Source organism: Cibotium barometz, chromosome 46, assembly GCF_041138505.1.
Source record: "Cibotium barometz isolate CiBa-2024 chromosome 46, ASM4113850v1, whole genome shotgun sequence".
NCBI classification, from domain to species: Eukaryota; Viridiplantae; Streptophyta; class Polypodiopsida; order Cyatheales; family Cibotiaceae; genus Cibotium; species Cibotium barometz.
The window spans coordinates 21205263-21266210 of NC_141091.1; the positions used below are offsets into that span (position 1 = coordinate 21205263).

The following is a 60948-nucleotide window of genomic DNA, read 5'->3' on the forward strand; positions in this document are numbered from 1 at the left end:
GGGTAGCTTTCCAACAGATTAAGTGAAAGCCCTATGCTAGATAAATAGGTTCTCGGGCAATTCTATTCTAGAAGACTAGGGCAGTGGTGGCTGTGCCTTGCATGGATGAGGAAAAAAAGCGTGTCTCTAGGAATCAAGACTAGTAGTTGTTCAAATTATGATCAATTACCCTATGGGTGATTTGATTTTTAGAAGACCATGCTCCCCCTGTGGGATAGAACTAGGTCTTACCTATGAATTGTATCCTTGAATCTTTGCATGGTCAAGGTGTCGATGAGTAGGAAATTTTCTCCAAGATAAGACTTAGTGGACTATCTTAAGTGTTTCCCCTATTTTGGAAGGGGGGAACCTTACAACCGGCTAGGTAGTACCTAAGGCCTCATGAGGATACCCCTATCCAACTTTAGATTTATTACGGCCGGATCAATAAGGAATCATCATAATTGTTACAAATAAGATCATGACCCAGTCACTTGAATATTCACAAATAAATATGTTTACTGCACTACAATGAAATCTTCATCAAGACACCCTCTACTACATCCCCATCAGGGTCAATACAAACACATTTCATGCTGCCTAATTTTTTTGCTACCATAGCACAATCTCCACATCAAGCATAAATCTCTACTAATACTTTCCCTTTCTTTACATGATAGCTCAACAAGCTATCCCAAAAGTCATATCCACGCTGAGATCCACTTGCAAAGAAAACATCTCTCTTAATTCCACCAAAAAATGTAAGGCCCTTATTTAGGAGCATATGAAGAGTTAACTCCATACCTCGCCATGCTGTCCCATCTAGGCGTTTGCCCCACTCCATCATGTTGCAAGGATCCATGATATAATCAAGTGAGAAAGGTTGTGTATGGTTTTGTCCAACTATGCTCATGAAGGTAGCAGGTGACAAGGGTATGTATTTGCACAAGGGTATGAGATGATTTTTTGTAGCAAAAAGTAATGCTTAATGGAAAACTCTATGGTTAGTGTTTCTTACATCTTGTCCAAAGGCCCTTCCAATCCGCGTTGTACATTGTACATTTACCAAGGTGTCCAAGGAGAAGCCAGCTACTAGAATACTTGGCAATGGTTGCCACTTGACACACAGTACCAATGACAATAATAGAGCCATTGTTCTCTAAGATGGTCTCACAAATTTGAAGCAATGTATGCTCCTCTCCATCTACGTGGCATTAATTAGAATGACATACACAAAAAACGTAAGCACGACATACACACATGCAACATATGCATAGCAACACACAAGGTCTTAATGAAGGGAAAATAATCTTGTCACTCATATGTGCAGAGATTCCATGGTGGGACAATGTCATTGGGGAAACCATAAATAGAATCTCCTGTGGACAACCTCACTACAATACAATCACACGCTGTGTTTGTATTAACACCTTTAATAGTAAAGGTCATGTCTCCCACGTTGGCCTTTAGCAACATATCAAAGACATGTTCTAGCTCCGGTGGACAATGCTGGTTCAGAAGTGCATGGCCCATCTTCAAAGGATCCCTAACACATGCCATCATCTTTGTAGAATGATGTCCTGTCACACCATGCTGAGTAGAGTTATACATCAATTGTTATTACAGGATATAAAAGACACACCTTTACAATCATTTCACATGTCATCACAATTGATTATTACACCTGTTAATGCCAAGGCTTATATCACGGTAGAGGAACTAGCACTTTAATGTTAGCTAGGAGCACCGAGGACTAGTGTTGTAGTACGACGAGACACTCCTACAAAGCGTACATTTTGTAAGTGCATGCACCACACAAATACTTTACATTATCATTACCATTGAGTAAAATCATACCTAGCAAATTCATTTGGATTGGAGTCAGGTCACCTAGGCTAGGTGGATGAATTAGTCGCAATGGTGCATTTGGCGCTTCACCTCTTGCCAAGCTTATCTGAATCCATAACTTAATCTATGTTAGTATGCAAACAATGTAATAATAATACCAATGAACCACAAGTAAAAGAGTGTCATGCCCTTGTGTTGCTGCATGAGCAGCTTCTTCAACTTTTAGGGTTTCCTCAATCTTGCGTGTGCTATCATCAAAGTGACTTTCGTCAAATTCTGATGGAGAGGTATTAGAGTCGTCCTCTTTCCGTAGTGACTTTATTTTTCCCTTTCCCTTTGTTGCATCCTTTTTTGGCACTTTTTCTCCTTCATCATTATCATCCTCTTTATCACCATCCTCTTTATCTTCATCATCCCCTTCATCTTTCATAAGACCTTTACCTTTGCCTTGAACATGTGATTTGTCTTGTAGACTTCTAGGCTTCATAATAGAATTCACCATTCGAAAAGATATAAGTAATAATATTTAAATTAAAGTGTAATATCTAATTGTATAGTTCATACCATGGTTTATTGCTTTGCTTATAAGCCGCCCGAGTATACATCTCCTTCTCGCTCTTGGGAAATCTTGGGAAATTTTCCACTTGGAAAGTCAAGGAACAATGGGCATCTCTTGTATATCTCTGCATCCCAAAGGTCTTGAAGTTGCTGCTGTGTATACATAGTGCTTTCATGTTCTGGATTGCGTCATTCTTTTAACATTGCAGGTACATCTGTAATAGATCTCTCCACATGGCACTTACAAATCCATCTAGATTCTACACATTATTACATACGTTTGTTAATCCAGTTCTAGGATTAACAAGAGCTACTACCATTATCTTACATCAATGAGTCACGGTAGATACACCAAAGGGTCATACATTCAAGATATCAAGCAATAGTGTCCAAATCTACAACTTGGACGGGTGCCCGTAATGGTGTGACGGAGTATTTATGGCAATTCCCACTTCAAGAGTGTGTGGTAGCAAGATAGGATGAAGTCCTAAGTGATATACTTCATGGATATATTATGAGAGTAGTCATTGTAATAGCATTAGGCCTCTTATGAGCATAAAGTTCCCAGCCGGCCATAGTTTAAGTGAGTTTGAACACTTATGGCCATGTATATAAGTGAATTTCTCTCATAATACAAGATACTCTCCCATTGTGCAATTGAGTCTTGCTCTTGCTAATCTCTCTCCCTAATGCATGCTAGTGAGTCTGTGTGAGTGAAGTGAGGTGAGAGGAGGGACGAGGACCCGTAGTGCAACGCGACGGTGTGACAACGCTCACAGGAGATGCGGTGGAATTGCTTCTCAAGGAGTTGTAGAGCTTGGAGACCTCAAGGGTTACGAGCTTGGCCATTGGAAAGATCCTCTCATGATAATTGCTTCTCAAGGAGTTGTAGAGCTTGGAGACCTCAAGGGTTACGAGCTTGGCCATTGGAAAGATCCTCTCATGATAATTTTACGATTCACCACGTAATCTCTTTTTGGATGTGTTCCAAGGAGGGTTAGGGTGAGCCATAACATTTTTGGTGTCGTTGTGCTGGGGAGCCATCCCTTCGCTTTCTCTATCATTTTGTCTCTAATCTACGCATAACCCATTGCCCATTATCTTGATTAGTGGTTTTCCATGAAAAAGATGTGGATTTGATGTGGTGATTTATGTGAGATTTGGTGTAGAATAGCTCTCTTTTTTGTTCTTGAAAAGAATGCTTTTTACTTAATTTTTAGATATTAATTTGTTGTTTTTGTTTTACATGTTCTAAAAGATAAGCTCCTTACAATATATGATAACCAAATTTAATTACATTATCAAAATAAATGAAATTACCATAATAAATTTCATGTCCACAATTTTGTGATTTCCTAAATATATGGATTTTTCCAAATTCCCTAATATGATGTTCAATGTAGTCCACCTTCCTTGTGTGTGCCATCTTAATATGTACTTAAGGTGTTAGGCACAGTACATTATTTTCTTTCATCATTCCTAATGATGAGGAGTTACCACTTGCTATCTTCAACGAGTTGACTTTGTAAGCATAACTTTGTCATTGTGGCTAAACCTAAAGGAGATACCTTTATTATGATGATGATGACAATGACCATGATGACGATAGACATGCTTAGATGTTGCATTTTGAATCTTTTCAAATTCTCCCATGCATTGTTGAGCAATACAAGGATGTACTCTTTATTTGAAATAAAAATGGGTGGAATTATAAAAGAGATGATTAAAAGGTTAAAACATAAATTGGGATCACAACAGAGATATAAAAGTTATGCAATCATTATATGAGAGTTGTTATGGAATAATCATTATCTAAGAGTTAGTTATGGAATAATCATTATATAGAAGTTAATTATGGAATAATACTTACAGATTATATAACACCATCTGTCAATCACCTCCTAGACCCTCGATTATTTGGCCAGTGGGACGAGGTACAAACCTAACTGTGGATGAGATTCAAGAATTGGAGATTGGCGGGTTTGTGTTGAAAAAGGGACAATGTTAGGAAGCAAATGATGTAGGCCAGCAGTCAACAAGGTACAGAAGTGGCATATTAGATATGGCAGCCAAGCAAATAGATTCTGCAATTTCAAGTACAGCTACGGTCTTTAAGCATTTGGTCATTTAAAGCTGGGCAGATGGAAGTTTTTGTAATTGAGACTGAGAAATCATTAGTGCGCAATGAAAAATACCAGGTGACTATGGGAAATTATCCATCATGCACATGTCTCGATTTTCAAATCAGGGTAGGTGTTGGACGATCATATTGTGCATGCAAGCACCTTTACGTTGTATATTTGTATATCTTTGGGTTAGATGCAAACCATAATATGTTTATACATCAACCCACTCTAAAAAAGGAGGACCTAATGAGAATGTTCAATAGCAGGAGAACAATGTGAAAAGGACCTAGTACTGTTGATGACATTGTACTATAGTTTTGAAAAGATCCTTTATGTTGCAATAATAAAATGTGTAACTATTTACTTTTTGTTTTTTATTAATGTTTTAGCAGGATAATTAATATGGTTGTATGTCAATGCCTTGAATATGTTTATTCCATTCATCTACTTTTTCAAAAAAAAGTGGATAGACATGCATCTACTTTTCTAAATTTTGAGAAAAGCCATGTATGTACTTTTCTAAATTTAGGAAAAAGCCAAACATCTACTTTTCTAAATTTAGGAAAAAACCAAACATCTACTTTTCTAAATTTAGTGGGTAACCATGCAAATTAGTTTTTTGCTTTTTGATTTGTGTATCTATAAATTTGACCCTGCCTCTTACTCTAATCCTCACTTCCAAATCTTGTTGCCTCCCTCACCCTCTCATTGTATATCTCTCCCTCTCTATTGTTCTCTTCCTTTCAACCCTCACGACCATCAACTACCTTTGTTCATCTCTAATGGCTTCTTCGAATGGCCCTAGCTATACTCTGAAGGAAACCTTGGAAAGGGTTTGCAAAGATTTATGTAACAAAACAGGTGGAGATGCAACATAACATCTCAAAATCATGGCAGAGGCCCGCAATATTTGGACAAAGATGCTAGTAGATGAGCCTATTGATTTTGGAGATTTTTTTGTATGGAACATGAAGATTGGAAGTGCCATCCATACTTGGCAAAGTTTTGGATATATTGTTGAAGAGACGGAGGAGCCCTTATGGCAAGCGTTAAAGAATAAAGTAGTCGAAAAAAGTGTATAGGTGTAGGATCTGTAGGTAGTTATAGTATGTTTTCAATTTTAAACAATGTTAGATTGTGCAGTAGCCCCTGTAATAACCTTTTTTTGGAATAAAGTGGTTTCAACTATAGATCCCCATGTCTTTTGTATTAATTGTGGGTTTATTGTTATTATGATTAATTATATCAAATTCTTGGTTTATTGTATGTTTTGAATAGCAGCGTCATGTTCTTATCTCTCTCACTCCCTCTCCCTCTCAAATAATTAGGCCATGATCTCAATCACAATTAAAAAATTATTGACCTTAATAAATTTACATTCTTCATTTCTTCTTACGCAAGGCATAGTAGATAGCTTGTATGTATAAATCTTGAAATTATTCACCTTGTTAATTATACTCACATGTAAAGACATGCCGTCACATGCAAAGGCTTTAAATGCTATGAAATCACGTGCAAAGGGCATGGAGTACCATGCAATCACATGCACATATAATAACATCCATATGCAATAACATCCACATGTAATAACATCTGGATGAAGAGATTATGTATAGGGAGGGTGGGACAAGGAGAGAGAGGGATGGAGGGAGTGTGAGAGAAGGAGAGAGAGGGAGGGTGGGAGAGTGAAAGGGAGGGAAGAGGGTGGGAGAAGGAGAGAGAGGGTAGTGTGGGCTGGGTGGTGGTGGGACAAGGAGAGAGAGACAGAAGAGGGTGGGAGAAGGAGAGAAGGGAGGGTGGGAGAGCAAAAGAGAGGGAGAGAGAGGAGAGAGAGGGAGGGGGTGGGAGAGAGAAATTAAGGGGGGGGAGAGAGAGAGAGAGAGAGAGAGAGAGAGGGAGGGTGGGAGAGATGAGAGAGAAAGAGGGTGGGAGAAGGAGAGAGAGGGAGGGTGGGAGAGAGAAAGGGAGAGAGGGAGAGAGGGAGAAGAGAGAGATGGAGGGTGCAAGAGGGAAAGGGAGGGAGAAGAGAGGGGGATGGAAGAGGGTGGAAGAAGGAGAGAGAGGGTAGTGTGGGTTGGGCGCAGTGGTGGGACAAGGAGAGAGAGAGAGAGAGAGGGAAGAGGGTGGGAGAAGGAGGGAAGGGAGGGTGCGAAAGTGAAAGGGAGGGAAAGAGAGGAGAGAGAGGGAGGGTGGGAGAGAGAAAGGAAGGGAGAGAGGAGAGGGAGGGTTGGAGAGATGAGAGAGGAGAGGGAGGGTTGGAGAGATGAGAGAGAAATGAAGGGAGAGAGGAGAGAGAGAGGGAGGGTGGGAGAGATGGGAGAGAGGGAGGGTGGGTGAGAGAAAGGGAGAGAAGGGAGAGGAGGGAGAGGGAGTGTGAGAGAAGGAGAGAGAGAGAGAGGGTGGGAGAGTGAAAGGGAGGGAAGAGAGAGGGGAAGGGAAGAGGGGGGGAGAAGGACAGAGAGGGTAGTATGGGCTGGGCTGTGGTGGGACAAGGAGAGAGAGAGGGAAGAGGAGGTGGAGAGAAGAAAGAAGAGAGAGGGTAGTATGGGCTGGGCTGTGGTGGTGGTGGGACAAGGAGAGAGAGAGAGAGGGAAGAGGAGGTGGAGAGAAGAAAGAAGAGAGAGGGAAGAGGGTGGAGAGAAGAGAGAAGAGAGAGGGAGGGTGGGCTGGGCAGTGGTGGGTGGAGATGGTGGTGGAAATAGTTAGAGAGAGATAGTTCAAGTAGAGAGAGAGGACATCCAAGAAAAGCTCCCTCCACCAAGCTCCCTCAAAAATCACACTCCTTCCTTCGAAAGGAATTATAAAGGCCAATTATTAAATGAAAAGGTTAGAAATTAGCGAAAATTTCTAACGGGGTAGGGATGGTGGGTTTTGCGACGACGAGTGATTGCATTTTTATATTTTTGTGAGCATTATTTTTTGTAGATATATTTTTTGCTCACTTTGTTTTTGGCAATCATAAGCAGAGTTACATGTTATTAGTGTCACAAGATTATGATTCTCAGTTCCTCATTTGATTCATTAAAACGCGGCATTCATCACTTCAAGAATTTTGCGTTATGATATCCCTTTATGTGGCAGGATTCTTGTCAAATGTTGTTGAGTAGGACCTATTCGTGCATGCTTCTTCCTTGTGCTTTTTATGCTTTTATGTATATTTAAGTAGACTATGAAGTAGATAAACATGTACATTAATTGAGTCAAGTAGACTCTTATTGTACTGCTGCTTGTTGAAGTGACCACTTGTTAGTGAGGCATGAAAGAATTACATCGACTTGCAAGGCTAATATAGACATATTTATGAAGGATTAGAGACCAATGTGTTGTGAAGACTTAGCTTTGTTTGGAGAGGTTTGCAATTTGAAGGAAAATTCAAGGCGATGCGTTGTACCATTGACTAGGATTTCATCTACCATGCCCCCCCATCCAGAGATGTACCTGGAAAGTTGTTGATGGTGAAGCTCTAGTGCAAATGTCCTCCAGTGCAGGAGTATGGATATGTACTCATGGAGCAGCTGCTACATTAACTTAGCCAAAAGAATGGTAAGCTATAAGCCTAACAAAAATGTATTGGCTATTTAAGGATCGTTGGGAGTTTCTTGTGATATTCTACCATTTTTAGGTAGGCCATTTGTGTGATTCCCTTGTGTTTTTGTTGTTTTTTTTTCTATTTTCTATTTTTTTTGTTAAGACCTTGCGAGCAACAGGTTCTTGTGGCTACTCTCCTTTTTGAAAAAATAGGTTCTTATGTCTGTCGGTAGCTTCTGCACGGCTTTTCTTGAATTTGTGTCTCAAGTGTTATCGGTGGTAGCTTCTGGTTGATTGCCATTGGTGCTGGGACTGAACATGCAAGTGCTTATATATGTGTTGTATGCACGAGATGGGTTGAGTGGCTTGCTTGGTGTTTCTTGGTGTGTTGTATGCACGAGACGGGTTGAGTGGCTTGCTTGGTGTTTCTTGGTGTTGCTTGGGTCTCCATTCTTGTCGAACTGTAGGTGAAGTTTTTGGAATTGAAGTCGATGGTGAGGCTTTATTCACTTTGTTCCATCTTAGCAACCATATGATGGGATTTACATCACAATATCCTTGTTCTTGAAGCACATGAACATGCACTCATCTTTGATGAAGATTATGAATTGGTGGGGTTGGTGCTGATGTTTCTTTCTTTGTGCAAGCTTAGGTGACTTCTTGATGCACTTGGGAATCCAAGATTTGCTATTACCTTGGTAGTACCCTTGAGATTGCAGTAATTTTTTGGTGCCCACACTTGTTGAGTTGTTGGAGTTCTTTGAGGAACTCACATAGGCTTTTGTAGATGACATTGCGGAGTACTTTAATTCTTCTTTGGCCTTTAAGTTTTGCGTTGAGGAAGAGGATTTGATGATTGAGGCACCCATATTGGATTGGTGCCTTCGTAGTAGCCTTGAGCTACAAGTAGATGCTTTTCCACCCACATTTTGATACCATTAAGATACCTTGATTTTGTCTGACGTGGTGGGGTTTTGTTTTTGGTTGAAGCAAAATGTTTGGGGCCCTCCTTCACATTGGTTGGCACTAAGGCTATGGGTTTGAGACTCATGGGTGTTGTTAACGATGAGGCTTGAGTCTCTTGTGGAGAGGTGGCTGCTGATGTTGAGGCTTTTGAGCATGCAACCATATCCTTTGGTGAGGTTGGTCCATGAGGAGTTGTCAAGTTCAAGGGTTTTCCTTTGAGTTCCTTTTTAGAGAAATATGGTTGCACTTGGGGGACTTCTTGAGGAATAGTTGTTCATTGCGAGGTTTTGGCATTGGTCTTTGTTGGTGAGGATGGAGTTGAAGGGCTAGATGCTTTGTTGAAGTTGGTCATTGACGTAGATGGTAGGTCTTTTTGTAGAGGGGCTTTTGAGGAAGAGGCTTATAGCTTTTTGCATTCAACATCATAGAAATCCATTAGGGTTGGATCTTCTTCCTTACAGTATGGTATTGTCAACTTTGTGTCGCTGACCATCATAATGACCCTATCGCTAGCAAAGCACATGGTGCTTGGGCAGCAATAGTCCATTTATGCCCCAAGATCAAATGTGCTTCTCACACATACTTAACCACAAAAAACTTACACATAAAGGGATTAGATTCTATATACATTGTTTGTTCAAAGTACCCCAAACATGGCATGTTGATGTCTTGTGTGAATGGAATTTTCTCTAGATGTATCTTGAGTGTTGATTGACCTAACAAATCCCATAACTCGAGGGTCATGAGATTGTGTTCTCATTGTGGATAAATTTGTGCTTGGATTGTGGTGCTTTTCTTATAAAGTTCAAATCCAACCATAACTCTTGGGATATTCTAAGTAAGATATGTTGGGAGTTCCAGCCTCTCCAAGGGCTCTACCTCATATAATAACAATTCCACAATGCATGCAGGAGTGTTCAAGGTGTCTATTTGCATGGATTCGTCAATTGAATACCACGAGCCATGTACCCAAGTGCCACCCACGATGATATCATACTTAAGGGGATGTAGGATAACATAGAATTGAAATTCCAAATTTTCGCTGATTGTTTGAGTAGCATAGCTAAAGTAACTTGGAACTTCAATGTTTTGTCCATTGGCACCTCTTCAAGACCATTGTCTTTAGGGATGATTTTAGGTTGCCCTAATGACACCCAAGTGTCTATTTTCATGATTTTACGACTAGCTTGAGGGATAATCAATGCGCATTTGCACTTAACATCATTTCCCATAGGAAAAGCTAACCATACCATGAAGAATCTTCAAGTGGAACCATGGATGTCCCCGTATCTGATCTAGTTTCATTTTCCATTTTGGTTTCATTTTCTCTCACTTTCATCCTCTTCATGGATCTCAACTTTTTCAAATGTGCCCAATGTGTACAATGGCACACTCAGTCCTTTGATAACTTTAACTAAGGTCTGTTTGGAGACTTGTGAATCCTTACAAGCTTGTTCTATGTAGCCCTTGATATCTTGGTATAACTCATGGTTAGCCTTTAAAGGTGCAAGGGCTAGAGCTATGCTAGCTTCACCCATACTCCTCCAAATGAAGACTTGAGAGACTGCTTTGATTTCGTAAGGGACTCATTGAATTCCTCACGTGATTTTTCAACTACATCATTCGTGCAATCCTCACCTGATGATTCTTCCTGGCTTGATGAGTTTATTTCTATAGAGAGTGCATCTTTCTCTTGAAAGAGGAAGAGATACTCATGCGGTTTTCGTATTTTGGTTGCTTTTTTACGTTTGACATTGTGAGGTTCAATCACAACCGATAATCCTATATGACACTCAACAATGCTAAGCATGCTCTCCCTGAGCTTGCTTTTTGCGTTTGTCGTATGTCGTGATTATGATTATCAATATGGGGTGGTTGGGCAAGTTCTAGTTTCTTGATTGGCATGGGAGGTGCACTGAGTAACGAGTCAGAACTTGTTTTATCTTTTGACTTTCTTTGGATCGTTAGGTTTTCATTATGTTTGCCCATGCGATGAGAACAAACTTTCTTTTGGGCTTTTGTATCATGTGCCACACATGTGGGTTTTGTGGTTTGAGGGGTAACCTTTGAGGTGGATGCATTCACGTCATGTGCATTTTTTGGCTCTTTTGGGGTTAGGTCCTCTATAGGCTTCTTTTCCCTATCCTTTATTTCAATTTTGGTTTTTAGAGTTTGTTGGCCCTTGTTTTTCTTGGGTTTAGAAGGTTTTGTATCCTCTTTTGGTTTCTATTTTGAAACATGCTCTTTTACCCATTTCAAAGTGTTTTCTTTTGCATTCTTTTTTATTGTTTCTTGTGCCTTGGATTGCAAGCGTGTAAGCACATTCAAGAGCACCGTTGGACAATTGTCCATTTTGCACACTCAAGATGTTAAGAGTTGTATTCTGTGAGACAAGTTGCATTGAAGAAACCGCTTTGGAAAATCTTGGAATATGTGATCGATGGCACATCATTCACATATGTGTTTCAAAGTGTCAATGTGACTGTGGCATGGAAGTATTTCAAACTGTGTAGTCTTCCACTTTGTGCGGTCCATGACAATAGAAACCCTAAAGTGTTTGCTTAACTGCTTTCTTTGTGCAGTCCCCACGATAATAGAAACACTGACGTGTTTGCTTAACTGATTCCTGTTGAGAGCAGTTTCAACCCCTTGAATGGATTGTACTTGGGGCACGAGAGATGGAGGTTTTGAGGTAATTGTAGGTGAATAGGGATATTGCCCAGGGTGTTTTGTGACCAAAGGTTTTGCAATGTATGCAATACAGAAAGATAGGCCTAGGATACGCACATTGGGGATTGGGATGGACATAGTGATGGCAATGAAAACAAAGCATTTCCCTCATCACTTTGAGAGGCATTAAGGATGTTTGGTTTTGAGGGAGCTCATCCTCTCTTGGAGATTTTGGTTCAGAGCTTTTAAGCAAGGCTGTATAGAATTCAGCAAATGATAATTCCAAGATCAAATTTTCTTTAGCCTTTGCTTCACTTGAGGAACATCTCATATCATGATCATCCTCCATTATATTGTCATCTAAATGCATTGCTTCTTTATAACATTGATCGAATGTTTCTGGATTGGATACAATGAGAAAGTTGTGTAAGCTGTTTTTCTTTATGCCCATCATGAAACATCTCTTCAATTGAGCATCTTTTAGTTTCTCCCATGGCTCACATCATGAGTCTAAGATTTTTATCCAAAGGATAAAATATCTAATGGTTTTGTTTTGTTTTTTCTCAATCAAATAGAGTTCTCTTGCTACAGTCCATCGTTCACCTTGTCTTGAAAAGCCATGGATAAAGGTTGTTTTCAAGGTCCTGAAATTGGCCTTAAAGCATCAATGTGATGACCATCGACTAGCCTTTCCTAGTAAGCAAAGGTTCAACGAATGTACCTTGGTGGGGCAGTTTGGATTTCCAAAGGCTTCACATCTTTGTTCAAACATTTGCATGAATTGCCGTGTTTTTGGATGAGTCACTGAGGCCGTGTGTGGGTGCTAATGTGGTCAGGACCTCATTTAGTCCTTGGGAAACCCCCTCTTCCTAGATTAGTCAATATGTCTAAGGTTTGGACATCTAGGGGTTGCAAAGGGTTGGTACCTAGCAATTCTAAAGGTTTAGGTCTTGTGGTATTACTAGGCAAGGGACAAAATCCCGGAGGGATTGATGTGATAGGGTATGTACAACCCGATGACATGCTTGTTATTGGCATGGAAAATGGTATTGGGTGGTGCATTTGGGGCATGGATCTCAACGGCTCAAAGATTTCAGCCATTGGGTTCAGTTTGGGTGTGGGCCCACGTAATCCCTCTATTGTTGCCATATCTTGACATTGCCAATTTCTCCTTAATGAGCAAGCACACATGTTTTTCTTTTTTCTTTTTAGGTTTTCTTAGAGCCTGTCAACCTTAGGAGGCATGGCGCACCCTTCTCTAGGTTAAACGAGGGTTCGTTTGCCTTAATTTGCTTAGGTGATAGCTAAGCGCACGTCGCCTTGGAGATATTTTTTCAAAAAAGTGTGTGCCATTGGTTTCCCAGATGGAAGCTGAGGTCTCAAAAACGCATGTGAACGCTCTTGTAGGATCAATGTTTCTGGAGAAAGTGCATGCTAGTAGCATCCTAGATGGAAGAGGAGGTCTCAAAACCTATTTTCAAGATGAAATTTTTCTCCAAAAAGATTTTTCTTTTTTCAAAAGGAATTTGGAAAAACACTGCATGAGAGAGTTGTATTATTTTTGGAGTAATACAACTTTTTCTCTTTGACTTTTTTGTGATTTTGTCGTTTAGACACTCAAAAAGTAGCCCGAATATGGTACAAGGTCTTTTTCGAGCGGTTTTGCCCTCGAACATGACCAAATTTGAAGAGCTTTATGAAGGCCTTCCGATGAGCACTAGAACGTGTTCACATCGGCCTCACAGTTTAGGAGATACATGCGTAGCTTGACAACCTTACCTTGTGAAACACCCGTAATCTGTGAAACACTTAAGCCATGAGCATGAGCGTGAAATGCTTAAGCCGTGAGCATGAAACGCTTAAGCCATGAAGCGTGAACGTTAAGTCGTAAAGCGTGGACGTGAAATACATTTTTTACTTTTTAATTAATTATTTATTTAATTACATAGCGTGAAATGGTGTTTCATGCACGATTTTCAGAAAAGGTAAGGGAATCTAGAAAAAGTCAATACATTTATCCTACCACTTATCCCTCATTGAATGACTCCCAAAAGTGGCCAGTTTGCCAACTAAAGGACATCTTTTCATTCAATGCTTCATTACCCTTAAATGAGTTATAGAAAAAAGTTCTTAAGAATTAATCAAAGATTAATCATTCCACTAATCTTCCTCCCTTTTTGGACTAATTAAAAGCTCTAATTAACCACTAATCACCCTCACCATTAAGCACATCATTAGATAGATCCTTGTATTGCTAAGCTTGGTACTTAATCCAAGGTGTAAATTAACTAATAATCAAAGATTAGTTAGGCCCTTAGTTTTGGCTCTTTTCTTTATGCAAATTGGTCAAAAAAAGAGCAAAAATTCTCTAATTGATGCAATTAAATGTTCTGATGCATCTAGATGTTCCCAAAACATTCAAAAACATTAATTTTGACATCCTACATGATTGATTTTGATCCATTTTCTAGTTTTTTTTACCTCTTGAACTAGATTAATCATCCCTTAATGACCAAAACCAGTCAATTCAGAAAGATTAGTCAATCTCAAAAGTTTTTGTAAAAATTTTCAAATGATTAAGCTACCCCTAATACTTGTTAACACTCTAATGTATACAAATCAAACAAAAACATACAAATCAAACAAAAATTAATGATTTTAGCTCTATGTTTAACTCTAAAGAGAGCTAAAAATCACAAAATTGTAATCCATTGCATTGTTTGATGCAATGGATGCAAACTGAACCTAACACACTCTATGTGCACACTTAACAAACACTAAAAACTAGATTAAAACTAGCAAAATAACACATTTAAGCTAAAAATCATTCTTTCAAAAGACAAAAAAGATAACTATTTCTCACAAAATCACACACAAATCACCATCAAAACCAAATCTTTTTCGTGGGAAACCACTAATTAAGACAATATGGGTAATGGATTTGCGTACATTAGAGAGTAAACAGTGGAAAAAGCCAAAGGGATGGCTCCTTGGTAGGTGGCTCCAAAAATGTTATTTGCGTACATTAGAGAGTAAACAGTGGAAAAAGCCAAAGGGATGGCTCCTTGGTAGGCGGCTCCAAAAATGTTATTTCTCACCCAAACCCCCTTTGAAACACATCCAACAAGAAGATTACCTGGTGAACCGCAACTGTCATGGGGATCTTTCCATTGGCCGAGCTCGTAACCCTTGAGGTCTCTAATGAAAAGATGTAGGGAAGAAGAGAGGTTGAGCTCTTGCAAGCACACACACACTCACACAATCCCTAGAAGAAAACACACAAGGTGAGAGGCTGAAAAATCTTCTTCTTCTTCACACATGAAAGATCCCTGCCCCCTCAATGCAATGAATTCAAGGGTGCTAGCAGTGGAAGTAGCACTTCTTGCACAGGGAAAAGTCTCCCACTCAGGGCCTCGCCCCCAACGGATATCCGGACAAGAGACTAATCCCTCGGTTCTTCCAAAACCGAATCCGAAAAAACTTCCCTCGCCCAGCAGACATAGGCGATTCCACCTGGAAAAATCTATTCTAACATAGTCAAGAGCCTTAACAAACCAAATTGATTCGAACGAACCTGTAAGTCACATGGTCAGATCAAGGAAGAGACTTGCACTTGGATCATAGATACCAATGCTTATTTCCTCATCATTCAAGAGGCACAGTCATTGATTCTTTTCCATAGAACAAGGGTCATCCAGGATTTTACTTCAACTATCGTAACATAACAGAATTGAGTCTCATTTTAGGGATCCATCAGTCTAGCCTAACCCCATCCAATCCCATGGGTTAGCCAACCGCCCAACCACTGTAGTGATAGGATACATATAGAAATTTGGTTATGTTTTGTCCCAAGTACCAGGGAAAAGATTTCCCAGGCCCCCTAGTAGTAGCTGGCTTCAAGCAAACTTCAAGATAGTCACACCACTTACACACCCAATATGAAATTGCATGTTTCACAGATTCAGCTGTCTTTAAAATAATATTTTAATGAAACCATAGTATCATTGATCATAATCCTCCAAAATATCTAGCTTGAATTCTAATTTCCAATCATTCCTTCATCGGTATACCTATGGCATCATTGGCAACCAGAACGCTCACCACCTATTCACTCAGGGGCCTTTTCAATAGTTCCTAGCTCATAGTACTCGGAAATATAATCACATAAGAAAAATCCAGATGGACTCTCCGTTGAAGATCAGCAAGATCAACCAATAGATCCATATAAAAGAGCCATGGACTCATCCGTCAACCACATCCATGCCCGAGTTCAGAAAACAACTCTAACTCCTTGTTCCATTTTCTTCCCTGAAGCACGCGTGGGTATCCAAAGTCCGAGCATCGTATGGTCAGCACCCTCTAGGGTCCTTCGTAGGTCACCTAGCGCTTCACTCATAGGCCGCTTCCTTGGTCCCTCATCCACCTTACCAGAAGCTCACCATTTAAATCGAACCACGGCTGGTCAAGAACTCGGTTGACCTTGCTACGCGAGACGTCCTCCATTGACTCTCCGTCAACAGCTGTTGCAACTTTATCACTTAGGTCTCCACACGACCTCATTCATAAGATGGTGAAAATGCTTCCCCAGCATTCTTGACATAAAACAGTCATTCAAAAATAGGTTTCATAAATACAGTTTCTAACGAACTCTCATCTTTCCACATTGTTCCACATCATTTCTCATTATTCCACATTCTTCTACATCAATTTGCATTGCTTATTCCACATCCAGTCATATGTATTCCCATCGTCCTTCATCCAGTCACATCATATTACATCTCATCACATCTATCCACATCTATCCTCATCACATCACGTCACATCCATCCACATCACATCTCATCCATTCACATCTATCTAAGTCCACATCACATCTATCCACGTCACAACATATCCACATCACATCTCATCCATTCATATCACATCATATCCATCTACATACATTCAGATCCACATCACATCCACATATCATCACATCATGTTCACATCTATTCACATTACTTCACATCCATTCACATCTACCCAGATCCACATCACATCACATCTCATCTATCCACATCATATCTCATCCATTCATATCTAACCAGATCCACATCACACCTCATCCATTCTCACATCTCACCACATTAATCCACATCCATCCATTCATTCACATTCACATATTCCACATCACATTCACATCTCACCACATCCATTCAAATATCATCGGAGTTTGATCTAGGAGAGAGGAGAGATAAAAATATCACATTTTTTTAAATTAAAAAACCCAACCACACATGTGAAAAATGCGCCTACCTCAAGAGTCCCCCTCTCCTTTACCAAGGTGTCAAAAATGCATCATTTCTCCAATATATCTCATAATATCTCTTAATTTTTAACTAACAAACCTTGTACTCAATCAACTCTTCATCTTATGTGAGCATTTACTCATTTTTGGATATTTTCTTTTATTCTTTGGATTTATCTCATCCCAACAATTGGATTAATCCAATTGGCCCATTGGAACCTTAATTGGACCATAATCCAAATTTTTTTGAAAATCTAGACCCTTAGGCTAAGGTCTCTTATACCATTTTCAATTAATTCCTAATTCACATTGGAAAGTTCATTTTGAACTTCTGTTTCAGGGGAATCCATTTTAGACATTAGGAGGATTTTTGCATCCAAAGATATCTCAATTTTGAATTACCTCTCTTTAGATATTTTCTCTCTCTAGGCCAAACAGGGTAAAACAAGATCTTTCTTCCATTTCGGAGAGGGGAATGATTCGAAGAATAGAAGGGGAGGTTCTTACACCTTTACACCTCAAAAGCTGGAGGGAAGAATCTTACATCCTACCCCACTTAAAAAATGTGAGATGTCCTCATCTCGCTGGAGGATAATCTCTTTCATCTTCTTCTTCTTCAATCACTTCCAGCCTTACTGCCTTGAAAGTGGACGGCTGATCTAGGAACATCTCTCTTTGACTTCCCCTATTCTGAGGGCAGAGGTCTTGCATTACTTTACATTGAAGAGCTAAGTGTTGGATAGAGGGTCTACCTCTGGGATTTCCCTGATTTTGACGGAAGGGAACCCGATTACTCTGGAAGGAAGGAGCTAGAGTCTGGAATCTTGGTCCCTAACTTCCCTGCCCTGAAAACCTTAATTCAAAAGGAGTTGGGCAATCCATACTGTGCGATGTCCAAATCATTGATAGTTATAGCATTTAACTTCTTTGTTCAAGGGTGGAACTTCTGAAGTTGAATTCCAGGGAATTGAGTTCCGAGAAAAGGACCTTTCTTCATTTCTGGAAAGATGTCTTGACCTGCTAGGTTTCTTACCCCCTATTAGCATGTCTAAAATGACATCTTGAGCCACAGATGTCTCCAATTGTTTCGCCATAGTAAAGGGGTTCATTGTAGTACGAGACAACTCATGCTTAGGAAACTGCATGTATCACGCGTTGTCTGCCAAACATTTTGATTAATGCAGACCTTAGTCCTGAACACCTCTTTTGACTGCAGGTTTGATTTTGTTGAGAGACTCCTTCTCTACGTCCAATCCCTGGAGAAGATACGGATAAGGTAGAAAACTAGCATAGTACTAACTGTCGGATCAACAGAGGGTGATAAGTAGAGAAATATGATCAGTTTATGGTGATGAACATAATAATTGTATGGTAAGGTAGTGATGATTTAGCGTAGCGCTAGTTGTATGATCCACCACGTTATTGTCGTGGTGTATGAGAAAGCTAGCCTTGCCCACATCAAAATCCAGGACTTGGAAATAGAGAAGGAATCTTTCCTCCTGCACAAGCAAAAATCAAACCTTGACAGCCAAAGAAATGATCAGGATCAACATGAGCTCTGCGTAATCAAGACGTTTAACACACCACGATAAATTGCATGTCGTCTATAAGGGAGAGTAGACACCCACTTGATGATTGACTCGCGCTCACTAATCAAGGTTTTAATCGCTCTCATTAATAATAATGAAGGAGACGGATGAAAGACGACGCCAAAGCCTTGGCTAGGAGAGGCAGTGATATGGAGGAAGGTTAGTTTATAAAGTCTAGTCCACCCAAGTCTACCATGATTGCATAAATGTCGTGTCGAGCATTCTTGCACTCGGCGGTTCCAAAAGAGTATCTACTTTATCAGCAGCAATAATAACGGCCACATAGAAATAAACAACTCAGCCAAAATGCACCCTTTCCATCTTCGGACCACCCATTTAGGAATCATAAATGGCCAAGTCTCCCTCATAAGATGACTTTACTCATGATTTTCTTATTAAGCATGTGTAAACTAAGCTTTGAGGGTTGAGCTTACTCAAAATAGATATTCAAAAAAAATTCACAACTACTCATACAACAAGTATAAATGTAGATGGCAATCTATTATAAAATTAAAGATTTCCACTTCTTTAAAAAATTGACAAAAAAACTATTTAAATTTACACCCAAATTTCTATTAATATTTTATTAAATGAATTTATTTCTAATCAAAACAACCTTTGTTTTCTTTAAAAAATAGATACCCAAAATATTTTTACGATAAGTTATTCAACAACTAAAATTGTAAATTGTAATATCAGTGAATAAATTTTGTAAAATTACAATCTACTATATTCTTCCCAAATAAATATTTTAAGATACAATGCACAAAAGAGTACTTCATGCATTAGCAGAATGACGGAATATAATTGCTCCAGAATAATAAATGCCACCTGTATTGAATGTAATTGATTACTACGTATTCTATGTATAACTGCACTGATGTGTATCATTGTTTTGGCCCAATCTTCCCCATTACTTTCTTTACTCTTTCATCACGTTTTTTACTTTGTTTATTGCTCTCTTACCATTCATGACCCTCTCACCATCTCTCACCATCTCTCACCCTCTTTACTACACACTACTATCTTACACCCTCTTTACTACTCACTACTCACCAAGGGGTGTAGATAAAATACATTGCTACAATTTTAAAAGGGAGAAATACTCTCTATCTTTGTTGATCGTTAGATCTGGGAAATGCTTGGATCAAGGGTAGGTTTTTTTTTAAAGACACTTATATATCAAATTTCAAGCATTTTTTATTTTTCATTATACTTGCTTTGAAGATCAAAGTGGTCTCAAAGTTTAAAAAAATTACCTTATATTAGCTACTTCAATTTGTTAGTACTCTTTATAGTCTAGTTTCTCAACTGTGTGAGCAAAGGCGACCTGCACAAAATTAGTGGTGAAGACCTAACTGCGCGAAGATCTACCTCCACATTCAACCTCCAGATTCAACCATCCAAGGGCTCCAACCAGGTAGACAAACATTCTGCAATTGTGTTAGAGCAAAGCCCTGAATATGGCCATGGCAGTCGTGGGATTCACAAAAAATGTTACCCTAAAGGAGGCCACACCGGCACGGTTTCCTTTAGGTCTTTCAAGACATTATGTTGTTGTTGGAAAATCGCTCTGTGATGTCTTTAGTCCTATGAGGTCCCCTGTGATGTCTTTAGACCATGTTTGGTGGAGCGATGCCCTCTGAGGCCATGGCAGTCTTCACAGGATTCAACCAAAAATTGCCCTAAAGGCGGCTGCGCCGGCGCGGCCTCCTTCAGAGCAATTTTTTTTCTTGCAAGACACTGCGCTACTGTTGGAAATTCGCTCCTCCATGTCTTTAGTCCTATGAGGTCGTCTGCGATGTCTTTAGACCATGTTTCCTTGTGTGGCCGCATGTGATGGTTAAGGGCAATGCTCCATGTTTGGTTATGGTTGGCCATGACGAAGCCACCCATGGGGCTGTGTATGTATGCCCAATGGGGGCAAAGCATTGATGGATATGTATGCTGTGTGTATGCCCCAATGGGGGCAAAGCATTGATGGATATGTTTGCCACATGCAGCAATGCACTCCAAGGGAGCCATCGACGTACTCCGACACCTGAAATCTCCGCAGTGCCGGCGTTGGCCGTAGCACAAAGGCAGTGTGCCATTCCCATTCACGGAATTTGAAGAGAAAGTGAAAAAAAGAAGCAAAGCAGAGAGGGCTGACGGATGGATAGTGGGGTTGAATATTCCTCAGGTTAAGCAAACGAGAGTCCGACATCAATGGGCCCTCTAGAAAAGAGATGCCATGTGCAGTGAGAGGAACTGCGGATAACAAGCACACGGCACTAATTAGCAAATGAGTGATCCTTGCCATATCACCACCAATACACCAAGGCAAGAGTGGCAATGCAAGCGGAAGCACATACACAAGGCAGGCAGGAGAACTCAGAAGTTTATAAAGAGGAACCAGCTACCTCTTTTTCCAACAAGACTTTAGGGTTGGTGAAGCGTGTGTCTGTTTGGGGTAAGGTCTTGTGATCGAGTCTTACTTCCAGCTCTCATCGGTAAGGACACTCCTTGGTACAAATGAAAATCTAGCATTACAAAAAATGACTTTAGGGTTCCAACTTTTGACTTCTCTGTTGATGTAACTTGACTTGTGTGTAAAACTTTGACAGATTGTGATTGTTTTCCAAGGCCGATTACCTTAATGGTCCTACCCAAATTTGCTCAAGCGGGTTTACCTCTATGATTGTAACTCAGTTTTGAATTTGGGTCTCTATATTCCTCTGCAATTACCTATTCTTTTGGCACCTATTCTTTTGGCAATATATTGATTTCATACCAAAAAGATTCGCTCAAGTGGTTGCGAAAGTGACCATTTTAATTTTCGTTGGTGTAGTAAAATACTACAGCCCTTGACCCTCATCTACACCTTCCTATTTAAGAAGCTCTAACACCTCCTTAATAGAAACTTTGGCCTTCATTGAGAACCATGTGACCGGTAGTTAAAATTTGGACAAAGATCTTTAAGGTGATGTTTTGGAGAAAGTAGTCTCCTAAAGGTTGCACAATTGAAGCCATGATTGAGGCTTGTATTTAGTTAGGGTATCAGATCTCTTGGGGGAAGTCTTCTTTTTTATTAGAAGATGATAGATAGTCTTTAATTTGTGATCAGTTGAACATGATATGAATATAATGTTGGGAAGCTGGATGTAAAGATGTAAAGTTGCTTTTTGGTAATATATATATATATATCATTGGTTCCAAAAAAAAAACTTTGGGTCACAATTTTATTTTAACCGAATGGGTTTGCACTTTAGGAGTTTATAAAAAAAAAACAATTTTATTTTAATCGCGAAGGGGTTTACATATTAGTGGACTTACAGAAAAAACATACATTGTAAAATCTTAAATTAGAAAATGAAAAATTTGTGGGTTTCAACATATAAGGGGTGATTTTGTTATCTATAAATTTACAAAAGGTGTGTATAACAAATGCAGTTTATGTTAGACATAAATAGGTTTTAAAATGTCCCCATGGGGTTTTCATAGAATGAACTTTGTGAGTATTAGAAGCAGTTTTCATGAATCCATGAAAGTAAAAGCCTCTTGTTGCTCGCTTTCTTACATAATCCTAGTTGAATATATATATCTACCTACCTCCATACATATATTTGATGATGAGCGTGACTCTACATGACTATTTGTGGTTGAGCTTCTCAACATTGTCTTCCATAGTTTTTTTCAGCTACTTGAGTTTTGATGCGTTTGTTCATGAGCTTTCAAAGCCATTTTTGATGTAGCTCAATATTCTTGTGAATTCACTTGGAATTGCACTCTGTTTGCTCAAATTTGTGTAGTGAAAACCTTTGATCACGTAACTTATAGACCTTAAGATGGAAGTCTATTTTTTCATACCCTCTTTATATAGGATGATCACATAACTTATAGACCTTAGAATTGTACTCTGTTGCTCAAATTTGTGTAGTGAAGACCGTATGATCACATGACTTATAAACCTTAAGGTGGAAGTCTATTTTTTCATATCCTCTTTATATAGTATGTGTCCATGAATGGATGTGAAATTTTTGGATTTTTTTCACTAAACGAAGGAGAATGGTGAAATTTTTTGGTAGCTGTTAAATAATAGGCCGAAGGAATCTTCAAAGGGGAACAACAACAGGCCGCTCATAGTAGTAGTAGTCAAACAACAAAGACCCATTTCTAAATTGGTCTTCTTTTTGGGATCCCATTTGCCACACCGCGCTCGTTTTTTGGTTCACTCGAAAAAAGTCGCTCAGAGTACGATAGGACCCTATTTAACATAGTTAGCACTAAGGAATTACAAAAAAGCAAAAATATAGCAAATTTACGTTTAAAAAGTCTCTTTGATCATAGAGTCATTATAAATTTTAGACTAATCCTCCCTATAAACGTCATAATTTTTTATGTTTAGCAAAGACGAGCGTAATGAAGAAAGTTTCCCCCCAAATTTTTCCTCTCCCCCAATTAAGCATTCATAATTTGTGTGAGAATTCTCTCCTTCTATTATAGTGACACATACACACAAAAGATATTTCCATGTGTAGAATAAAGACTTAAATTACATTATTGAAATTATAAATTTTAGTTAATTTAAACCCAAACTTCATTAAATGGTGGCTTACAAACTTAAAATGCGTCAGGATGACTAGATAATACAAAAGGAGAATGACATAGCTCAATGATTTAGTGAAAGAATAAGGTACTATCAGTCACTTATGTACAACCTCATGTGACAGTTATGAGGGAGGAATTATACCCAAGGAAAAGGACGTGAATTAATGAGGGAGAAATTACACCCAAGGAAAAGGACATGAATTAATGAGGGAGGAATCGCACCCAAGGAAAAGGACGTAAATCAATGATTTAGTGAAAAAAATGAGGCAAAAGCAAGACCCTTAAATAGACTCTCAAGTGGTAGTTAGTTGTCATAACACCAATTAGCCTATAAAACCATCTAGGACATGAAATACCTTGAGGGGTTTCTTTTCATAACTTAAATAGAGATATAGAAGAGATGTGTGAATATATTTGCATTGCATCCCACACCATTTTAAAAGATCCAATGCATTTGTAGAAATGATTCATAAGATTTAATGCATTTGGAGAAATGATTCTTCCTCATGTATATTTGTGCACTTTGAAGTTGTCACCTTCTATGTTTTTTTAAATTATGAGACATTGAAAAATTCAAACGTCACTCCTTTATTTTTACCATATTCATATGCTCTTTAAACAATTTTGCCAGTGCGAAGTTTTAAATTCTCATTTTAAAAATCACATGCTAACTTTTGATACAATTTTCATTCTAGAAACACTAAAGTTACTAGAATGACAATGCCAAGCAAACTGCCCATGAACTTAAAACATACTTGATCACTATTATTGATTGGTGAAATAAAAGAGAAACTCATTAGAATGTATAGGAAGATGTGCTTGTTGAAAGTGGTAGGTGTGTATGAGGTAGGTGAGAAAATTAGACTACTTTAAGTTTTGTATAAGAAAGAAGTCCCAATAGTTTTGGTTTGCAAGTGCTCAAACTTAGGAAAAAAAGGTAGTTTCATTGCAATTATTACAAATGTTACATTTAACAAAAGCAAATCTTTTTTGTTGGATTTGAGATCCACACACTCTTTTTACACCCTTGACTTGAGGAAAAGAGAATGCTATCTTAGCTTTTTAATGCTATGGTCAAATTGTTATGTTAGACATAGAAATTAAAAGGTCATCTTTAAAAAAAAAACATTAAGACCACCCCGGCCTTTCTTTAAGACCACCCACTATGCCTTCCTTTATTTTACACTTGTTATGTTAAAGATAGAGAACAAAAGGGTCCAATTGTTATGTTAATGATAGAAAACAAAAGGTCGTCTCGTCTCCAAAAAAAAAAAAACATTAAGATCACCCCCTATGCATCCCTTTTAATACTTCATTTATACAACAACAATGCTACACCTTTGACTTTATTTTTGCCACCCCCTTACCACCATTATTTATCAAAGGAAGGCTTGACTTTGAATGTTTAAGCATCAAGAGCCTTCTTGTCACTTTTGTGTGATGGGATGTTAAGAAATTCTCAACCACATCTAGAATCTAAATTTTTTAAAGAGTTATGTTATATGCAAATTCGTCATTTTTGTTCTCTTCATGTGAGAGGCCCACGATAAAACCCTTTCTTCCTAGTTAGTAGTTGGTATTAGAGATATTAAATAGGTGGAGATGGGGTAGTAGAGGTTTGTTTTTTTACTGCAACCAATCTGTAGAGTTGGAAGCACACATAACAAGGCCTTTTTTTAAGGCATTATTCACTCCCAGAGCTTGGAGATTACCAAGAAACTATAAGCAAATAAGATCTACATATATTGTTAACTAGTTATCCATATGAAAATCGCCATTTTATACTCTCACTTCTTCTAATGATTATTAATCTCTAGCATATAATGAAACGTCATCTCACTTTTGACTATAAAAATCTATTTTATAGCGTCTTTTCTGCTAGTAGCTACTAGAGGTCGATAACAAGTTCTTTCTCTATAATTGTAAGATTGATGTAGTCACTGCAAAGATTGATGTAGTCACTGCATATGGCCAAAGATTGATGTAGTCACTGCATATGGCCAAAGATTGATGTAGTCACTGCATATGGTGCTTTCTTGCACTATAAACTAACAACATGGTTGTATCCATTCCTTCATGGATGTGACGTGAGGTTTAAAGAGGTGGGCATTTTCATGTAGCTAGAGAGGCCTAGGGAAGATGAAAAACTAGTGTTCAGAACTTGACACTTCTTATAACCAAGAATAAAATAGCTAACAATGAAGAGATTGACAAAGGTTGCCTTTTGACACACAACCTTGTGCTTAACTGGCAATATGCCACATCACTTTTTGTGAGCATCCACGGAGTATGTAGATGATTTTTGAGTTCCCCACAGACCATTTAAATGATCCATCAACATAGGATGGGGTTCCCAGGGCCCACTAAATTGAGTCATGGTGGAAAATTGATAAACAAAATAAGGGCACCTTTGATCTTTCTCACAATTGTATACATAGCAAATGAATGCCTATGTTGCATTGTTTCAAAATAAAATTCTCCTCCTCTCTCTCTCTCTCTCTCTTTGTGTGCATCCAAAACAAAGGCATGGCCCTTCTTGAAAATTGTTTATTATGAGGAACACACACACAATTAAAATCTATAATGCAAGCCATTTTTATTATTACATTATCATATTAATCGGTATAATATAAGTGAAGCCATTTCTAGCCTTTGTGTTTCTTTAGAATCTTCTTAAGCTAATGTATTGTTCACAACCAATGTTCAAGATTCATGGGGGCACTTGCTGAAACTTGATCGTAAACTATTACCATCTATCATTGATCAATAGAGCTAGACTTTGTCACTTGGAGTACCTTGTAATGTAAGTGCAATGGTCTTGTCACTTGTGTGTCTCCACTTGGCACCCTATGATGGGCATATAACCTTTCTACCATTGATCAATAGAGCTAGACTTTGTCACTTGGAGTACCTTGTAATGTGTAAAAAGTGCAATGGTCTGTGGCAACATACATACGAGATGTCAGGGGACATTATACTTTATCGTTATTGGTTAAAATTAAAGAAAGCTAGCCAAAGATTTTCACAGCCTTTATTTTAAGGAATGCAATTACATACATTTTAGTTATAAAATTGGCATTTCATACGCATTATAATGCTAGCAAAAAGCGTCATTGAGTGTATAGTCCATAGGATGAAAAAAAAACTTAAGGTACGGACAAATTTTTTAGTCATGTATCAGTGTCTAGAAAAGTGTGAGGAGGTTGTTAGGGCGTTTGAAGTCCATGCATGAGGTTGTTAGGGTGTTTGAAGTCCATGCATGAGGCCACTTAAGGTGGTGCTTTGTAAAGATGTGTGTTGTAATTTCTAATTCGCGAAACTTTAAACGAGGAGAGCAAGGTTTTGGGTTCGATTCCTGCTTGGTGGTGGTATCCCACCCAAAAGAATACTAAGCAAATTATAATTAGGGGTGCTAGATGTAAAATAAAAAATCCACTCTTTAAAAAGAACGGAAAATTAAAGGATCAACCTTGCCCGATTGGGGAAAATTAAAGGATCAACCTTGCCCGATTGGGGAAAATATATTTTTTTTTTCAGGTTTTTTTTTATCGACCGTGGGGGATGCGCGGGGGTTGCGTGGTCGTCGTCAACATTTAGAAATAAGCGTGGATTTTTCAAGCGTTCGGTGGGCCCCACAACGGTTCGCGCACACGCAGTCAGTGGCCCCTTACAGTGTCAAACGAATATATTATATATATCTAGTAATCGACGGAATTTCTACAAAGTCAAGAAAGCTCCGGCTGCTACGAGCCCTCTCACCTGTTGATGTGTGTGTAGAGAGAGAGACACACACACAGAGACAGAGAGCTCTCTATGGCAGTACTGCATGTCCCCCTTGCTTCTTCCCATCCTCATAGAGCCCCTTTTCGCGCACACTCGCTGCTAGATTTGAACTCTTGCTTACCTGATGCTAAACCCTGCCATTGCGCAGATTTTGAAGGGATTAAAGCTTGTGTTAGCATTACATGGGCCGATTTTGATGCAGGTGAATGTGAAGAGACATGGGGCACATGTAACAGCATGGGCATTGAAAGAGACACAAAGATACAGAGCATGAAATCGGGCAAGTTTGCTGCCAGCAGACGTGAAGGGGGAAGACAAAGAGAGAGCCAAAAGTGTGGGGAAATTGATGGCAAAGACCTGTGGCGAGTTGAAGATGGAGAAGGCATCAAGAAGGGGAGCGAATTGGATAGCAAAGGCATGGGCGAACTGAGCAGCAACGCGTCCGTGGAAAGCAAAAGCAATGGTAAGGTGGATCGCAAAAACAAGGGCAAATTGGATAGCAAAAGCAAGGAGGAGGCAGAGGTCAATGCCTGCTCTATGGAGAGGCAGAAGAAAGGTGCTTCGCATGAGAAGAGTGTAGATGCAGATTGCTACGTGACAGCCGTGATCGTGCCGCATGATTTTGTATGTGCGATCTCCAAGAGAGTGATGGAGGACCCCGTGGTGGTCGCCTCTGGGCAGACATATGAGAGGGCCTGCATCCAGGCATGGCTAGATGGGGGCAACACTCACTGCCCCATCACACAGGAACCCCTCTCCCATTTCCAACTCATCCCCAACCTCAGCTTGAAGACCCTCATCTCCTCCTGGCTGGCCTCCCATTCATGCAATTTGGGCAACACCACCCACCATAGCTTCTCTTCATCTAGTACCTCCTTTTCTTCTTGCCCCAATTTGGGTACCCCCATAGATGCCCACAGCCAAAGCTTCTTTTCTTGCTCATCATCTTCTCTCCCCAAGCTCCTCAGTGATGCTGAACGTCATAGCTTCTCTTCAAACTCCACGAATTCATCCACTTATGGCATCCCCAAGCTTCTCCAAGCTGCCCTCAATGACAGCTTCCCTTCAACCCCCGGTACCAGTGACTGCTCATCATGCTGGGACGAGGAAAGGGATGTGTGTTTTGTACAAAAAGAGCCAGTTTTGGAAAGGGATCCGTGTTTTGTGCAAAAAGAGCCAGTTTTGACGGATTCGCAATGCCCTAGTCATGACCCATTGTTGAAATCAGCACAGGGAAGGCAAGAGAAAGAGGACCCAAGATTGAAAAGGGTGCAAAAAGGCAACCTGGGTTGCAAATCTGATGAGCCACTGGTGTCATCTGTAAAGTCCTCCATCTATCTTGCCTCCAGGATCAACACCTTGGTGTCCAACCTGCAGTCTGAGTATGTAGACAAGCAGAAAAGCGCTGCCGCTGAGCTTAGATTACTGGCCAAGCATAATGAAGACAACAGGATGATGATTGCCAATGCAGGGGCTTTGGGGCCATTGGTGGCTCTGCTGCAGTCCAGTGATGAAACCACTCAGTTAGAATCCACCACCACCTTGCTAAACCTCTCCCTCAATCACATCATCAAATCCAACATCATCAAAGAGGGCGCCATCGATCCCCTTGTGAGGGTCCTAAGAGAGGGCCTGAGCTCAGTGGCTATCGAGAATGCAGCTGTGGCCTTAGCAAGCCTCTCAGTTGATGAAGAGAACAAGGCCAAGATAGGGTCGGCTGGTGCGATCTTGCCATTAGTGGACTTGCTAGACAATAGGTCAACAAGGGGCAAGAAGGATGCAGCCACTGCTCTCTACAGATTATCTTCTATTGATGAAAACAAGAGGAGGATGGTGAGAGCAGGGGCATTAAAGCTTCTCGTGGATTTCATGTCTGATGGTGGGGGTACTGATGGTATGGTGGACAAGGCCCTAGCCATTTTGAGAAACCTGGTGAGCATTGAGGAAGGGAGGGTTGCTTTTGTTGAGGAGGGAGGTATCACATTTCTTTTGCAAATCATCCAAACTGGCTCCAGAAGAAGCAAAGGATTGGCTGTCCCCATTCTTTTCCAGTTGTGCAGACATAGCACAGAGCACAGGTCCCTTGTGTTGCAAAAGGAGCCCTTACCTGCTCTCATGGCCCTTTCGAAAACTCGGAACTCGCGCCTAAAGGCTCAGGTATTAATGCCACAGTCTAGAAGCCTTATAACCAGAGGTCAATTCTGATTCTGCATTGCTTAATCAGCCCTTCCTCCTCCACATATTTGCCTAATGGATGTGTGATATGTGTGCTTGTACAGGTTGCTGAAATAATTCATGATTTGGTGAGTCACACATGATCTTGATTGAGCCTAGGGCTTGCATATTGAAGAAGGTGAAGAGCATTCTTTTGGGAGTAAAGACCATCACTATGTCCACCTTAACTGTACCACATACATACAAAGATTTTCTTAATCCCAACGGTTAACTAAAAGGGACAATTATACCCAAATCGTACACGAAACGTGTTAAACTGATATCTCATTTTGCTAGCAGGAGAGCATGCCATTTACATGCTTCCATCCGGTAGCCTTGACTTGTGCTTGTGCAAAGCTCTTTTTACTTGCATCTATCTCGTTTAGAAAGTTGAGCAACCTTTACAATAGGAAACCTCTATTCATCATGTAAGAGAGCATACATTTATCAGCTACCTGACCATCTTCTTCCCAAGTAACCTTCTTGTCGCAATTTCATTGCCGTGCCAACAGCAGATAGTTGATTACAACTTCATTAACATTATAAGCACAAGGCAGTTGATGTAATAAACTCCCTTTAAAAAAAGGGCTACATCACTTTTTTCAAAATCTTAATGATGCAAAACATGCTGCTTTCCTCTCTTAGGCAAACAATAATTTGCTTATGAAGTGCACATGTCCATGTGAGGTTCTCTTTGCACCTTGACAAAGGTCACATTTATACAAGGAATAGAGGGCTTTCAGTACAAAATCTGTGTAGAACAGGCTTTTCCCACAGGCACATTTAACCATTAACTACAACTTCTAAACTTTTTTTTTAAAAGCACGGGAGGATCCTGAAATCATATGCAATCAGTTTCCACATGGGAGTGGGTAGATTCGAGCCTGTACCTCACTTTTATGAGACAAGGGTACTGTTGGTAAACTTGAAGAAAGAGGAAAAAATATTGAATGACAAGGGAACATTGAGTCCTTTTTACAAACCTTGTTATGATAGTCAGTATGTCAAGTAAGGTGACAAGGAAGCATTGAGTCCTTTATACAAAACTTGTTATGATAGTCAGGATGTCAAGTAAGGTGGCAACCACGGAACCATCGTGCCCACGCTGGTAGTATCCAAAGATTTGCTGGAGGGTGGGGCCTTGGTTGATGTCGAAGGCAAGCCCATGAATAGGTTATGTGAGTGGGGAGACCATCTGGATCAAAGCTTTGATGAGCTTGAAGAATCTGATAGTGGCAATGATTACTGGGTCTGAGACCTTGTGGTATGTCTTGCAGAGGTCCGGATCATCCAATCCTGATCTGGTGTGGTTCTTTGGGAGGAGGGATGAGTGGGAAATTATAGAGCATCTTCCCCCCTATCTCTTTCTTTGCCTTGTAGAAGTCCTCCCATGCGGAGTGACACTTGATAGGGAAGTAGAGCCCGAGGACTCGTTAGTAGCATGGGGCTCCTCTGGGGCATTGCAAAGCCAATATCTTGATTCTCAACTACAGGGCATTACAAGGCATGCAATCACTTCTACATCAATGCCAGCAAGTGTTGTAGATCACCCACCCAATGCCTTTTATAGGGGATGCACCATTTGGGTTTCCCGTGCAATTCCCTGTGGTGGGCAATGAATGCACATTGTAGTTCTTTTGAGACATATGTCTCGTGGTTGAGGTACTTGAGGATGGTTCGGAGCTCCAGAGGAGATTTAGACTTGATGAAGAGACTGTGATGAAGAGGTTTGTAAGCTTGGCGAGACTTGAGTGCCCCATAGAGGCTCTAGTGGGGGTATCCTGTGTGGAGTAGGGGAAGGCAGCATGCCTCCGGTTGTGGTTTCAGACGGTCATGGGTTTATCTGTTGGGGCTTGTGATTCTTTCCCTGTTTCTTCCTTCACCTCTTCTTCTCTGTTGGAGTCTTCCTCTTCATCATCTCCAGCCATTCTCTTGAAATGTAGCTTTGCTGCCTTGAGCTCCACCTCATCTACTCCTGGATATTTCACATGTTCATCCGTGAGGCTGTAGATGAGGGTGCTGAGTTGGGTCTGGATTTGAGTGTATACCCTGTAGTAGAGGATGAGAATACCTTTGGGAGGAGAGGTAGGCATCCAGGTGGTGGTATGTCTCGCTTACCAGGATGTAGACATTGGAGGGCTTCTCATAAGATATGCTGCTTGACCCCTGAGGACACACCACCATCTTTCTAGGTTCAAGATGATGAGGTGGCGGGTATGTCATAGGGGATTAGGAGTTCCAGCTCTTCTTGGAAGTAGAGCATGGGCGGAAGGGTAGGGAGTACAGAGTTGGGCACCTTATTGAGAATTCTAAAGACATTGACATATATGGGGATTAGGAGATTGGAAGTAGAGCATCAAGAGGGTTTGGAGTACGGAGTTGGCCACCTTAGTGACGATTCTAAAGGCATTGACATATGGGGATTACTCGCCTTGTAAGTATGGCATGTGGCACTGAGGCCTGTTATACATACCCCACCGCCCATGTATGGGCGGGTGATCGGGCGGGGGAGATTGCTTGCCCATGAATTATGGGTGGTGGATACCCCACCACATCAGCATGGGCAGGCAGGGGTATGGCGATGTGTAATGGGCCTAAGTGATACGGGATTAAATGAAGCCAAGTAATGGATCTATGGCCCTGGGGGGTGGATGAAATTTGGGTCGTTCGATGGGTGGTCAATGATTTTTCTTTGAAACTTCAAAAAAATTAACGACATATAAGTTTTTTAACCCAAAATTTCATGGTGAAATCTCTAGCTTAGTGGTAGAGCATTTTGGAACTTCCAAAAAAATAACTACATATAAGTTTTTTAACCCAAAATTTCATGGTGGAATCTTTAGCTCAGTGGTAGAGCATTGCCTTCTCTAAGCAGCCACCTTGGTTCAAGGCTCCATGCTTGTGTACTTGTTCGGAGACATTTTTGACTTGAAAATTTGTCTATATGTGTAGCCGAGTTTATTGCGTGCGCCTGAGTTTATTTCTTTTGCCTGAGTTTATTATGTGCACCCGAATTTATTGCATAGCTATCTTAGTCCACTCGATTTTTACGTTGTCGCTTCCCCACCCTAGATCCCAATAAGGCCCCATACCACCCTTTATAGTGCTGAGGCATCGCGACGGTTAGGAGTACAAGGGGGTGCATATTATAAAACATTAGGATTAACCTTAGAGCAGAAAAAAATTGATAAGGCGAGAATATAATTTTCCTTAGAAAAGTAAGACCTTTTGGAAGAGAAGATTTATTTTTAAAAATATCGAGAATCAACGTTTCAAATGGATATGATTCGTACGAGAAAAAGGAAAATATTTCACATTGAACAACAAGAGATAAATTTGACTGGAAAGAAAAAAAGGGAAGTTAAATGAAAGAGTACATATACAACGACCCAAAAATATAAATTTATTTAAAGTAGATCCGACATAGAGAGTCTCTATCACTAAACCATCACCAAATGTGAACGAACGAGTTCTCGGTGCATTGTTGTCTATTACTTCATCTGCATCAGCATTGCCCTCCTCTTCATAATCTCCATTGTTTCTTGCATTGAATGGGTCAAAGTACCTGGCGGATGGATTGTCGACAAAGAAAATATCTTCTATATCTATGCATTGGATAAGATGTGGGAGTTTCATGACTTTCCATACAACTGAAGATCTTTTCTTACTCATACCGGACCCAGTTTTTTGAATAATCCATGAGGCTAACGGGTAGTACTTTCCAGTATGAATCATTTTCAGAAGAGTGGTTTGTAAAGATGCACCAATTTTATTGGCTATGTAATTATCCATGTAGACATAAGCTCTCTCAAAAAGATTGATACGTGATAAACAGACTTTATTTTTCAAGTCAGCTTGGCCATATAGCTGTCGACCTCTAGTAATTTCCTCAGTAGATATGTTGTGCGAGAAAATTTAAAGTGCGGTTTATGGAAATCTTTCATGCAATAACCCACCATCCCTTCGAGGGTTTGCATCTTGACTTGCCTAAGCCCTCTACACATTACTAGTGCACCCTGAGGCTTAAACAAATCCCATCCCAAATTTCTTTTTATAGTTTGTCCTATGCTTATTAGAGATGGTGCCATTAAAGAACATACCATTTGAAAGTGCAAATGGTTTAATGTTCCTCCTTTTTCTAGTGCAAAAAGACCTTTCATACATTCCATCCTCACAAACTCCTCCAAGGGTTCCCAGTAGGAATAGTATATATCTCTATTTCCTATGACTATTGTAACAGACACCTCAAAGAGCCTGGTTTTTTTTCGGTTGGAAAAGAAGGGATTTTGTGTATGGAAGGTTCTGAATCCATATTCTTCTCGTTTCTCAAGTGGCTTTTTTCCTTTCGTATTTGCTTTGCTTGAACCTTCAAGAAACAAAAAAGGATTATATTTCGACTTGTAAAACAATGCAGAAATTAAGAAATGAGAGTGTTTGATATTTTACAAATTAAAGAATACAAAATTAAAATTTAAAAATATTTTATAAACATTAGTCTATATTTGAAGTACTTTATTGACCTACAAGATCAACTTTTATTCATAATCAAATTAAATCGTTTAATTCACTTTAATGTTTTCTCTTTTTTTCATTACTTTAATTTTGTAATTTTGATATTTTTTTCAACAAAAGTGAGTTAAGAAATCATAATGAAGCTATTCATTAAGAAATTATAAATAATTTTTCTTCATTTACGTCATTTTATTTAAATTGATGATCTTATTTATTTAAAAAGTATAATTTTTAAGATAAAATTGTATTGTTTTTTAAGAAAAGTGAGTAAAGAAATAATAATGAAGATATTCATTAAGAAATTATAAATATTCTTTCTTGGTTTACGTGTGTTTATTTTAATTGACAATCTTATTTGATAAGGTATAATAAAGTCTTTTTTTTAAGAATAATTTTAAAGATAAAATTATTCACCAGATAAAATTTAATACTTGTGCTAAAAAAGATAAGTTACTCATGTTCAAGAAAAACAACAAATTTTGCACGAAGACTGGGAGGAAAAAAGTAATAATAATTAAATAATAATTTAATGACAATTTTTAATGATTTATTTTATAATTTTTAGAATGAAGTTAGGAAAAATAAACGTTTATTAAAATCAAGAAAAAAATCCTATAACAACAGGGAAAATAACATATTAATGAACATTGCACGAAGACAAGAAACGAAGATTGGGAGAAAAAAAAGGTTTATAGATAATTTACTGACATAATAAACATAAAATTAGTTTAATTTATTGATTTATTTACTAATTTTCGGACAACAAACATAGTCTGAAAGAATAAATGTAAATTTAAAATAACTTTAAAAATCTATACCATCGAAAAAATTTGTAGATTTAGAGAGGAAACAAGATAAACAGAAAATGAAGGGAAACAAGATAAACAGAAAATGAAGGGAAATCGTGTACTACTAAAATTCATATTCGGCAAATGCGAAATCCAATTCATTGCATGTATACTTAAATTCGGCACATGCGAAAGAAAAATCATTGCATGTAAGCGATGAACGCTTTCACAAAAATTATTATGCATATGTTTTTTTAAGGATGACTGTAATCATATAAAAATATGCCAGCAAAAGATATATTATCATCTATCCAGAAATCCATATAAGATAGATATGGAGAAATAGGATAAATGTTTGAGGTGCGTATTTGCAGCAACTGCAAGGGAAAAAAAATCAGATGAACCCAAAAAGAAAATTATTAAGAAATATAAATTCAAATAGGATAATTAATCAATGACCCAAAAAAAAAGTTTAACAAGCACAATCATATTAATTATAGAATAAATACAAATATGAGAAAAATTTACCCGACGATCATGCCTTCTCCTTCACTGCGCGAAGAGTGCGAACCGTCAGAGGGCCCTCAGGTGGTGTAACTATTCAAGGGCTATTCAAGGGCAAGCTGTATTTATTTCAGCTCTAGGAGCAGTCGTCGCAGACGGGTAATCTTCATGACAAAGGAGCAGAGAAAAATTACCACAACGATTGAACACCATCAAATGCCATCCAAAGGCTTCTTCCTAGGAGGCATGATGAGCACAAACAGAAGGACAAAGGATTCTTAATACGATAAAAGAAAGAACAAGAAAAAGGCATGATAAGCACATACAGAAAGGCTCTTTAAATCGGCCATGCAATCGTTCTAGAAAAAGATTGTAACTAAAATAGACAGACCGTGGAGATGATGAGGATGGCATGAAACACACCAATGAAAATCAAACATCAATACAGAGATCACGTGAGAAGCACATGAGCAGAACTAAAACGTAGGATAAGAAAGGAAATATGTAGAACACCAAGAGATGACCGACAGATGCAAGAGACGCCACCACCATCTGCACCAGAAAGCGCAGCAAAGAAACGCAACACACAGGGCTGATGAAACGGACAGCACAACGCACGACCTGCACAAACCACGAGAGAAAAACAACAGCACAGCGCAAGACCTAAAGAAACGAGGTGACAAAGCAGCCATAGCGCAAAGTGCACGACCTGCAGAAACAACGAGAGAAAAACGAAAGAGATAAACAAAGGGGTTACATGTACACGAGACACGTGTGACAGGTGTCTTATTGTTAATTAATAAAACCCCAAAAAATGTTTGGGGTGCGTATTGAGGATACATAGTTTTGGGTGTCAAGCGGCGTTGCAAAAGAAGCGGCCAATGCTTTGGTCAGCTCATCGCTGTCGCCCAGGGCGACCGCCTCGACGCCTCGGCCAGCTCCCAGCCTCCGAGCTAACAGGTCCCGTCGGCGCCAAGCCCCGCCTCGTCAAGCTCAGTGCGGCCAGTGCAACAAGGAGCTGGTGCACACGAGCTGTAGCCTGTAACTCGTGAGAGGCTACTCGCGGGCGTAGGCAAGAGGTGGTTATTTTCATAGCAAAAGTAAGGAGACTTTGAAGTTTGAAGGCCCAAGGATGGGTTGTAGACTGTAGTGTGCGGTCGGCTGGTGGCCTTAAAGCAATCGTGGATGGTGGGCTGTAGACTGGTTGGCTGGTGGCCTTAGGGCAACTGCGCTAGGCTCTGAATTGGTGGAAGTGGTTGGGGAGTGGGTGGTTGAAGGCATATCAGGGGTGGTGGAGATGAGCATCGGGTGGAGTGGGTGGTTGAAGCCATATCGCAGGTGGTGGAGATGAGCGTCGGGTGGCGATGAGCATCGGTTAGAGCTGTGTGCGATGGTGCCTATAAACATCATCAGATGGCAATAGTAAGGTCGAGGGCGTTGAAAAATAAATAACACTTTTTCCTATGGATCTAACATGTCTTTTAAGGTGTTTTTAATACATACAATTTTAGTGGTTCTAACTCAATTTTCATGGTTTTTTTAATGTAGACTTATGACCCTTGACCTACTTTTGTGGAGCAATGTAAAGAGGTTTCAACAAGCTATTTGCCATCCTCCAAGGTTAGTAATATGTTTCTTTTTCATTTTCAATATAATTTTTAAAATAATTGCATTATTTTAACTTGCATGGTATTAATACTTGTGCTAAATGCTATTACTATTTTGTGGTTATGTATATGAGATTAGATAGTTTTTTATATGTATGATAAGGTTTTAAAAAAAGAAGTATTAAATTTTTGAAGTTTGTATAGATAAATTAACAATCACTTCATTATCTATGAATACAAATCGCAATGCTGGATGAGACTGGCATCTCTCAGAAAGCATATAGTATACTGTTTAAGGCACTAGCAGAGAAATGTCAAAGTAAGAAGCATAAAGGTTCGTTACTTCCAAAACCAATGCAAGTAAAGTTTGCATGCCAACATGTGAACTAAGAGGTGTTTGAGAAGCTTGGTTCACCAGTACATATTGAAGCAACATTCGTTGCTAAAGACAGAGAGGTACTCTTTAACCAGCACAATAATATTTTCTTTGATCTTGAAGGTTTGCTTAAGTACGGAGTTCAGTTCTTTGAGATTAGTCAAGAAGAATGTGAAGGAGTTCTAAAATTTGTTTTGAAACTAGATGAGTGTGAGATTTTAAAGAACAGAAAAATGGAGAGGTTTACTATCACTCTAATGAACAGGGCTTTAAACACATCTATTACAAAAGATGATGCAAGATATTTCAGTGTTCAATCAGAGAATAACATATTTTCGCTTGGATCTTTTGAGGTATCTTCTTTATCATTGAATATAACTGTGTATTACGTTGAAATAATTTAAACATGAAACTTGTATTAAACATGAGCTTCTTCCAAGTGACAGTGGATAAAGAAGACTTTAAATTTTGCATTGGGTGTTTCATCAAACTACAATTCCATCACTAATTAGTGAGCAAAGAAATGGAAGGGCCCTTCATGTGCCTGGGTTCAATGACTATAAAGTGGAATGGCACATGGCAGGTGATTTGAAGACTCTAAAATGCATGTATAACATAAGCAAAGGTGCAAATGCAAAGAGTCCATGTCTATATTGCATGTCAAGTGCCAAGACTTTAAATCATGTACTATGGAACAAAGCTCCTGATAGGCATTTAAAAAATAAAGATTTCAAAGGAGTGCTTGATATTCCTTTATCTAGAGTGCACATATGCACATTGCATGCACTATGTAGAATTGTAGAGAAGCTGGTGTATTTGTGCATATGCTTTGCATGGGTGTTAAAGCCTAAAAAAGAATCTCTAAAAGCAGTCAAAGCAATAGAAAAAGTGCATTGGCTTGCATGGGGGGACATGTTAAAATTGAGGAGGACGACAAGCGGTCACAAGGGGGCAGCAAAGTACCAAGAAAACCATCAAATAGGTGGTGTGAAATCTAAAAGATTTTTCTCATACTGCCTCAAAGACTGTCGAGATAAAAACAAGCAAAAGATGTTTAATCGATGGAAAGATCTACATAATGCAATCAAGGGCATTGGAAATGAAGGTTCAATCCAAAATCGGAAGGCAGATGTGTGGATTTCACTTGACAAGATCTTTTCATTCATGGAGAAAAAGAGCTGGAGCAATAGTGAGATAAAACTATTTGAAAATATATTAGAGACTTGGAGGAAGGCATTCATTGCAGGATGGAGTGATCAACATGTAACTCATTACATGGTAAGAACTTTAAAAAATGGTGCAATCTCAATACTGTGAGACCAACTAATACATACATCTGATTTTTTTATGTTGTCATTGATTGCAGCATATACTATATAATCATACACCATATTTCACAAAGACATGCGGTTTATTGTCAATATGGTCAACTCAAGGCATAGAGAAGTCACATTACATGGCAAGAACATGTTACTTTAAGCACACTAGACATGGTGGAGGTAAGAATCGAGCCAACAGTCTTTTAGAGTTACATCAATGGACTTACAGGAAATTGATTCACAAAAAGTAAAACAAAAAGACACATTCAAGTCCTCATCATTAACACGTGCAATACAATTGATTAATAAAGAAAAGCGACAATGCGCTTGGAATCAGTTAAATTCGAGAGAGCACTATCCGTTGTGGCATCACTCAAGAGTCAGGGTTGGGAGAAGGTGGTCTAGATGAGGTGGGCTTGATCTTCTTCAGTGGTCTTCCTTCTTCATCTTCCTTTTTCTCTTCTTCGTCTTCATCTGTCGGGAGATCTATTTTTGGCATCTGCACCATTGGAGGCAACAGTTCCGACCGGCTTTTTCTTGTCCTTATTAGATATCTTTTTCCATATGGATGCAATGTGTCTGGGTCTGTAATTCCTGCTACAATAGCATGCGCTGTATATATGACAGGTAGTAGGGGCATTTTAGTGCTTGGCAACCATACCCTTGACCAAACACCCGCAGTGCAAACTGTTTCTCGTCGACAAGCACCACCTTCTCAGCATTTAAAGGCACTTCGTGTCCACCACAAAACCTGGATAGTACTTTGAATGCGAATAAAGGGAATTTTGCATTGTCTTTTGAGAACTCCTTGTGAAATATAATGATATGCGTATTAAAATTGTAATCATCATGACTCATGCCACTGCTTGTTTTTGCTGTTGTCAATTTTAAGCAAGTGTCGTAAATTGCACGTACCTTTTGATGATTCAAATGTCTTATATATTGAGCGAGAGCAACATCCTTTCGATGGCCTGTTGACTTTGAAGTGGAAGCTCCAAATGATCTTGAGCCTCCTACTCTCTTCAAGAAATCATCATCATATACAAAAACCTGGTACCAATGTTATATGTTTAATTGACACAATTGACAAAGTCCACATAAATCAAATTCTTATAGTTTGAAAAATCTTCCGCTCTATTACCTGTTGATTTTCATCACCCTCAAGCATGGATCTTGTCCACAAAGGGATCATGGACTTACTGTCTTCATGCATAGTAGGTGCCAAAAATTTACCCATATTTGCCAAACCCAAGATGGTCGGCAATTGCTGCAGCCTCCTCCTCGGAAGGCAATTGGGTTTCATATGTCCTAGCTTCATCGAACATCTTCTTTAATATCTCCTTGCCAGGCAGTTACTCAAAGTCCTGGACTGTAGAATCAGCTAGTAGATAATTGTCAACTCCTTTCTCTATCCAACCCATGTCTGTTTCACTAAAATCTACTAAGACAGCCAAGCAATAATCTCACGAATATTGAAATGTTGCATAATGTTTATTAATAATACATAATCAGCTTGGGCTAGTAAAACTGGGCAAGAAGATAGTGACAACTCTCCATGTTCATCTCATTTAGAAGGTGCTACATCGAAGGGGATAAGGGATGCATTAGCCTCAAAGGTTTCCTTTTCGGCCTCTGCCCTCTCCTCTACTGGGTCTATAGCCACCTCTTCCTCAACCCCATCATCCTCGAAATTGGCACTTGAGTGCTTGCCAAAGTCACTGTCTTCTTGGGCTCTGAGTCCTCAATAAGAAGATGCAGAAAACAAAGAAAACCATAACTAAATTGGAGCGGGTGACACTTCTTTGAGTGTATTGAGCATTTCTCCTCTACTCTATTGCTGCAGAGCTGGGAATCTTTTCAAGACAATGGCTAAGCCTCCTCTTCATGACTTTGTTTGTTACAAAATCAGATGGATGAACATATCGTTCACCATTGGACATAACGATATTGGCAAAAACAGTGTCTTCATACTCTTGCTCACGGTCACCGAGAACAATCCTACAAGAATTAATGACATTCTCAAGAGAAAGTTCCTTCTTGAACATTGAAGACAACTCATGAAAACACTCGTGGGCTTCTGCATTGTACAAGAACATAAACAGCTTTTCTACACAAGACTCTTCTCCCTAGTCATCCAATTCGTAGACAATGTCCAACTCTTTCGAAGATATGCCTAAAAAAATATTTCACTCAATTAGAACATACACACTTATTATACATGGGGTTAGTACCTGGCGATAAGGAGATTTGGATATACACATGCAAGCCCCTTGTCGCTTGGTACTAGCACCAAAAAAAGAGGGGTCGGTACCAAGCAGTAGAGGGCTCACACGGAATTCACGAGCCCATCACCGCTTGGTACTAACCCCTAAATTTAAAGAGACTTAAAGGGGTCAATAAGTTTTATTGTTTTTTTTTAGATGAAGCCTTAAAGGGGTCAATAAGTTTTATTGTTTTTTTTAGATGAAGCCTTTATATATATTAAATAAAAAACATACAAGCGACATATTTTGCATTTTAGTTGTATTTTGTAAGCTGAAATAGTCTATCTTCCAGGCCTAAAAATTTAAGGCCTACCCTAAGCTTAAACTTGAAGGCCTATAAATTTACTTGGCCTTCATGTTTACACATTTGCAACCCACTACTACTCTGGAAAATTTGATTTCAATTGAAACCTTAGTTTCCATGGTGGTGAAGAGAGGGAGGGAGGGAGAGATGGACATACCTGCAGAAAATATTGAAAGCTTTGGTGATGCAGAGGGACTGCTTGTTTTGATGCAGAGGGACGGCGATGGCAATGGCGAGGGACGGCAACATAGGTAACTCAACGCAAATGGGTGTCTCATCTTATCACAGAGGTAGTTAGCTTTGAGGATTTTCTATTAGACTTAAACCTAGAAGGATTTTAGCATGCAAAGAAAATTTAGGCAGTTAGCTTTGAGGATTTCCTATTAGACTTAAACCTAGAAGGATTTTAGCATGATGCGAAGAAAATTTATGAAATAGTGTAAATTTCTAAAAATGTATGTCCCAAATTGCTTGATTTGCTGGTTTGAGAGGAGTCCAATGGGAATTTGGGTATGTTTCTCAAAAATATTCTCCCCGAACACTGCTCCCAAGGGCGATTTGGGACTTAAAAAACCTAGTACCACACGAGGAGTTTTGGGACGTTATCGACTCATACCACTCGTGTGGACATTTAAAAGGTCGAACACATTAACGATGCCTGAATATGGTATGGACGATGTGCTCACTCATCGACTTTCTTGCATGTGTTCATTTTTTTCACCTCTGAGTCTCTTGACAAAATAGCAAGAGTCAAATGCCATCGCTACTACATCCATCGTCCTCCGAGTCTCTGACTGCATCAGCCTCCTCAACGCCCCCCAAACTGAGCCAAACGCCATCAACCTCTACATCTATTACATGTATTTCAAAGTTCTTTCAGACCTCTATACATGTATTTCAGAGTTCTTTCAGACCCTCTATTAACGTTTTGATGTATGTTTTGTGAATGTTGATAATAGTGTCTGTACAAAGCGCTAAGGGTTTCATCGGGGTCCTTCTGGTCCCATATCACTTAATACTGACCCCCTTGGCTCACATTGCCCACAGGTCTAGTACCAAGCAATATTGGTACCTCTGGACTCCTGTTTGTTTCATATCGCTTGGTACCAACCCCACTATGATAACGTTGGTCATGGGGTCAGTACCAAGCGATACAAAGGCCTCTCGAATCCTGTCTGCTTTATATCGCTTGGTACCAACCCCATTGTGAGTCATGGGGTCAGTACCAAGCGAAACAAAGGCCTCCGAGATCGTGTCTACTTTATATCGCTTGGTACTAACCCCACTGTGAGTACTAACCCCACTGTGAGTCATGGGGTTAGTACCAAGAGAAACAAAGGCCTCCACGATCGTGTCTGCTTTATATCGCTTGGTCCCAACCCCACTATGAGTCATGGGGTAAGTACCAAGCGAAACAAAGGCCTCCGGGATCCTATTTGCTTTATATCGCTTGGTCCCAACCCCACAATGAGTCATGGGGTCAGTACCAAGCAGAGCAAAGGCCTCCGAAATCATGCCTGCTTTATATCGCTTAGTATCGACCCCACTATGAGTCATGGGGTCAGTACCAAGCGATAAGAAGCGGAAGTGGATGAGTGGGTGGAATCCAGGAGAAATGTCGAGCTACAGGCAGATAGGGAGGAAAGAGAAGAAACACTGTGGGAATAAATGGAAAGGCTGTAAGAGGAGCAAAATCGAATAGTCCCAAGCGCAGTCAACCTCTCAATCATGACGTCGCTCTCCCATGCCCCTGACTCTTCTAATCGGTGTCACCATCATTAGACTTATATTTACATTTGTAACATTAATATTAATTTTGTAAGAGACCTGACATTGTTTTGTAAGAAAAAAATCTTTCATATATACAATTGCTTTTGGAGTTACAATGTCTCAATACTGTCATCATTCAACGATTAATCAAGTGAATAGTATGAGAGACAGATTCTTTGCAGAAAGTCATTTTCTCTTTTCACCTTGGCACCTGTAAAAAAGGGGTTTTGTTAGTGGTATCTTACATAATGTTATGCACAGCATACTAAATGGTGAATGTAAATATAAATGGTTTACCTTTTTAGTATCCATTGTAAATGTATATTCTTTTGGCAATTGTTCAATCTGCTTGTATGTAAGGTCTGCTCTAATTTGAGAAAGAGATGTTTTAGATAGTGTGTTCAGCATTGTAAGCAATTGCCCTTCCAAATATATCTCCATTACTAGAGGCGTATTCTCGGGATCTGACTCCAAATCTTGATCTAATGGAACAAGGTTGCAATTAACATAATGATATTTGGTGTAGTGAAAAGTTGCAATGAAGTTTTGAGAGCTAATAATGTACTTGCAAACTATTGATGACTTCTTCAAAACAGAAATGATGCCTTCTATCTTTCTCATGTCCCAACCATTGTCCAAAAAGTCCAGTGCCTTATTTGACTTGCAAATAAACATCGTTGAAGTATTTCTTATTTCTTCATCAAAGAAAAAGTCAACAAACACTTCGATAGGCATAAAAATAGTAAGCTTGACATTCTTTGTTGCAAACAGATGCCTTAAGAGACTTCTATATGTCGTGATACAACTTGATCCTATAACTTTCACTAGTTTGGGAAGTTTGCAATGGCCAATCTTTGCTTCCAAATAATGGGAGGGGTAATGGAGTCAAACGACCCCATCCAGAAGACGTGTTTGGTTCTAAGTACTGCATATCATAGAAAAATATGACGTGGTCTGCAAGATCTCTATGAGTTCTTCCTTTGTGAATTTGTTCTCCTACATATGCATGGAAAGCATCAAAAATCCCACTTATACTCTCCACTGGTTGCCAATCTATCCTATTGGATGGATAAATATCTGCATAGAACTAAAAGCTGACATTTTTAAAACAACAATTAGACACTTTTAAAACAATAAGGAGACAGGGATGAATGGATAAAAAAACTACATAATAACAACAATTAAACACTTTTAAAACAAAATAAGCTTTGACTAAGATACTACTCACAGTTGGGACGATATCGTGGAAGACCAAGAGGAAATTTTTTCACCCTCAAGTCTACATGCTAGAAAACATGTTGCATTAGTACCTCTGTCACATGCTTGCTCAATTCACATACCTTGAACTCTTTAACTTGTCCCTTGAATGGCTCCACAAATTCATTAGCATTTCTCCTCTTCCTCTTCCTTCTCTGTAAAAGTACCCAGCTCTTGATTGTAATTGTAGATAGTATTCATGTCCCATCGTCCGTATTATAACTATTGAATATAGTGATAGCTGAAATACTAGTATAAGGCTTTCTACAGGTTGCCATTTTGTGTACGAAAAGACACAGAAGAAGAAGATGAGAGCTTAATTTGGAGGAGACTTAGAAAAAGAAAGAATGACTATGTTGGAGACGAAGAAGATCAGAGCTAGTTTTGGGAGGGAACTTAGAGATTCTCTATCATTAACTACCATTCTCTATCATTAACTACCACTATCTTTTAGCATACATGCAAAGATTCGGTAGTATTATTTTAAGTTGAGTAAATGTTATTTTAAGATGCATTTTGAGCATAATTTTACTCTATTTACTTGAATTCTTGCTTTAAAATGCTGAATTTCTCCGTTTACGGAAGCCTCTTCCTCATTGGTTGAGCGCCACTCTCTCTCTAGAACTAAAAGGCCCAAAATTGAGTCCACATTTCTCTTAATGCGTTGGCTTATTGCATTGGGCATAGCTACATTAGTCGCTCTGCTCCTCCGGAGCCGACTAGGTAGTCTGAAACCATGTAAGTGTCGGGTCTTGACCGGACACCGAACAAGGTATTTTTACAAGCAAGAAATCTCTGAGAAAAGACAAAGACATTTCTCAATAAAATATAACATTTGAAGAAATCTTTAGAAAAAAAAAATTTAATCTCAATAAATATAACATTTGAAAAGACATTTCTCAATAAAATATAACATTTGAAAAGATCTTTAGGCAAATTTATGTTTGCTTTCTAGTAGTTCAATAAGCAATTCTACCAATATATAGCTTTAAAGTTATAATGTTGAATATCTCCTTGTAGAGAAAAAGAAGCCCATATAGCTTTAAAGCTATAATGTTGAATACCTCCCTACAGAGAAAAAGAAGCGCATATTTTACAAGATGATAAAAAATGTTTTGTACACTCATTATAAATGCTAAAATGCTAATACAAAAAGATAAAAAAAATGTTGGATACCTTTCACAACATTGGATTTTGCATGATTCCAATGGGTAAAATAACCAAAGGAGGAGTTTAAAATAGATTTGGAGACACCAACCTCTAAACATAAAAGAATATTCAATTAAGATGTTAATATGTTATTATATATTCAAATCATTATCCAAATTTCAATCAAGATAATGATTGAATATAAAATATATATGTGGATTTGTAGTAGCAATAATACAATGAGAGTGGCCCATCCTTTTCTCCTTGCTAATCAACACATCTATGATTAAAACAAGTTTACAAGAGGCTTGCTAAAAGGATGCCACTAAATTTGTGAATATCTCCATATAAATTTTGTTGAGAAACAAACAAGAGAATGAGAGATGGGGAGGTCAAATTTTGTTGTCAAAATAGGGGAAAAGGAGAAGAGAGGAAGAAGAAAAGGAAATAAAAGAGAGGGAATTGAAATTTGTAATTCATAAATATGTACATCTCACATTCACATTATTTTAAGGTGTGAATGAAGAGGTAGATCTGATTTTTTTTTTAGTGGGAATTTTTCCTTCTTTTCAAATGTGAAGTCCCAATTTTATATAAGATATGCTTAATCTTGTGTCATAATATGCTTAATCTTTTGTCATAATATTTTTAAAAATTTAATGTTATAGGATCTAGAATTCAAGCCTTCCCATTGGACAATCCAAAGGGTCTACTTTTTTTAATATTTTGTTAGAGGAGGGCCATTTTTTGAGTCCTAAAATCCCCTACTACTCATCAACATTACGCTATTATTTTTTTACTATGTTAATCATCTTGTAATTATGTTATCTACCACTATAATGTCTTAATATCATTGTATTTCTTCTTAATGACACGAACAAGTCCCAATGGTGACTAGACTTTGCATACGTGTGGAAGATATGTGTCCCAACACTCTTACAAAGAATGTTGGGATCATCGAGCCTCACCGGAGCAAGGGTTTAATGGCTGGGGTGCTCTTCATCTTAGTCGGTGAGGTTTTGGATCTCTACTATGTTTAGAGGGGGTGGCCAATGCATGGAGGTGAGAGGTATGTTGTGCGTTAGGGGTTAACCTAAAATGATGTTGTAATTAAACGAGGATGAGGATTTGGAGATTAAAGGGTTTGAGCTATCCTCATTCACTCAGGGGACATAGTGATAACCATTACATAGGGGAGATCGAGTATCGTGGTTCTTCTTTGCTAGCTAACTATATGCAATCATGGTTGTGATCCATCCTTTTCTAAGGATAATGCATTATTTCACATTGTGCTTATCTTGGGTGAGTGGGTGAGAGGTCCATTATCACTCTCTTATTTCTCCTCATTATTTCACATTGTGCTTGTCTTGGGTGAGAGTGGGTGAGAGGTCCATTATCACTCTCTTATTTCTCCTCATTTTTCTTGTGAACTTGATAGAGCATGTCTTGGGTGAGAGAGGATAAGAGGTTCATGGTAGCATTTCATCTTGCTACCATCTCAGTACCATTGAAATATCCTTCCATCTTAGTCCCATCAAGGGTCTCTATTGTATTGCACCTTAAAAATTAGTTTTGGTTACTCACTAGGGACCTTGGCCTCTATACTTATGTTTCTGTTTGGTGTTCTTAACACTGTACATAAGTTCCATGTCTCCTACCTTCATGCACTTGTCCTTGACTCCATCATTAAGTCCCTACTTGTGTCATAGTTTTTCAACCATCAATCCCTATGCACATCATAATATTTTATGACTTGGTTTCTCTAACTTAGTTTCTCTGACTTAGTTTCTCTAAGGTAGCTAACCTCTCTATGAGAGGGTTTCTCTTGAGTTTATGCCTTGTTACAATTCAAAGGGGCTTTGGGACCAAGTGTTCCATTGGCATGATTGTATCAATCCCAAATTGTTGTTGATAGCCACCTCTTCTATGTGGTGTCGTAGGCCCCATAGAGCATACCATAAATTGTGCTCCCAATTACTCCTTGATGCCTCTATTGTCTTTGTGAGAATGGTGCAAAATGTCTTGTTTGTGCCTTTGGCTTGTTGGCCGTTCACTTGCATTAGCCCATTTTGGGGTTGACAGGAGTCACCACTATAATTATACATCAAATAACAAAGATAAAGAAACCAAAATCATGTATGATCAATCTATGAAGCAATGATGTCCAAATCTACAACTTGGATGCGTGCCTGAAAATAGTCCAACGAAATATTATAGCAATTCTCACTCCAAGAGCGTGTGGTAAAAATCTAGAAAGGATTCCTTGTTTTGAATGTACATGTATTATGAGGTTAAGAATTGTAGAGTAATAGGCCACTCATGAGCCTTGGTTGCTCGATCGGCCATAGTTTAAGTGTGTGTGAACACTTATAAGTCACTTTCTCTCATAATGTAACATACTCTCCCATTGTACAATAGAGTCTTGCTCTTGTGCTAATCCTCTCTCTAATATTTTTTTCTAATGCATGCTAGAGTGAGCTTGTATAAGTGTTGTGAGGTGAGAGGAGGGAAAAGGATCCATAGTCCAGTGTAACGGTGTGACAATGCTTGCAGGAGACAGTGAAAACTACTACACAAGGAGGTGTGGAGCTTGGAGACCTTGAGGGTTATGAACTTGACTATTGGAAAGATTCATCGATTTTAGCTTACGAAGGTTATCTATTGTAAATTTGTTTCTAGGAGAGGACAATCCTAAAAATACATTCAAAATTCACAAGGAGATTATTGTAGCAAGCTACAACCGTCTCATGGAGATCTTTCTAATGGCCAAGATCATAACCTTGAGGCTCTCCAAGCTCACACCAATTTGTCACCATCTCCGAGCATTATCACATCGTCATGTTAGACTATGGGTCATCATCTCTCCTCTCACCTCATAGCACTTATATAAGATCACTACTAGCATGCATTAGAAAAGAAGATTAGAGAGAGTATTAACACAAGAGCAAGACTATATTACATAATGGGAGAGTATGTTGCATTATGAAAGAAAGTAACTTATATACAAGGCCATGTGATCAAGTGCCCAAGCCTCATGAGAGGCATATTTCTCATACAATACTTAATCTCATAATACATGCATGAAGTACATTCACACGTAATTCAATCTAGCTTGTTGCCCCATGCTCTTAAAGTAAGAATTACGATAAATATTCTATCAATAATTTTTTAACACTCGTCTAAGCTGTAGATTCTGACACCATTAATTCATAGATTGATTACATATTCTTTTATAGTATCCGTCTTTTTTATTTAATATAGAATTATAGTGGTAACTCCTATTAGCCCCAAAATGGGTTAGCATTCACCCTTTCCTAATCACTTGTCTCCTTGAGAAATCTCTCAAGACTTACCCCTAGTGGAAGTGTCTGTCTCGTTAACGGGGCTATCTTTATTTATAGTCAAGGGATCCCTCTTCTCTATGACACTCCATACGTGGGCATAATGCGGATCATCAACACACTTCCCCTTAAGTGATTCTAAAAAACTACTCTTAATTTGAGTAAAACTCAACTCGTTAACCATGGGCATGCGATTCAATGAATCAGTCCACATTGTAATGTCCTTTTCTATATCTCAGTTGAAAGTCAAACTCTTGGAGCAACTCAGTCCATCGAGCTTTGCATCCTTTCAAATCTTTTTGACTAGATAGTCATTTGATACTCTCATGATCAAAGACTATCTCAAATCTGGCACCATATAAATAATTCCTCCACTTCTTTAAGGCATGAATTATAGCATATAACTCCATTTCATAAGGTGAATAATTTTGTTGTGCTCTGTCCAACTTTTTACTTTCAAATGCAATAGGTTTCCCCCCTACAGCGGTGAAGTACTACTCGTCGGCAATGGAAGATGAAAGGCACGAGAGGAAGAAAAAGTAATTGCCTCTCCTTACGCGTCAGCTACCATGTGCAAGGTTTTGTTCATCTCTGCGGCTACTGTGTGAACATTTATGTGTCAACTTGATGGTGGCTGATTTAAACACAAAAGTGGTGATCGGTGTATCCACAACGTGCAATGCTCATAAGTTGAAAACGTTGAGGCATTGTTGACCATCCTACTCTGATACCAATATAAAGGCTTCCATAACTGCACGACCTTCTTCTCCAAAATAGAGTGCTGAGAGCCCCTTCGATTCACCTCCCAACCACAGCCAAAAGCTACCCGGTTTCTATATCTAGACTCAAACTCTTTTAATAGCATTATGCTCTTCACACGTGCCTGGCCACTCTTATTAGTGCTTGATCACCCTAGAGTCCGTAACCGATCTTTTGGCTCCCCTAAACCCCACCCGTGCCTTGTCCGGACGGTCGAGCTCTCTAGGCTCCCAGTAATTCCATTGTCATGCCAGTAGGTTACAAGATATTTCGATTGAGTTCCAAGTTGTTAACATGTACTTATCAAAACCGAGCACAGTGTCACGTGTGTAGAGGTCTAGGCCAAATCATGTAACTCAATCAAGTTCCATGTGTGATCATCCATGTTGGCAAAGTAACTTGATTGAGTTTGAGCCAATGCGTCATGGGGGGATGACCACACCACCATGTAACTCAAATGAGACAACCTGCATGGATGTTCTTTCTTAGATGAGCCTTGATATGACAGGCTTCTATGTGATTTTGGTAGTATACACTACCTCTCAGCATGTATTTCACATTGATGTTTGGTGCACATGCCCCCATTATGAGGAGAAGCCATTGGTGCACGTGTCTTTGGTGGAAATCCTAGCTTAGATGCCGATCGGGTTGTTTTGTGACCATTGATGGTTAGGAGATGGTCAAGGGTTTGAACATAGTTGTCAGGGCAGGGGAGTCCCAGGAGAGCTAGTGGCATGCCTTGGCAGGGGGTTTAAGTGCGAGAGCCCCAGCCCAATGGTATGGATTTATTATTAGTGCTGAGAAGTGGGCTAATTAGTTATGTTGAGGGCAATGATTGGGACAATGAGACTATGTCTATGCGAAGTTACCACCCATATTGTACCACACCTCTTTTAGCATTATATATGGCATAGTTATCACAAGCCAAGGTACCTAAGGCTTATGAGTATAGTTATATATGGCATAGTTATCACAAGCTAAGGTACCTAAGGCTTATGAGTATCCAGACCCTCTACACTTAGTACACTCAACATCTAGATTTTGTCTAGATCACCATCTAATTTGATAACACCATTACATTGTACCTATCTCAAAATTTTAAATTCTTTCCTTCTCTATCTATTACACTTTTCTTTGCTATCTATCTTTCCGCTATGCTCTATTCTTACATATATCAGAGCTCTTGGGTCCTTTTCGTAGAAATAGTGTATATATTCTAGTCTTTCTTTGCATAAAATACTAGAAGTGATGGCTTCTATCTTGACTGCTACTACTGCACAAGTCTTGTGCATTCATCCACTAGCCTTCTCAAAAGGCAAGTTTGATGGGATATACAACACTCTCTAGAAAATCAAAATCAACACCATTCTCGACTCTTATGAGGAAAATCTACCCACATCGTTACCGTATTAACAACTTTAACAATCTCATTACACCCTTGGTGCACTATTGGTTCTTTTTGCTTACACTTTTGAAGGGACCAAATACCATGAACTCAAGCCCTAATATGTTTCAAAGTGAGGGGCTGAAGACATAGTTCAAGATGAGCCTCCTTGTTATTCTAAAAATAAAGTAGTGTCTTTTCACAAAGTGGAAAAGATCACGAAAACCACATGATGGAAAGGAAAAATAAGACATGTGAGCACGGAAGGATATATAGAGTTCCAAAAATTCCTTGGAAACATGTTTTGACATTCTAAAATTTCTTGAACACTTTAATGCATACACAAGTGAAAGGGGCACCATAGCTCTACCAAAAACTAGGAGGACAAAAAACACAAAAGCCGATAACTTAGTGTATAATGGCCGAGCCAAAACAAAGCGATAAAACTTACATAGCCAATACAATACTCCAAGCATGTATATGTGGGAGAGGAGTTTCTAGATGATAAAAAATAAAAAGTAAATCATTGTTAGCAAAATTATGGAGCTACAAGGACATGACAAGTGCACCACACAAATTATTAATATTGCAATCCCTTTTATACAATATACCAAACTAGTGACTCAGTGTCCACACAAGACAAACCCTAATTATGCAAAATGATCAAGGAAAAGATTCAAGTGTGCTAGGAATCAGGGTTTATTTATGTATATGGATTGGGTGTCCCCAATCTCTATTGTGCACCAAGAGAATAGGAAGTTGTAGATATGTATTAAATTGTATAGTTTACAAAGATTTATCAAGCTTTGTGTAGACTTCTAATAAAGTTTCACCACGATTTTTTTAGCCCATTCACCCATAATTAGGTTGCTAAAAAATTCCATGTGCATATAGATGTCTCTAAGGTTATAGTGGGACACAAGTAAGGGAACATAAGCTTGACTATCCATTTTACTTTGCTATCTGTAAATTAAATCAAGTAGAGCAAAATTACACTTGTAAATTAAATCAAGTAGAGAAAAATTACATTGCCACAAAAGAGAAGGATATGGTCAAATGCTAAACCCATTCTATATGGATCATGAAGTGCTGTTGTATTTGGTAAACAAGCCTTACCTAAGAAGGCACATTTAAAGGTGGATTTAGTTATAAAGATAGGACATTGTTGCAACTTGTGAGACCATCCTAAATAAGCATCCTTCTCTTTATGCAATATTAATTGAGGCTAATTGCTAATAAGGACAATAGAAATTTATGATGTATTAATTCATTGGGACTAATTACTATAAGGTTAATGCTAAGGTTTTGACCTTAGCCATGTCTTTCCAAGCATGCTCAACCTCATGCCCTCAGTGCCTTGAATTATCTTTCTATTCGCAATGCTTGCAGAATCACACAATCACTCTATGTCAAGAGAGGGTCGTGTACCTCTTCTGCTTGTCTCCTTATGCGAGAGAGCGACCCTAATGCATGCATGGAGAGAGAGAGAGAGAGAGAGAGAGAGAGAGAGAGAGAGAGAGAGAGAGAGAGAGTCTCCTTTGATGCTCGTGAGCACTACCACCCCTTCCCCTACCATGTACCCTTAAGAGATATGACTCTACTTGAGAGTCATAGAGAGTCTCCTTTGATGCTCGTGAGCACTACCACCCCTTCCCCTACCATGTACCCTTAAGAGATATGACTCTACTTGAGACCATTAGTTCTAAGAAGAGATCTATAGGAGCCTAGCAGATCTCTTTGGGGGAGAGAGAGAGAGAGAGAGAGAGAGAGAGAGAGAGAGAGAGAGAGGGTGGGGGGGTTTCCCATTCCCCTGTTACCTTGTACCCCTGCAAGACATGAGCCTACTTGGACATCGAGATGTAGCATAGGTACAACGAGTTGTACATCATATGCAACTTGCGAAGAAGAGTCGTTGTTAGAGCACACTACCCATTATGACCATTAGGGATGCCCAAGAAGTCATTTTTTCATGTGTATGGCTAATGGGTGATTCCGTTATTTCCAAACACATGGTATATGCAGGAATGGGGCCACACTAAGGGTTATGAATGATACTATGTGAAACACGACAGATGCCATAGGTGTACATTTAGGCCTCAATCATTTATCTTTGTCAGTAGGTGAAAGAGAGGCATAGGTGGTACTGAGCGCATGTGCGATGTAGGGATGGTCATCGAGAGTATATGTGGGACATTTATTAGATGTCGATGGTATTTCTTATGGTGGTGTGAGCCATGATTATTTTGTTGGTCATGCACCATTATTTGTATATATTATTTTATCTGCCCTCCTGCACTTGGGCAATGCTATTTTTATTAACGCATGTGAACTAGGTTATTAGTTTTATACACTTTGTGTGTGAACAACTCTATAGTGCAAGCCCAATTTTGTATGAGATAATATTTGTACCTCCAAGGACTAATTTTTTAATACATATCCAAATAGTCATGTCGTGCAGGGAGCTACATGTATGAGGGGGAGATTCAACCCAGGTTCGACGCGACCTTAAGTAAATGGTGATGTTTAATTTTTTTATTATTGTTTATGCTATGGTTTTGTGTTTGATTTACTCAAGGCCTATGTTTATGCTATGGTTTTGTGTTTGATTTTTTTTTTTAAAAAAAATTATGGTATAGATTGTTTTTCTTCATAAGCATGGAAAATGCCGCTTAAGGGCCGGCGAGGGCGGCGGGAACGTTGGCAAAGAATCTACGATGAAGCAAATTTAATTGAATTGAAAGGATGATGAGAAGTGCTCAATGGCTCCAAGCGTGTGTATGAGTAGCCGATGGAGCCTTCAGGGCAAAACCGCACTGGTCACCGGGGGAACTCGTGGCATCGGGTACCCTTAATCCCTCTTAATCCTCTTGTTAGTGTTTAATCACTCTTGTGCTGGCAGTTCGTATACAAAGGTTAAGTTCGTGCTTATCTTGTGATTAAGTTCGTGCTTATCATTTGATTACGTTCGTGCTTATCATGTGATTGCGCCTTTGATTACGTTCGTGCTTATCGTGTGATTACGCCTTTGATTAAGCTCTTATCATGTGATTACGCCTCTGCCTTTGCGCTTAATTGGATGATCGTGTCTACCAGGCGGGCTATAGTTGAAGAGCTGGCTGGCCTTGGTGCATGCGTGTACACGTGTGGCCGCTCCCAATCGGACTTGGAGAGATGCCTGACTGCCTGGAAAGCGGCTGGCTGGCACGTGCAAGGCTCGTCTTGTGACGTCACTCTGAGAGAAGCCCGCGCTCAGCTCGTGCACAACGCAACCGAGTGCTTCCAAGGAAAACTAGACATTCTTGTGAGTACATTATTATTGTGCATTTCTAATGTATTGCTAGGAGTGTATGTATTATTGTGAATTTGTACCACTTGAAGTTTATGCAAGTTTTTTTCCCCCTTTTTTTTAGTTTATGAAAAAAAATATGGAAGTTTTTTTCCCCTTTTATTTGAGTTTATGAAAAAAAAATGGAAGTTTTCTTCCCCCCCCTTTTTTTTGTTTATGAAAGTGTTATCTCAAAAATAAATGTATTTGTATTTATTACCCTTCGTAAGGGCTTTTTGACTCATGCTTGGGTACACGGCACGTTGGATCCTACAACTGATATATAAATAAATGTACTTGCATAAGCCTTTGCTTACATTCAGAAGCTCAAATTTCTTGAACCAAGTATATTAAAGAAAATCTTTGAGATATCCCTCCACCAACACCTTGAATGCATGTGTTATGCCGAGCTAATGGCCATGCTATTCTCTTCTAATCTACATCATAATTTCATCTTATGTACTATAAGAGTGAAAAGTTGATGCCTTATAATTTATTTTAGAATGACATATTTACCAAGAATATAAAGATTAAGCATACATTATGGCTAAATTTGCTTGATATTATTCTTTTAATCATAATTATTAGAGGTAAGATTCAAGTTTACTCCATTGATATTGTGATATATGCATATACATCAAACAACTTGGTGTCATAGTTTCAAGAGGGAAGTGCAATATACTATTGAGATGGTTTACTTTAACTTGATCTATAATAAGTTTTGCAAAAGTTCAAAAATACCTCTTAAGTAAAGTAGTCCTTGTCTTTTGTTGTGGTTGCCTCAGGTGAACAATGTGGGAACCTTCACAAGCTCACCAACTACTCTAATCACTAAAGAAGACACTAATCATATGATTTCCACTAACTTGGAATCATCCTATAACTTGTGCCAATTGGCTTTCCCATATCTAAAAGCGTCTAATGAAGCAAGCATTATCTTCATTTCCTCTGTGGGGGGACTTCAACCCATTGCCTTGCCAAGCAGTTTATACTCCATAACAAAAGGTGGCCTCACCTATACCTTCCACCTTACATATACATATATTCGAATTCAGCTTATATGCACAACTAGAATATGAAATCATTTTCTTATGTTTTATGTGCACATCTAGAACATGAAATCAATTTATTATATTTGATGCTCACTTGTGATGCTAATATGATTTCATACATTCTCAAGGGGCTCTTATCCACCTTACAAAGTCACTAGCATGTGAATGGAGCAAGGATGGCATTCGTGTGAACACAGTTGCGCCTGGTTTTGTCCGAACAGAAGTGTCTAATCAAGTGGGCTCTTTATTATTAAGCTTTGAATTTCCCAAGTACCCATGACATAAAAAGAGCATGCAAAATAATTAATGAATAAGTTGTGCCCTTACAACTACATGAACTTTAGCACTAGACACATTAAGAGTATGTTATAAATAAGATGCCAATTGATTTTCTCAAGAAAACAACCAAACAAACATTTAGAGATCTTAGATGCCATTTTTTGAAAAATTTAAAGCATGATATTCTGAGCTATACAATTTTGAAACACATTGCTAAAAATATGCACGGGCTATTATTATACATAGCTTTTGCATAGTCAAATTAGTGCAAATCATAAAAGTATGACTTGTAGATTTTGGTACATACTAATATGGATGACTTTTTTGTAGGTTTACAATGAGGATCAGAAGAAAAAAGTGTTGAGTGATGTGCCCATGGGTAGGCTAGCAGAGCCTGAAGAAGTATCTGCAGCTGTGGCCTTCTTGTGCATGCCTTGCTCTGCTTTTTGCACAGGTGATGTTATGCTAGTAGACGGGGGAACGATTGCTAGAGGGTTATACCCCCTGTGAATCATAAGACCAAATTTTTATCATGTTAACTTTTATAGGGTTCACTCACTAAAGGGTGAAAGCATGATAAGGTGGACTGAAAACCTGTGTCCTTGACAATGGTTTACAAAACTGGTTGTGAAACACTTTTATGTAGAGTTAGAGGATTAAAACATGGCTGTTTAATCTTGTTTCACATTTATTAAAGGCACTGGATAAATTGCTAAATACATCTTATGATGATATTAAATTCACTAATATTGGTTGTCTTCAAGTGTGGTAGAAACCAATGTAACTGGTAGAAAGTGTACCACCTTATCATGCTTTCACCCTAAAGCAATTTCATCATTATACAAACTTTTTTCATGCTGGTTTTCATAGGTTTCATCATTATACAAATATTTCATTGACCCTCATATCTTATGGATCCATTTAGAGACTATGTCAATAGATTCATTATTTAAAGCTATTTTTTATTGTCAAAGGTATTTTGAAACTTAGAATCTTTTTTAGCCTCACCAAGCTCATTAATTTAGGGTCAATGCATGCTTGGGTGTAGCCATTTTTGGTGAGGTTTAGGGTATTTTTTCTGTATAGGTAACTTGCCCGACCCATAACTTATGCATTGTTCAATTGGAATTTGACAAACTTGGTATCCAAGCAGTAGTACACATTCCAATCTTCATTATGAGACCAAAAAAACACAGAAGTAAAATTTATAATCTGATCATTAAATTGTTACAAGTTCAATGTGGCATGTGAGGCATGTGTTCTAAATAGCATATGTTATAACACTTTATGCAAAAACTTCAAAAATTTGTTCTACACATACATGCAACCAAGTAATCATTCTAAAGTACACTACGTGAGCTTCTCCTCAGCCATAGGACATATCCAATTGAGAACATCTGGTATGGTTTAAGGGACCTCCAATGTTGTGCTAAAATTTTGTATACCCATTCGAGGGCACGCTCCTCCATAACTTTTTTTGGTTTGTTGAAAACCTAAACGGATTGAAAAAATGGAATCCACACTAGTGGGACTAGTACATGGTGGTCTTAAAACACTGATAGTTGGTGATATTGGTATCTTGATTCACCCTGGAATGGAAGAAATTGAAAATGTTCAATTTTTGCATGTGCAGAGATCTTTTAATAAATCCAACACTATTTACAATTTTTCATTGCTTCTTTTTCACTGCAGTTCCATGCTATATGACTCATAAGCATGTCAAGGGTCATTGCATTTCACATTGCACACCATCAAATCCAATAGCGTGCCCTTTGGCCTATTGGTGTTTTGAAGCATTTTAGGCCACATTCCACTTGCTTGGGGGCAAGATTTTGCTGACGTGTATCGTCAGAGGGGGGAAACTACGGCGGGTGAAAATTTCAATATCTCGCGGACTTTCAAATTTTTAGGCCTCCCGCTCTAGAGCGAATGTTTTGAATAAAGTACATAACCTGCCACGCTGTGTCAGAACCTGCCACCTCCTACGTTGTAAGGTATTGTGTTCGTTTTCTTTGTCTTCTTTTCTTTGCTCTGTAAGACATCTTCTTTTCTTTACTCGCCTCACCAGCTAGCTGGTCTTTGTCTGATCGTCTCCATGGAAATGGCAAGATGCAGCTCATCCCTTGCCCTACAAGCTACACGATTTGGTGTGGCATTGTCTTCTTTACCCTGGTAAGTTATCTTCTTTGCTTTACTCACCTGCTGGGGACGAGCTCGGTGGTCTCTATCTGATCACTTTACTTTGCTGGCCTCACCAGCTCGTTGGTCTCTATCTTCTTTGCTTTGCTCACCTCTTAAGTTAGATGATCTCTCTCTGATTGTCTCCATGGCAATGGCAATATGCAGCTCTTCATGGCTTGCAAGAGAACCAGACAAAGGCGGCGAGATAGGAAAGCTGAAAAGCTTGGTCAAGGCACAAGCAGCAAGTTGTAAGACGAGGAAAGAAATGGCATGGACGAGGAAACAAGCTCAAAGTGGCAACGCAAGACACGTTAACAACGTATGCGGAGGAAGAAACAACGAGAAGACATAAGACTCCTTGCAGAGAGCAGCAGCAGGAAGTGGTTCAGATGGACACATTCAAACATTGCCAAATTGGAGCGAAGAACACGAGCTGTGGTCAATCGATCGGTAGGAGAATCCACGGCAACAACATCAGGCCATTCAGATGAGTACAAGTCTTGTGTCATTTAGAAGCTTTACCTTGCACCCTAAAATTCATAGAGTGACAACCCTACCAACACCTCAGGAGATGCACACACAAGAGAAACTGCTTTCTAACCTGAGAGATGGCCTACACAAAGTGAAAGGGGTGCACAGCTTAGATCAACTAGCTGCAACAAAGAGGGCAACATTAACTATGCTGGTATCCCCTGAAACAAAGAAGAAACGGCTTGGACGCACAACGTCGAAGATGTTGTCAATCAGAAGGTCCAACATTGCTCCAGCAGTTGGACGTAGAATAAAAGTAATGTAGGATGATCCAGAATCGAAAAGTCTGTGGGCTTCAACAGAACGCAAGAAAAGGAAAGACAACCTGACTACGGAACTCACTACTAGAGTGACATCGTTCTGGCATGAGAACACGAGAGTTTCTCCAAACAAGAAGGACATTTGCAAAAAGCGAACGGGACGCAAGCAGTTTGAGGAGCACATCATACACTTGCTTAACACAACGCAGGTCAGTGGTGGTTGTCCTAACCAGGTGGTTGTCTGTGATTCTCTAAAGCTTTAGTACAAATTGTTTGAATTCTAAAGTGATTATCCTAAACCAGCCAGGTGGTAGGAACATCATGCAACATACCACCGAGCTAGTTTAGGTGTAACACCAATTATATGGTTGGAACAAAAATAAACAGCAATGCCACCGAGCTGGTTCAGGTCCAACAACAGTTATGTGATTGTCCTAAATCAGCATGGTTGGAACAAAAATAAACAACAATATCGTTAAGCTGGTGATGTTAATGTGTAATTGGTTGATGTTCTTAATGTGTGTAATTGATTTGTTTTGATGTTCTTAATGTGATCGTCCAAACTAGCCTGGTGGTTGGAACTGGAACATCAACAGCAATATAGTTGATCATATGGTGGTTGAAATTGTTTAGTTTTCTTGTAGTGAATAATTGTTTTGTTTTCTAGTAGTTGTTTAGTTAAATTACTGAATTTCCAATTGTAACAGCAGTATATAGTTCACATGTACCTTTTTGTTATTAGTATTCATGGGTGGTGAAATTGATTTGTTTTCTAATGATTGAAGGCAGTTGAAATTCTGAGTGTCCTAAACCAACCCAGTGGTTGAAATTGTTTTGTTTTCTCGTAGAGTGAATAATCTAGCTATTTAGTTTAAGTACTGAATTTCCAACGGACTGGTTTCGGGTTGGGTGAAATGACGAAGTTGTATCTCAAGTTTATGGCTGAGAGCCCTGACGTTTCGATTGGGCAAAGGAGCCTTGAGCATTGTAAGCCATGGTATGTAAAGAAACTCAAAGACAGGAATGTGTGTTGTTGCAAAACACACATAGACTTTGACCTGGCCCGGCAAGGTTTGAATGACTTGAGATTTGGTCATGTTGGAAAATTGCTCCATGGAGATAGATGCTCATATCTCCCAGATGAATGCTCAGTTTGCAGTCCACCTGGATCCTCGTCATGTGTAGCAAGTGAGAGCAAGTTTGGCAGCTTGAGGTCTGTGTGGGAGCCAACACTCTATCCAAAGCCTGCAATCTCCCAGATGAATGCTCAGTTTTGCAGTCCACCTGGATCCTCGTCCTCATGTGTAGCAAGTGAGAGCAAGTTTGGCAGCTTGAGGTCTGTGTGGGAGCCAACACTCTATCCAAAGCCTGCAAACTCTCAGTGGCACTCCATTGAATGCATTAGAGGTACATGCACACGTTGTAGTTTGGCAGCTTGAGGTCTGTGTGGGAGCCAACACTCTATCCAAAGCCTGCAAACTCTCAGTGGCACTCCATTGAATGCATTAGAGGTACATGCACACGCTGTAGTGTGAAGAAGCAGTATGTTGTCTGTCCAAATGAAATGAGGGTCCAAGAAAGCCTTGCTCTAAAATGGAGGAGATTTGAAATGGGCAATGTTGAAGGATCCGAGAAGAAGAGATGGCTACTATCGTATAAGAGCACTCAACCGAGGGAGCTTGTAGATCACGTGGTTGCATCCATCCCAAAATATGTGCTTCACAATTTCACGGCCAACTATACTGTGGCAAGATAAGCAATTCAGGACGTGCCTTGCCAATTTTCCACATGACACTATTGTCTCTGTCATAGATTTTGTAGAAAATTACTCATTTCAGGAAAAAGATGAGATCCAAAGTGCTCACTGGCACAACAAGCAAATAATAATTCTAGTGCATATAACGTACAGTCATGTGCGTGATTCTTCTATGTGACTGATGCCGATCTGCTTGCCGACTCACAAGAGTCCAGGTCCGTGCAATGCATGTACCATTTCTACATTTTAGAGACAACAGGGAACACGACACCTTATTTGTGCAGCATGCATTTCTTTTGCATTGGGAATGGCTAAAAAATGATGATCCCCATTTATAAGCAAATATAAAAGAACATTGGGTGTGGTCAGATGGGGCTTCCTCTCAATTCAAATCAGCACGTGCATTCTACTTTGTTTCAAGGTTTAAATCCTTGACCGGTGTAAACATGATGTGGAATTTCTTTGGGTCTAGCCATGGCAAGGGGGAACATGATGGATGTGGTGCTGTTATTAAGAGAGCTCTATATAATCACCAATTAGCATGCCCCCAAGAAAAGCTAGAGAATGCCCATGATGCTGTAGCATGGCTTGCACTCAACCTCTCCACAGGGGCGTAATCAACATACAACAAATAAATATAGAGAAATAGTGCAATGCGTAGAGTATTCCATGAAGTGGAATACTCCACAGGGGCGCAATCAACATACAACAAACAAATATAGAGAAATAGTGCAGTGCATAGAGTATTCCATGAAGTGGAAGTGAATGAAGTAGTGCAAAGGAAAAATAGACTAGATTGTGAGGCCATTAAAGGAACTCGCAGTTTGCACTGCATATGGGGCTTCTCAAACAACCACCTACTGCTCAAAACAAGAAAACTTTCTTGTTTCTGTAGTGCGTGCATCACAGGGGATCATGAAAATTGTGAGGACATTGCAACTGTGAAGACATGGGTGCGAGTTCAAGTTTCTCCTCTGCATGAGGATAGAGTCACAAACGATGATGCACCATTGATTGGAGAGGACTTCGATGACTTCACTGATGCTCTGGAAGAGGGGGATAACTATGAAGACATGGGTGCGAGTTCAAGTT

The 60948-nt window shown here is 39.2% G+C and overlaps 2 protein-coding genes and 1 long non-coding RNA gene across 3 annotated transcripts; all 3 read left to right on the plus strand.

Moving 5' to 3' along the window:
• Positions 1–19762: 19762 nt before the first annotated feature.
• LOC147611981 (uncharacterized) lies at positions 19763–21332 on the plus strand. Its single transcript, XR_015263619.1, has 2 exons — positions 19763–19971; positions 20555–21332. It is a non-coding gene; the product is annotated as an uncharacterized LOC147611981 (long non-coding RNA).
• A 5528-nt stretch (positions 21333–26860) lies between these two features.
• Positions 26861–29888, plus strand: LOC147611982 (U-box domain-containing protein 2-like). The gene is made up of 2 exons (XM_086783832.1): positions 26861–29081; positions 29204–29888. Exons 1-2 carry the CDS (start codon positions 26955–26957, stop codon positions 29240–29242), a joined length of 2166 nt encoding a protein of 721 aa, XP_086639958.1. The 5' UTR covers positions 26861–26954; the 3' UTR covers positions 29243–29888.
• A 23307-nt stretch (positions 29889–53195) lies between these two features.
• LOC147611983 (tropinone reductase homolog At1g07440-like) lies at positions 53196–55813 on the plus strand. The gene is made up of 5 exons (XM_086784244.1): positions 53196–53314; positions 53566–53773; positions 54583–54802; positions 54978–55084; positions 55459–55813. The coding sequence occupies exons 1-5, from the start codon at positions 53232–53234 to the stop codon at positions 55636–55638; spliced, it is 798 nt and encodes a 265-aa protein (XP_086640370.1). The 5' UTR covers positions 53196–53231; the 3' UTR covers positions 55639–55813.
• The last annotated feature ends 5135 nt before the right edge of the window (positions 55814–60948 follow it).

Bases quoted from the DNA above. Each gene is read 5' to 3' on its own strand.
- LOC147611983 (XM_086784244.1), top strand. From the start codon at position 53,232: ATGGCTCCAAGCGTGTGTATGAGTAGCCGATGGAGCCTTCAGGGCAAA. The intron at 53,315-53,565 runs GTACCCTTAATC...CGTGTCTACCAG, and splicing joins GGGGGAACTCGTGGCATCGG to GCGGGCTATAGTTGAAGAGC. The intron at 53,774-54,582 runs GTGAGTACATTA...TGGTTGCCTCAG, and splicing joins AAGGAAAACTAGACATTCTT to GTGAACAATGTGGGAACCTT.
- LOC147611982 (XM_086783832.1), top strand. From the start codon at position 26,955: ATGGCAGTACTGCATGTCCCCCTTGCTTCTTCCCATCCTCATAGAGCC. The intron at 29,082-29,203 runs GTATTAATGCCA...GTGCTTGTACAG, and splicing joins ACTCGCGCCTAAAGGCTCAG to GTTGCTGAAATAATTCATGA.